Raw genomic sequence first — 53,393 nt, 5'->3', positions numbered from 1 at the left:
TATACATGGTTAGCTTTTAAATCAGAATTCGGAACCGCCCGAATTGACACGCTTGCCCATCGCCATCCCCGGACCGGCTTGCCGAATAAAACATGAATGTAGCCAGGCTGCCGTTTTGCCCGGTAGCCCTTTTTCTTCGTCTCGTTCATTCGTCCTTATGATTCTCGATGCTTGAGGTGACAGGTTCATGGTCGGTGGTCCATATATACGAACGTTATACCAAATTTAAGCAGAACATAGGGAATATGGATATTCGTTTGTAACTTGCAAGTTGAAAAAGATCTCCATCCAAAAATATTTGTAAATTGATAAACTAGAGATATGGTATTAACAATAATTTTACACAATTCAATAAATTCAATAACAACCCACCATATAAATTTTTAACTAAGAAAGGACGGTGATGACTCACAAAATTAACTATTAAGTGCTTAACAACAATTAGTTCAATGAGAAAGGACCAAAAATATTTTGAGCAAACAAAAAAAATACCAGTATTATACTACTTCCTCCGTTTTTATTTACTTTTCTCGTTTGACATGGCGGGATTAAATATAATCTTGAGTGATTTTGTTGGATTCACATTTATGAGTACTTTAATACGGTGAAACTTTTATATTTAATATTAATATGAAATTAAGGATATTAATGATCAAAAGTATATATTAACGAGTGTTATAAAAGAAAACAGGAAAAATATTAAAATACAGAGGGAATAATACGTAATTCCATGTTGACTGGAAGGTGTTTGAAATCGGCAAAAACTCTTCTGACTGGTAGATGGCTGGAACATATATGGCCCTCTTCGAGATGCGTTGGTCCCGCGAGCACTCACCGTGTCAGAATTTAAAGCAGATTTACTTGGAAAATTTGAAGGTGCGAGTGTGCCAATTGGCCTCAGAAACGTGACATATCGCTCTTCTGTGTCACGTACACAGATCACGCGCCTTTTTTCAAATGGGATGGACTATAATTCTACGTTTCCATAATTTCCACATGAGATGTTGCTTTTTTGTGTGTACTGGAATTCTGGAAAGATGGTTAAATTTTAGGTAGGTAAAATCTTTAATTTGTCAAACATGCATTTAATATGTATGGAGATTGAACCATACTTTTAGAGGTGACGGACAATCGTACCTGATCCACAGCTCGTGATTGTCAAACAGGCATTTGATGTCCACATGGAAAAGATTAGTTTAATTGCCTCAATATTCAGTTTTAACTCGAAGTTGTTTCAAATATGATTATGTGATCAAATCACTTTGACGTTCATGAATTATGCAGAAAATTAGTTTCTTAAATTTCAAAGCAGAATGAAGTGGCGAGCTGACAATATCAGACACGACACGAACCCGACCCCAACCCGTAACCCGATTTACTGAGACAAGACAAAACCCGAAAGTGACCCGAACCGGAAAGTTTTATTTAATATCAAGCGATTTTTAGCTTGACTTAGAAATCGACCCTATTGCTGACACGAATATGACCCGTTACCCGAAATTACCACCTTTTTATCAACATGAACACATACGTATTCAATTATTCGGCCAACTGGAAGCCACAATAGCCCCAATCTACATATACTACCCTGCAGCGTTGTGGTTGGACTTGGGTGCGTCACGAGTGATTCACCATGACCATGCATGTCGTTTTTTTATCACTTAAAAGGATGGTTAATTAAGAAACTCAAACCCATATCATGCGAATATATCGATGCTATGATGTTTCATTTTCGTCAATTGATTTAAAATGTTCTAATCGCCTCAATTAAAAAAGTTAAAAATTAGAATCTGACATTTTAACTTCTAACAATAGTTAGTGACAGAATGACTCACGAGAGTTACGAAATTTGGTGCAATCGATATACATTATTAAACTAAAAATAATCTTCTGATAATAAAAAATTTAAAAACAGCCTTTGTTGTGCAGCAAGGTATATTTTCTTCTTACTTCCTTCAAAAGTTGTTTTCCATTAAGATATGAAAAAATATAAATTTATTTAAAAGAGATAAATTTATTTTACAAATACATATAATTATATACTTGAAACCTTTGTAACAACAAAGTAAAATTACATAATTATTTCTTTTGTTCCAATGGATTTTTTATAAAAACCTTAAAACATATGTTGATTAATGCAAAGAAAAAAAAAAAAAAAAAACTTTGGAGAGTTTTTGTGGTCGGACTCTGGTTACTCATCAACGGACAAACCGTACCCTCTCCAGTCCCCGCTTATGGGAAAAATCGTCCCTCGCCATCGTCTCCCTCAGTACTTTCTGTTGCTTAATAAAAAATACTACCAACTTTTTAGCTGTAATACTATTTATGGCAATGCGATAAGACTATAGTGAAAGTGTGAAACTGATGGTTGCTTTTGCTATAAAAAACTATAAAGTATTGAAAATTCTTGCCGTATAATATGAATTTATTATTGGGAATTTGTCAGCTTCTTCCCGGTGTACTAGTGATAAGGCATTATTTGTCGTCGTCCACTGCTCGGTGTAGTCTCTAGCCTCCCAGGAGAGGTGATGCTGTTTAATGGTGTAAGGTCCTGCAAAACAATGCAAAACCGGTGGTGGTGGCCGATTTGCACCTCCGGCGTGATAATGAGTCAAGAGTATTTGAGAGGAAAATGATGATAGTGTTTTGAGCATACCTGACTCTTCTCTAACTTCCTCCTTTTATACCTTCTGAGCTTAGCATGGTTTATGTTTGGCCTCGCGTGAATCAGTACGTGCCCCCCTGCTAGGAAGAGATAACGGGGGCTCATGAACTAACTTCCGTCTCGAGACTGCGGATTCGGGAACAGGTAAAGGTGTTGGCGGGTGACTTGTGGTCAGCGGGGTAGGATGCCCGTTGTTCAGGGAGAGCCTTATCAACATGTGTTCCCCCTGTCATGACAGGGAAGTGCCTTGGTTCTGGTTTCCGTCTATTTTGCTACTTCGGGCTAAGGTCCCGTCATGGTTGCGATGAACACTCCGTTGTCTGAGGCCGGGTCTGTGTCCCCACAGAGATAGGTGTCACTGATTTAGACAGGTCCTTATCATTGCCCCCTGCTTTCTCGCGATGGCACTTGGGTCAGAGCGGGGAAGTATATGAATGTGTTGTGAATAAATGTTTGTTTTTACGTCGAAGTCCGACTCTTTGTTTTAGCAGTACGTGCTTCCAGTCATGCCCCCCGCCTCCGACATGGCGGATGACGGACTTTTAGTTGGTGCTCCTGGCTGCGGGTTTCTCAAGTCAGGGGTTGATGTCGGGTGGTCTCTAGTTTTAACGTCACCTTGGCCGCTGTTTGCTGACGTATACACGAGTCCACGTGTGGCTGGTTGAGGTGGTCCTTATCAGATGCCATTCTTGACTGATGTGTGACTCTTACCGTATGAGTGTTGAGAAAACTTGTTGGTACGGGGAAAATATCAGTTGTCGCTACCGAGCGTGCGCTGAGGATGTTTGAGCTTTCATAGGTGGGTGGATCCCCTTGTTTACACCCGTTGTCACGAAGTCCTCAAGAAATTGCAAGAGCGCCATCATGCTGAGAATAAACGTAGCCGTCGTTGTAGGGGTGTCATGGCTAACTTATATGAAGCTTGGTTTGAAGATAAGAGACAGAAGTCTTTCTACTTTTCCGTTTGCTCTTTGTTTTAGTCTTTCTCGTTCCGCGTTGTTCTTATATTTGTTTTGGTGTACCCCTGCCCCCCCTTAGTGGTAGGTGGGATGATGCCATTGACTGGGTCGAGGGTAACATCGCGGCTACGACTTATGGAGTGATGAAAGAAATGTGTCAATGGTGGGGGAATGGTTCGGGAGTAATTTTGTGGGTGGCCTCTGGCGTATAAAAGTGTATCGTGTGTATTTATGATGTTGCCCCCCAGCGTGTATAAATATATCATGCATGTTGATGTTGTTACCGTCCGTTACCAGTTGAAACGGGCGGGTAAAAAGCGGGGGCGTGCAGCGGGAAAGCGATCATAATAATTATGAAGTGTTATTTGTTTTGCTGATGTAATATAGGGGCGGTTTGGCTTGTGTAATGGTTCCTTGTTTTTTGGTTGAAAACTAATCCCGGGGGATACGTGTTAATGTTGTGATGAATGTAAGCCCTGTAAGTTGTCAAGTTGTGGTGGTGTTTGTTGCCCCCCCTGTGTGTAAAATGTATTAATTGTTAATGTTGTTGTGGCGTACCTAAGGCTTGTTTGTCTCCCGCTTGTATGTTTGTGTGTTTTGTGCTAACATCATTAGTTTGGTGTACTTTCGTTTTTTTGTGTCTGGAATGTGTATAGATCCTAGTGATGATGTCCCACTAGCCGCGAAGGTTAATCGTAGAAGGGGTTTCCCCGGGTTGGTCAACAGCGGGGGATGCCCGGCGTTGACTAGTAAGCGAAAGGGTGAGGGAGAAGAAGGCAAACAGAAGGCTTTGGGTGCTCTATCGAGCTTGTAGGGGGTTGATGCCGAGCTTAGTGGGAAATTATCGGAGGTGGAAGGTGTACGGGATAATATGCATGGATTGTTTTCGGGTCTAGAGGAAGAAAGAAACGGGCGATTGTTGGCTGTTGTTATTTCGTGGGAAGATATTGTCGAAGAGTTTCGCGCGAATGAGGTGTATAAGCAAGAGATGATTAGTTCTCGGGTGGCGGCAATTACCACATATAAGGGTTGTGAAGAGTTTTGATGAAGAGTTGAAGCGGGCTGCAGAGTGAGGTGTAGCGGATTTCAAAGATGGTCCAGAGTCTGCTGATGAGCGTAAGCGGGTACGGGGGGTGGTGACTGCTGAATATCATGGGAGTGTGGCATTAAAACAGGCTGTTGGTGTGGAGGCGGGGAAGATGTCTGTGCAAGTCGTGTAGTGTTGTCGCGAGTGTTTTAAGATAACATGAGGGGTCCGTCCTGGGTGTTTGGTGGTTTCTTTGGAGCTTTTGTTCGTGGTCAACGTGATGTGTTGCCGCTGAGCCGTCGACGAAATCTTCCGGGTCGAAACCCGCCGTGTGACATTGTAATAATTTTACGGTTTGATTGATGTTGGCACGTGATGTTAGTATCTCATACGTTTTGTATTTTTGTGTTTGAAGAACGTCAGAGCCCTTTTGAACAGAACTTCGAAAGGCGAGAGGTGTATGAAGAAGGGGCAACTTTCGTGTAGTTTGTGATTGGATTTGTGACTTTTGTCTGAAATAGATAGCGGGTTCGAGGATCTCGACGAACAGAGCAGAACTGAACTTCCGTGTCTGTTTGTTGTTTTGCGGGTGTTTTTTGTCGAATGATAGAGTGACTAACTAGCGGGTTTGTTGTCCCGGAATGTCGTGTGTGTTTTTTGGTAATCACAGTGTTTGGTGTTGTCTCTGCCGTTAGCGGGTGTCCACATGGGTGGATAATGAGCTGGAGAGTGCGCTGGTTTCTATCCTGTCGAAAAAGATGGTTGTGGCTGAGTTTCGAGGTGGTGAAGAGTATAAGCGTGGTGTTATAAAATCTCGTTTGGATGCGGGTGCAACATATCACCGTAGTGAGGAGTTTGAAGAAGAATTGAAGGGTGTGGTGGATCAGGGTATTGCAAATTTTAGGAGTAGCACAGAATATGCTGAGGAGTTGAGACGGGGACGGGAAGTTGGGATAGCTGAATATCGGAAGAGTACGGCCTATAAAGAAGCTGCGGGTGCTGAAGCGGGCAAGGTGTCTATGTGAATATTGGAATGCCGGGGGTTTTTGAGGGGTGACTGACGGCGTTCTACGCAAGAATTTGGGGAATTTTTTGTGAAGTTTGCCCGTCAAAATCGTGGCGGGTCTGTCTTAGGTTTGTCGACCGCGGGAAATGATACGCAATTTGTGACTTCGTGACTGATAATGCCCCGTTTATTACCATGGTGACCGTGTTACTAATTGTCGTGGGAGTTTCGAACATGTTTTCATCGCTTCGCGTTGATTGCGACTGTCTGAGTACATATTTTTGCCATAATTGTGTTGTAGCTGTCCTTTATTGTGATGAGTGGACTGTGTTTGTCAGATGAACATTTTGCAGGCGTGTGGTCCTGTTTTTTGACTTAGCGTTGAGGTGTGATGCGTATTTGTGTTGTCTGTATGTTTTGTTGTGATGAGTGTATTGTGTTGTCAGATGAGTATTTTGCAGGCGTGTGGTCCTGTTTTTTGACTTAGCGTTGAGGTGTGATGCGTATTTGTGTTGTCTGTATGTTTTGTTGTGATGAGTGTATTGTGTTGTCAGATGAGTATTTTGCAGGCGTGTGGTCCTGTTTTTTGACTTAGCGTTGAGGTGTGATGCGTATTTGTGTTGTCTGTATGTTTTGTTGTGATGAGTGTGTTGTGTTTGTCTTAGACGGGTGGTGTGCTCCCTTGTCGTCAACGGCGGGTTGCGTACTCCCCAGTATGTCATTATGCACGATATTGAGAAGGAAACGCCTTCTGTCGTGTGTCCATGTGTGTTGTCCATGTTGTCGTCATGTGCGTAGTGTCGTCCCCTTCTCCCGTTTGTCCAGGGGAGGAGGAGCTGTAAGGGCAGGCGGGTTTTACCGGATCACGGGGATCATGACGTTCTTCTCGGTTGTGTTGCCCGTTGACCTTGCTGTGACGGCTTCGATCCCGTTGTGTTCGATGTTTGTTTAATATGAGATGTGTTCACTTTGAAAATGATGTTGTGGGTGTATCTACGGGGCTCTCGTTTGTTTGAGGACCTTCATGGCTTCCTCTTTCATGATGGATCGTGAGGCTGCAGAGTAAACCTTGGATAGTGTGTTAGGTCGTTGACTCATCAACTCGCATATGCATTACCCGCACTCGTACGGGTTCAGACCTCGTCTGAGGTGTATTAGAGCTTTAGTTTCGATGACCACCTCCACTTTGTCAATGGCTCGTTTGAAACGTCTAAGGTAGCTCTCGAGATCTTCTTGATCATCCTGGCGGATGGATTTTAGAAAAAAAGTGTGAATCTCGTACGGCTTATCGGCGCGGAATTAGGCTAGGAATATCTTCTTGGAGTCTTCCCCGTTATCGACAGTTCTTGCGGGGAGACCACTAAACCATCGCTGGGCGCTTTCCTTAAAGCTTGTTCTTCTTACGTTCTACTTCATCTGTTCTGTGGTCGCGATGTTCTTCTGCTCGTCTCTTTCTCTCAGTTCTTCTCTATTCTTCATCGCAGTGCCTTCGGTTCGTTCTTCACATCTCGTTACGATGTTTGTCCTCTTTATGCCGGGAATGTGATGTGTTCTGCGAGGATACCGACCGAGAGAAGATGGTCCACTCCCTTTTGCTTCTCCTCCAGCTGTCTCGTCTGGTTGATGGCCTTCCTTTCCTTTTGAGTGAATTCTCTTCTGCGTCGGTGTTTCTGTTTTAGGTCTTTGACAATATGCCTTAGGTGTCTGGCCTGTCCTGATGAGTGCCCTGTCAAAGTTATGCCCGGAGTTGTTTTCCGGTAAGAGGGTGACGTTGTGGCCGTCGCTTGGATAGTCTTCATGGTTTGATCTCTGCAGCTTGGAACCTTCGTCTTGATGGACCTTCTTATCCCGGGAAGTATTCGTTGTGGGATGTTCGTCACAGTCTTCGATGCCTCGACCTACTATAATGTATCGACAAAAGCTTCAAAACTGAAACTGTTGGGTTTTTCAATGTGGTTTTCTTCCGGCGATATGTAACTCAGGAAAAAGGTTAGGGGAGGAACTTCCTCAAAATCCATCCCCTTCCTGGCGCGCCAAATGATAAGGCATTATTTGTCGTCGTCCACTGCTCGGTGTAGTCTCTAGCCTCCCAGGAGAGGTGATGCTGTTTAATGGTGTAAGGTCCTGCAAAACAATGCAAAACCGGTGGTGGTGGCCGATTTGCACCTCCGGCGTGATAATGAGTCAAGAGTATTTGAGAGGAAAATGATGATAGTGTTTTGAGCATACCTGACTCTTCTCTAACTTCCTCCTTTTATACCTTCTGAGCTTAGCATGGTTTATGTTTGGCCTCGCGTGAATCAGTACGTGCCCCCCTGCTAGGAAGAGATAACGGGGGCTCATGAACTAACTTCCGTCTCGAGACTGCGGATTCGGGAACAGGTAAAGGTGTTGGCGGGTGACTTGTGGTCAGCGGGGTAGGATGCCCGTTGTTCAGGGAGACCCTTATCAACATGTGTTCCCCCTGCCATGACAGGGAAGTGCCTTGGTTCTGGTTTCCGTCTATTTTGCTACTTCGGGCTAAGGTCGCGTCATGGTTGCGATGAACACTCCGTTGTCTGAGGCCGGGTCTGTGTCCCCACAGAGACAGGTGTCACTGATTTAGACAGGTCCTTATCAACTAGTGATGTGATTGTTATATACATAACGAATAGAAAAGTACAAGATTAATTAAATAAGCCAAGATTAATTAAATAACAATAAGCTAAAGAGAAACGAAACTCAGATTTATTAGTTGATGCTTACATTGGGGAATTTTATTGATCATCAACGGTGGAGCCGAAGATCATGCATGATCCGGCGAACGATAATTAAAAACACGAACATAAAAAACGACACATCAAACAAGTCGAGACACGATAAACTCATACAAGCTTATAAGCTGCATTATTAATTTAAGACGAGATCTTAATCTTGACACTGCCAATGGTGACTTTCCCTGTACCAGTTCTGGGAACAATGGCCACCACGAGGCCTTCGTCATCATCAGCTCCCAAGTCTTCGAGAAGCTCAGTGATTCCTAAGCTCAGGTTGGTCTTCACCTTCTTGCTCACTTTGAATGGAACATTCGAGAAGGCTCCTGCGAACTCAGCGTTGGCAGGGCCACTCTGCACTTCATCTTCGTCGTTGATGTAGACATCGAATTTTATGTATTCATCTCCATCATATTCAATCCCATCGATCTCCAGGATTTCTTCTTCGTCTTCTTTCTCCTCTTGAGTCCTCGACTTCTTTGGCCTGGGGACATTTACTTTGATAATTTTGTCGAGGACTTTGGGGAAAGCGGTGCTGGCGTCCTCTATGGGCGTTGGCGCTTCAGCAGCATTGGCGGATCCAGCTCCGCCTTTGGAAGCCTTTTTAGCCTTCCGGACGGGGCGAGATTTGAGCCAGGGAAGAGGGACTTCTTTGTAGTCGTAACCGAGCTTTTTGGTATCGAGACAGTCACGTACTTTGACGCGAACCAGCTGCTTGTTCTCGTCGTAGAAGAGAAAAGCAGAGTCCAGGTAATCAGTGTCCGTAAAGTCTTTGCGGTTTTTTCCAGGAAGCGTTTTCCAGATATTCCACATTCGGTCCACATTGGCGTGATGAGAGTAGAAGATCGGGTCCCGACCCGCGGAATAGAACCGGCCCATGTCCTCTCCGTTGGGCTGGTTGGGATCGCCGGTCCAGATGTGGATCTGCGTGTGAGGGATGTTCTCAATCGCGCCCTGCCCTTTGATCTGATCGTCACCAGCTCGGTACGGTTTCCCGAAGAAAAGCTCGGGAGTCTTGGCAGACGAAACCATCTGATTGTACATTACAGTGTTATTGCTTTTAATCAATTCATCACCCGTGAGACTTGCGACTGAGGAGCTGTAGTTGAGATCAGCCATGAGTGGGGGCTGGTGTGAGGCGTCTCGCAGAACGTCGTAGAGTGGAGAACTCGTGTCCGCGAAGATGGATGGGATGGGGGCTCCAGCAGGGGAGTCCCAGTTCCAGAAGGGCAAGCCGAAAGTAGGATCATCGATCAGCTTGCCCAAAATCTTCTCGTAAAAGTACAAGTACCATCTGTGGAAGGGAAAGAATAGCCAGGAGAAATGCACGTCGATTTTCTTGTTGGGAAAGCCAACCATCTGATACGAAGAGTCACAGTAGGCGCAATGGATGGCAGCCTGTTGCGCAAAGCTGTGAGGATCGTCGCTAGGAAGATCCCTCATGAGTTGCATGGCTTTTTTGAACTTAGCCACATATTTAGCATCAAGCGTGTGTGCGGGGGGCCTAATTCGTAAAGGCTGGGTTTTTGATGGAAATGTAAAGTCAATGATGTCTGGATTCGGTGGAGGGCAACAATCGATCTTTGTCACGCCAGTGGGAAGTGTAGTTGCTTCCCCGCATTTGGTAACATCGATCGGTGCAGCGAATGCTGCACCGCTCACCGCGGTGGTACCGTAGAGGCCAGCTCCTAGACCCACGAGGATATCTCTACGATCAAATTTTCCATCAGAGAGGGCTTCTTTGTCAGCCGAGTCCTTGGCGGCTCGGCAAGAAAGAAATTTCTTTGCATGGCTACGTTTCTGGTTCAAGAAAAACTGCGAGTTGGAGGTGGTGGTGGTGGAGGTAGAGGAGGAGAATGAGGCAGCAGAAGGGGGGCTAGGGTTCTTCGAAAGGTGGCCAACGGTAGTAGGCAATGGAAAAGAAGCCATGTTTTTTCTTATGGCAAGTTTGCTTTGATGAAGCGAACAATCTTGTGGACATGCTTATATAGAAATTTTTATCATATGGTCATTATACAGTTGTGTCATGTGTGACCGTGCCATTTCAATAATATTAAGTGAGTTGGTTTTTTCATTTTTTAAGTGGATGTGAGATTAGAAGTCAAATATTAAATCAACAAAAGAATATACATGTTTCTTTCAAAAAACAAAAGAATATACATGTCAGTAAGCTATTAAAATACGTAACTTGACCGGTTGACTTTATCACTCAAAATACCAACGTTGAGAAATAAGGTCCGTATCAGAAAATTCCCACGGTATAGAAAATTCGAGCAACCTCTCCGTGGATGACAAAAAATTCTACGTATGTGGACGGAATTGAATTTTAGTGCGTATATGAATAAAAAAAAAGTTCAATTAGTTTTATATATGTGTGGCTTAGAGATCAATCACCATTCAGTTTAGTGTCACCTCTGTGCCAAAATTCAAATAGTGTCGAAACAAGGAGAAACGTGCGCTATGCATTTTAAATGTTTATAATTTATTTTCACTCGTTGCTTGCTTTAAATATTTACTTATCCACTTTTACATGATATCCATCCTTCGACTCATCTTGTCGAAGCCATATTTTTCTTTACCGAAACCCTACGAGGTTCACAATCAACTTTAGACTGCGCAGTAGAGTACTTAACAGGAAAAATATTTTTGTTACTGGAGAAAGCGATTAGTTTAGATATAAAAGTACCGCTTCTATAAAATTCCATTTTAATCTGAAAAATATTTATTCTATTTATTAGTATAAGTCGGTCTAAACTTAGAAACAAATTGACTTAAATAAGAAGTTAATTCGGTATACTTTCTTTAACGACTGAATTTTTTAAATTTTTTTTAGAAAAAACTACCCGTAATTTACAAATAACGTATACATTATCTTTATTTTTGTAATAATATTTTTAATAACAGCTCATAAGTCATCAATAATATCAAAATCATCCAAACACTCATGCTCCTAATTAACATTTAACAATAGATTAAAAAGAAAAGAAAAATCGTAGTTTTAACCGGATTGATTCCCAAACAAATCGTAGTTTCAGTCATCTGTTGACTTAATATTCACAATTTTAAGCTTTTTGAATTTTTAATACATATTTTTAAAATTTTAATTATCTTATTAAATTTTAGGGCTTATATATATATATATATATATATATATATATATATATATATATATATATTTCATATTAAAAATCCAACACAGTCTTAACACGTATTATATTTCATTTATTTAATCGAGTCATGGGACAACAAATGAATGTCAGATGTGTTTATATTTTAATAATTGTTTAGAATTTTCGTTTCAAAAAAAAATTGTTTAGAATTTAATATAATCATATTTACGGGTGAAATGATTTTTAAAAATTTTTATATTGTTTTTGTAATGCTGATAAATATATACTAATCAATTTTTTTTCATTATTTTATTTATTTATTTGTCATTATAATTCATAACCTTTTTTATGCTACTTGAGTATATAGAGCATGTTCATTTTGTTTGCCATCTAGAAAATTTTAATTAAAATATACATTTTATTTTATTAATGATAAACACATATATTAAAATATAATCTTCATTCGTAAAATATCTATCGGATTGGCAAGACACAAAAATAGAAATAGTTATAAAAGTAATTTATCATTATATTTAAGCGTCTCTGGTAAATAATAATATGGGGGAAAAAAGGAGAAAAAGCACTTGTATATAGGAATGTCCAAATACATTGCAATTGTGATAATTTAAGTCAGTAATATATGATAATAATTTTGTTTGTTGTGAGAAGCAGTATATGACAGCTTCAATCAGTGTAAAATATGCAATAATCTATGATACCCATCACGGTTAGCAAAATTTAATTAATGTTGCTTAGTCTGTACTGGGATAACACAGATTAGCCCATCCGATGGTCTATTTCATCGCACTGGTCACTGTGCACTCGCCGTTTCGACCGGGATAGCTTGTTTTCGGCATGTGGTGCAATTCCCATTAAATTAGCATACCTATAATTTGTACACGCATTTATATAAACATCCCAGAAATAAACCACTGTGTACCGGTCGGCAGAGTTCCATAACTACAAAAAAGAGAACTACAGTACATAAAAAATAAAAAATAAGTTAGACATGAATAAATTAGTTAGATTTTATTTTTTTAATTTAGTTTAAGAGCCAAAAAAAGAGTTAAGAATAACTGTAATAAATAAAAAATAATATATAATATACATATAAGTGTGTTTGTTTTAAATCAATATCAATGAATTAGGATATAAAAATTCCGTGTCTCATATGTAGATCCTTATCTTTATCTTATTTGGGCATGTTCTTTAATGCATACAATAAAGTCTCACCTAATATCCTTGCAATTTACGTACATGTTCAAACATTTTATGTAATTTATTCCATAGTTATTCTTAGTTTTAATTATCTATTACAAATTATAATTCTAATATTAATTTAAAATTATTTTATATTTGACCTTTTTAAATAAATTGTTAAATTGAATTTACTATAATATATTAAATATAAATGATCGATAAATTTATATTATAATATTCAAATATTCACAAATTTAAAGTAAATAAATTAGACAACTATCTGATTGAGTAGCTAATCAAAAAGATTTGTACTCCCTCATTCAAGTAAAATACAAATCGAACGTATTATAACTAATATTTAAACTGATAATTTTAAATTATATAAACAAAAATATGTTGTTAGTATTAAATTAAACTTAATCATCAATTGTAATTTATTTATTCATATTAACATTTGTCAATATATATTAATATTGATATATGTATAGCAAAAACTATAAAGGATTATATACATATTACATTAAATATTAATTTAACAAAAATAGTTTCAATTTGGTCGGAACGTAAAAAAATATACTCCCTCTGGTCTTTTATATAATTATAAAGGCACTTTGACTTTTTGCACATTGTTTTAGGAGCTTTGACCACCTATTTAAACTTAATATTTTCAAATTTTTCTTTTTCTGAATAATAATATTTATGTTATATTTTTATTCAGAAAAAAAAAAATTTAAAAATATTAAGTTTAAATATGTGGTCAAAGCTCCTAAAACAATGTGCAAAAAGTCAAGGTGCCTTATATAAAGAAGCAGAGGGAGTATCATAATCTAGTTAAAATTAATGAATACTCCCTCCGTCCTAGTTATTTGTATACAAATGGTTGGGACACGTAGACCAAGAAATATTATAAAAAATAGTAAAGTTAGATGAAAAGTGGGTATAGTGGTGGGACCCATTTATATTTAATAATAAATTTGAGATAGTGGAGGAAAGTAGTGGGTGTAATAATATTTATATTATTATAAAATGGAGATAGTGGAAGAAAGTAGTTGATGTAGTGATGTTTTATATTATAAAAATTTATATTTTTGAAATGTATACAATTGATGGAACATCTTTAAAAAAAACTGTATACAATTCATTGGCACAGAGGAGTAGCTAGTATTTATACACAATTTATTAACAAATCATAATTTTTTTTCCATTCGTCCATGCATGAATACCTGCACCACGTGCCACTTGCCAGTATCATTACTAGCTAGTGTCTTGCAAGTTGCAAGTTGCAAAGATGGAATGCCATGAGCAGGGCCTCCTAACTTTTCTCAGGGGCAAGTTCAATGATAATTTGGTAATAGTCAGATTTTTGGAACTAATTACAATAAATATTTTCCGGTGTAGCGGGCTTTTTCCTTTTAAATAGCTTTTTTTTATTTCAAAAAAGCAAGGTGATGCGACGTGATGAATATTTGTGAGGAGGTGGTTGGGGAGAGTCAATGAACCGTAGAGATTTGCTGGTTGATGCAGCAGAAGAGGACGAAGTTTATCTAGTAAAAAAAAAAAACTAAAATCAGTTTATGGGGTCTAATTTATATACTAACTAGTATTTGTGCCCGCGCTGCAGGGCTTTGGTAAATAAAAAAACTTGAAAAAACCAAACCATTCATGATAATTAGATTTGCTGTTTGAAGATTACAGACAATACGGGCGATAATTAAAAATATTACAAAACTTAGATTAAAGATTTCGAATCAAAGTTTCAAAGTTTGTTTCCGTGATGCTGACTAATTTGTCAGTGTAGACGAATCGTAGTGAAGACCTGACAGCGCTGGCATCTGAGTTGATGATGTTGCTTGTGTTTTTTCAGTTTGGAGTGTTTGCTGGACTTCTGCCTGAGCTGACTCCAATTTGAATCCTTGGCAGATGTTTGTACCCCAGTACAATCCAGACTTGTTTACAACATTTGCTTCAGTGATCTCTATTTTGATTGTATATGGTTTTTTTGCCATTAGTTTGAAACAATCTGGGAAGAAACCTTCTGGAGCTTGCTGCTAATCACATTTATGTACAATGTCAACAGCTTTAAATTTTATGTTCTTAGAACATCAGATATCTGTTTGGAGCTAAATAATAATACCCGTGGAATGATCTCTCGAGCCCTTTTCGCAATAACTGTCCTCACCTCTCTGTCTCTTAGTATAACTTCAATCGATCCAGTACTATCCGCAGCAATGACCACCAAACGGAACCTTATTTCTGGATGTGGAACAATCCTCCGGCAGCTTTTGCAGGAATAGAGGCCCTCTGTAATTTCCACTTCCAAATCACAGGATGTGCAGACCTTAAAATACCACTACTGTTTTTCATCGATGTGCATAACTGTCACATGGGCGAGGACCTCATCCTGCATTTAATTGTCAAATGATAAAGAACAGATTTTACAAATTTACCAAGTGTATGTAAACAATCTCTTCACCTCAATAGAATCTTTTCCCAGACCCTTAATGCCTTCCACCGTTAAGAGGGGAGATATTTTTTTCTTCTGAACTGCCATGACTTTCTGAGAAAAATCTGGCACAGCTAACCTACATATTAAAACAAAAGGTTTGTATATTCATTTTCAGCATTCACTCAATTAAAAATGAAATGTAGGTAGTCTTTACATTCTCCTCAGCTGGTTCACGCTATGATGCTTGAAGTTCAGATAGTATGCTGTTGGTGCAACATGTGTTATGTTAGGTTCATCTGCATGACAAAATGAACAAATTCAGCTACATTTCAAAGTTGGTTTTAGCTTTTTAAGCTTAGTAAATATTTTTGACAATTTTCTATGCGTTACTTACTGTTCCATAGTTGAACCCTGCATGCAGCGATAATAATTATCACAGGAGTATCTAGTTTTGATGACAGCGCCTCCACAAATTTCTGTGCATACTTATCCCAAAATGTGACATTCACATTTGTTCTGTAAAACAATGAGGAAATAATTAGTTCTTTTAATTACTGAAATAATTCGAAAAGCATGCCCAAAAAACAGCAAAAGCTTACTTCCCATCTGATATAACAAACTTAGCCTGCTCTTGTTGTTCTCCATGTCTATTAGTTATCTGTTCAAGAGGAATGTTATGATCTTTCATCACACCAACTACATCTGTTATTTGAAATAAGTTTTAGTTCATAGTTTAATGATCAAGCATGGAAGGGAGATTTTAAATTGAAAGGCATTTTACCAATGACATATTTTGTTTCATTCACCAGCGGTAGGAGTTCACTCAGATCATAGAAATCAAAAAACTCTGTAGCAATGTTTGTTCCTCCTTGAGGAATCTCTTGTATCTTTGTGTCCTGTGAGAATATTAACTGATTTGTATTTCGTACGCACCTGAATTTGTCTGTTGCTTTGTAGTCTTGGACTGTGAAACCTGTAATAATGTAGACGTTCCCTATTCTGAGTAGTCTGTCCATGTCAAATGCACATCCGGTTGGTATGAATGCATGGGCTGTAGTATTCAGCAGCATAAAAATTTAAAAGACATTGTATGTATTAACATTAAGAAATTTTAGTGAATTTAACAACTTTTACCTTGTGGTCCAGCAGCATTATGTTGAAACTTTTGAATTCTTCGCCTTTCTTGGTTGCTCCTCTCCATTTACGGATGACACGAACTTTCATTTTGTAGTTATCTTTCCCTGTTTTCATGGTTGACAGAGTTGCATATTGTGTAGACATTGTTTTCTTACTGCTTCAGTGTTTTTGTGCTTATGGTGTGTAAAGACTGAAATGAGATTGTATATAAAGTGTAGGAAAGTGCCTAACAAACAAACCATGCATTTACGTATGTTATTAAGTTTGTGATGTAACATCTGGGATTATTCGTGTAATTATTTGAATGATTAATGAATATTATATGAATATTATATGAATTTTGGTGAATTAATTGGTTCATGTTCTATTTATTTAGTTATGTATTTTTGATTAAATTTGAGGAATATCAATTTTTATATGTTCAGTACAAAATATAGTTTATTTAGATATGTTCATATCGATTTATGTATTGTCAGATGATTTTATATTTGATTTATGGATTTAATTATGTATATTTTAATTAATCACTAATTATTTTGATTTTCCGAAAACCGTCAACCTGTAACGGTACCGAGATTTTTACTTCCCGAAAATTTCAACTAAATTCACCTTTAGCCTAATTTGAACATTCCGGACACTTTTCATGTTTTGACTTTTTCGATCCGGAGTACGGTTTGTTCCGGAGCCGGTCCGGCGGAATCTTTCGGTATTCGATAATTATCCGGTTGTATCGATAAACGTGAAATCAGATATTTTATACTCATCCTTATCTTGTAATAAGGACGGTGGGACCCGCATACTAATGACGGATTAAAAAGCCCCGTTTTGATAATTATCTTGAAAACCGGTACCGATTGGACCCGTTTTATTAGTATAAAGCTATTAAACATTGTATTTTCATGCCATATATGATCCAAAGGGGTACTAATTATTCATAAGTATAAATATTCTTAACCGTACTTTATTTCATTACGAAAATCATAAAACCAGTTAAAACCGAGAAATTCCTGAGAGTGTTCTTCGTGTTCTTGAGATTCAAACGAAGAATCGGAGGTGTTATCGGACTCGGATTTTGGTGTTCAAGTATCCAAATCGAAGGTTTCGACGTGTAGAATCCATTTTCATCATCAAACACACTCAGAAATCATCAGGTAGGTTCGGATTTTGGATTATAAATTCGAATTAAATAAGCTTAAATTAGGGCTTTTTGATTTTGAAGTGGTTTATGTGTTTTGATGATTGTATGTTGTAGATAATGTTCTCCTGGTCATTTTGGTATATCATATGCTTGATTTGGAGTTCAATAACGTGTTCAATTTGAGGTTTAATCTTCGAAATTAGGAATTAGGGTTTATGAGTTCATATGAATAATTTTAATTCGATTTGGGAGTTTATTATATGGTGAATCTGGGTTGATTTTGAGGTCACCAACACGTTTAGGCGGTTGAGAGGAGTCGATTTCAGTATAGCATCGTGGTGGAGGAGGTCGAATCCGACCTCATCGGAATCTGGAAACAATCTCGCCGGCGGCGAGATTGTTCTTGATTTTTCCGGTCGATCCCGGCTGTGTCTGGTAAATTTGATTGCGTGGATTAGTTGTGGAGGCTGAGTACTCCATATCTGCATCAGTTGGAGGCTGTTGGTGGCCGGAATCGCCACCTCCGGCGAAGTCAGGGGCGGCGACTGCAAATTTGCAGTTTAGCCCCTGAACTTTTGGAGGTGGTGAAGTCTAGCCACCCAAGTTGTATTTCTGTCATTTTAAACCCTGGAGTTTTCAAAGTTTGCAAATCAAACCTTGAACTATTAAAATCTTTTAAAAGTTTTATTTATTTAATTTTAATTTCGAAAATCATTTATTTTAATTTCAAAAATTGTTTTTAATTATTTATTAATTCAAAAATAAATCTGATTTAATTTATTAATTAATTTTAATTAGTAATTAATTATAATAATTAGTCAATTAATTTGATTATTAATTGATTAATTGTTTTAATTAATTATTAATTGATTTTAATTGATTTATTAATTAGATTTAATTATTTTAAATAATTTTAAATGATTTTAAAATTCCGAAAAATAGTTTCGAGCTTTAAAATATTATTCTAAAATATGATTGAAGCTCGTTAATTGATTTCAAATGATTTCGGACTTGATTTCGAGTATCCAAAAATGGATTATTTATTTATAAAATGATTCTTTGACCCGTTTTGATTCCGAAAAATGTTTAAAAATTCATAATAAATACCAGAAAATCCATTTGACTTCCAACTTCCTTTGAAAAATATATTTCATTAAATATTTTGTGTGATATGTGCTATGTGCTATCTGATTGATATGTTATGTGTTTACGTGATTGATATAGAATTGTTTTTGGCATATCTTTTGATCCGTAAATCGGATTTGGGTGAGACGAAGGGTAGATAGAAGTTCGTTTCGAATAAAGGATGATGAGAATAGTATGAGATCACATATTGATAATTAGTTGTGATGATTAGCAGAGAAGCGAGGCGTAATAAAAGGGAAAGCAAGTGGATATAGAATAGTATATCGAGCAGGAACTATTGAAATTTGAAATCGTCAGTATAAGGCAAGTTTCCTTGGTACTTTCCTTCAATGATATATATATGATCCTTGATGTGATTGCTTTGCGAGCTTTCTAATTCACTCATGACACTTATTGAGCCATATCATGAATTGTTTAATTCGTCGATTCTTAAACCATCAACCAGATTCTTTGACTATCACTTGAACTATTCATTCATTGATTCTTGACCCATTAACCTGATTCTTTGATATCTATTTTGGAAACCTTATTCAATTGTAAACCTTCAAACCTTGAGATTTTTGGATAACTACCATATAAACCTTATTTCAATGTTTTGACACACCTTTGATCTCCAAACCAATTGACTGGAAGTCAATCATACCTGGAATACCATACACCCCACAATTGTTGTTCCTTTTCAATAACTTAATTTCTTTGGATTTGAAAACACCCTTTTTACATGTGAATTCTTTAACAAAACCAGAAACCTTCTTTCATACAAACCATGATCATTGTTACACTTGAAATCCAGATATGCTATATCTGATTCCTTGACTCGTGGAATTATTCCTGATTCTTATTTTGGAATATTTTAAAGATGCTTCTGCGTTGTATTCGGTTTCTGCTTCAAAGTTTAATCATATTGTTAATGATTCTGTTTATTGAATTTTATTGTTGCTTATTCTGATTCATAATGGAATTGGATAGTTTTTCTTAAATGGACCAAATGAATGGTCAGACCAGATGAGTGGTCGCTTTAGGCCAATGTGTGCCTTGGATCCAGTAAACGAGCATGGCGGGGCCTGCTCGGGGTTAGTGTCTGACTGATCAGCAGCCTAACCTTTGGTTTTTAAAAAAATAAAATTTAATATCCAATTCTAATTGAAACTCTACAAAGAAACTTTGACATTGAAATTGATTCTATTAAATATTGATTTCCATCATCTTTTGATAAATGTTTAAATGGATATTGTTATACTTGCTGAGCTTGTTAGCTCACTCTTGCGATACTTTATGTTCTTTCCAGTGAAAGCAGAGAAGGTTGGTAACGATGATACTCAGGCTAGTGGTAAGGCCAGGATTCCAGGCTGAGAGATGGAGAGAGCTATCGGCAGCACTTGACTTTTTATATATGTAATAGTTTGAATAATGAGACACAAATGACGTGTAAGCTTGTAAGATTTAAGTTTATATTTTGGGATTTGGGTTTGTAATAATTAAAGTTGTGTTGTGGCTTGTTTTATACTTGAACCTGTTGCGATCCATGGACAGTTAAGGGTCACTATATATAGTATATCATTAATTACAGGTTTATGATAAGATGTGGACCCCAAACTTCTGACCCGGGTTTGGAGGGCGCCACATGTGAGGTGACTACAACTGTGTAGTATTGAATATTGAAGTTCACCTAACTGATCTACAGGGAACTACTATGTTAATTACAGTTCAGAAGCAATAATAAATAGTTAGTGACATCCACTTTAAGATTAGATAGAAGGACATAAAAAAAGTACAGTCCATTACAGACTTTAACAAATCTGTTAAGTTTAGGCTGAACCATAATAATAGTTAGTTGCATAAAGTCAGATCAAATATAACAAAAGAGTTTTGCTGTCTTAATATATGGCAAAAGATAAAATTTGATCCATTGGCAAAAGTAGTTTTTGCTGTCGACTTCATTCCAAGGACTGCAATGAAAAATGAGGTAAAATAAAAATTCTCTTCACTAAATCATCAGGTAAAATAATTAAAAAGTTTGAGTTAAAACCTTTTCCTTCCTAGCATTTCTCAGAACCTTTGCAGGTATTTCTTCTGTTGGGGTGAAAGGCACAGGTTCGATTTCAGCCCTAGGTCTGGTCTTTGTTGAAGAGATGCCAGTATTTGGTGTGTTGTTATGGTCATCTTTCAACTGTTGAGCATTACATTATTAGAAATATAACAAATTAGTAATTTGAATTAGACAACTTTTACGTACGTTGACTGTCATAGCATCGACCATTTGAGTATCAGTTTGTGCCGAAGGATCAAAACTTGCTCCGCTCTCCATTTTGTCAAAAATCTCAAAAGCATCATACACCCTTGAACCTTTTTTCAAATTGTTGTCCGTAACGTTCAAAGTGATGGTGTAAATCTTTTTCTCAAACTCCTTAAGGATCAGCGGGAATTTTCCTTCAGTTTCATCATTCTGAATAAATTCTGAACTTAGTTATTCGTGGGAGCAATAATAATAATTGAAAATATTTAAAAGACTTAAATTCATCTATACCTGAATGGCCTCTGCCTCAATGTCAAAAACCGTTTTGTCAATAATTCGACTGACTTCTTTGTCAGGAAAAATGACTACAATGGAACCTGTGCTGTCACTGCATAGAGTGCACACACGGAATCTGCGGGAAAAAATAACGAATGAAGCCAAGTAAATTTATTTATTGCCATTTAAATATAATAGTGAAATGAAACCTTTTATCAGGATATGGAATAATTCTGTTGCAGTCAATGCATTTGAAAATGCCTTCAACTCTTGATATTTCTTTAGGGCATTTTGTGCAGACAACATAAAACCAAGAAGATTGCTCTTCGACCTTAGTGACTTTAACCTGGCACCTTACTTTGCACTGAAGAATAACATGTTAAAAAGAATAACCTAATAAATTGACTTCTAAAACAAAATTTCATATGCAGTGCATTACCTCAGGAGAATCAGGAGCCAACAACTTAATATCTTTTATCGTAAGTGTTGGGAAATTTGTCTCTTCTTATGGTGGTGACGACACTGGTTCCTTTTTAATTGCCTTCAAACTGAATGCTTAAAAAAAAGTCAGCAGTGCGCAAATATATTTTATTATAAACTAAATAATCTTAAAAGTTTTACTTGTTTTTGATCTCTGAGATACTGTAATGAGTAGGATTGATGTAGATTCTCGTAGCTGGGTAAGTTGTGATATTGGCCTCACCTGTTATTACATTTACATATAATTTACATATAATTAGTGTACATTAGTAAATGTACAAAGTGATTAAATTTGTTACCCTCATAAAGCGCAACTTTTGCTGCACATATAATAACAAATATCTCAGTCTGGTTACAGTTTTCTAAATCTTGCTCAAATTGAAGCCCAAAGTCATCAAAAAGAGTCACACTAACAGAGTTCCTACATGGGGCAATAAATATAGTTAGATCATTATAATGTGTACTTCCTGTATGTGGTGTGTGTTTGTCAGTTTATAATCTACCTTCCATCAAACAGATCAAATTTTGTCAGCCTTTTTTCGACATCATTTTTGGTGGACTTCATGTTTGGGCGGACATTTTGCATCTTACCTGCCACATCTGATAAACAAAATCGCATAATAATGTTTTCTGGCTTTAATAAGAAAGCTTTGCCAAGCACAATTATTTTAATCCAGATATTGAGTTTACCTATCAAGTAACGGTTGTCTTCAGCTAATTTTTTCATCTCTCCCAAGTAGAACAAATCAAAAGCATACTTTTCTATTTTCAAACCCCCATATGAATCTGTCTCCAATTTTGTGTGTGTTGTGAAGTAGATATGCTTCTTGTGTCTAACTGGTCTGTATGTCTCATCACCGACATAGTCCTTCACTTTGAAATTTGTTAAAACATAAACTTCTCCTTCCTTGAGATGTTCAAACAGCCCTTGACAGTATTTTTTACTTGCAAAAGCATGAATCCGATGGCTCTATAAACAACATTATATTGATTAAATTATATATCCAGTCCAAAAATCATGTAATTCATAAGAAATAGGAAAGGTAAATGTAGTTTACTGAGTCATCTATGAAAATCATATTTACGCCATAGAATTCTTTCTTTTCTCTGTGAACTCCCTTCCACAAAGACTGTAACCTTAGTCTACATTTCCAGTCGAATCTAGCTGGATTCAAGTCGTTGATTCTTTCGAAATTGTTAAGTTCCATCGAAGATACTATGAAAACATACAATTCGACATTAAATAACAAATTGTAAGACATAGTAATGAATATGTGGATGTTAAAAAGTGGAAGCTGTGAAGAAATTAGTTGATGTATTAACTCACCTGAATTGAAGACGCCTTTAAGCAACAAACCTAATTCTGTAATGAAAGGGAATGGCGCCCAGATCTGTAATAAAGTAGCAAGTTCGGCTGAGATTTGATGTGTACAGAACGCGGGTAATAAGGAAGTGTGTAATGAACAGAGTAAAGTAATACTCTTCCTGTAGTCCTGTAGTCCTGTACTGCAGTATAGTGTCTCGCAAGCTTTCCTGTAAGAAGTGGTTTCCTATCCTTCATACTTCGTTATTATAATTACTGTTAAAATTAAATTTATGAGGTAGCTTTGTTTTATATTTATGAATTTAGTGTAATACAAAAGGCTGTATTTTGAGTACATATGTTTCCCATTCTAATTTAAATTCTTCTAATATAAAACTTGATTTGCTTTGTTTTTCAACGGAATTATAGATATTCGAAATCTAATCATACAAACTGTAATTATGTTGTTTGTATATTCATAATGTAATTGAGTTATGTACATTTATTTAATTTTAAAAAAATGTGGGAAAAATATTTTTGTTATTTGAAAAAAATTGAAAGAGTAAGAGCATCTTCAATGGTGTTGGCTATAATCGTTGGCTAAATTGGACATTTAAGACGTAATGTAAATTTTACTGAACCTGTAACACGTATCGCTTCAATGGCATTGGCTATATTGGTTCGTTATAATTTGAAAAAAAGTTTTTATTAATATTCAAGATTGTTAAAATAGAATATATATTTTAGATTTTGTTACAGACCTGTACAGGTTCGAAAAATTAAGGCATCCATAGTAGTTTAGCTAAATTTATAGACAACAGGTCATCATGGTTGGAGAGTGAATTTTTGAAGTGGTTGGTTTAGTTTTTTTTTTTTTGGCATTAGAACTAACTTTTTAGCTAAATTTTTTTCATGGTTGGAGATGATTGAAGTAGTTTAACAAATTTAATTATTCGAGTTCTTAGGTATTGGACTATAATTGGAAATAGTCTATTACGTAGTTGACTATAAGTGGAAATAGTTGATTAATGCGAAAGATAAGTATTTTAGGAATTTGGATTAGTTGGATTTGTAATTTTGCATTTGTGTCCGAGTGCGCAGTTATCCAATTGAGGATTAATGTTTGCACTGATTAGTTATTAGACGTAATTTAAAATTTTGGTTTAATTGAAAGGACAAAACTAAGTGGAATTTGGATTTATTGGATTTGAGGAATTGAGTCGGTGGTCGACTTTGTAGGAGATTACTTGTGGAGTAATCTAGTGGAATTTGGAATAATTGGATTTGTATTGTAATACTGTAGAAGAAACTTTTTAAGTTTGTTAATGTCCTGACGTTAAAAGTACTTTCTGTAAAACTTATAATAAGGTTTAGTTAGGAATACATAATTTAATTTGTAATCAGTACATTATATTGAAATTTGGTATTGTTATATTGAATATTTGTTAGAAAATTTTATTTTTAAATGTTAGTATTATAATATTATAATTGGGTTTCACTACGCATAGTACCTTAATTCTCAAAAGTTTTAAAAAAAAACGTCCACAAATAAATTTGGAGGAATTTTTTTTTGTTTTTTTGCTCCATACAGTAGGTTTAAGTACGAATTATTTTATGCAAAGATGTCATTATAATTTGTTAGTTTTCAATCAAAGAGTATTTGTTTGGTTTTTAGTTAACATTTTTTTAAAAATTCACAAATGAACAGATAAGTCACTTAATTGAATTTTGTCATAGCGTATTTGGACATGATTTCTCTTAAATGTGTAAATATATTTATTGTCTCGCAACATAAGAAGTATTTATAGAGATTTGAATTTAACTTGTAAGTCTTACATGATGTTGACCTGAAAAAATTTGAAATAAATATAGGATATTAGAAGTACAATGTGAGAAGACATTTAAAACTGTAAAACTGTAACTACACTCATAACGTTAACTTTATTGAGCCACTAAAAATAGGATTTGACATCCATTTTGTCTGCAAAATTTAATTAATATGTACTATGGCGGTATGGCCTTTTAACTTTTCGTTTTGAGTGGACTTTTTCTATCCAAGGAAGTGACTGTTACTGTAACTCTGTGAGAAAGGTTGAATTTGCATGGCGTCTTCGTCCTCCAGGTATCTTCTTTTCACTTTTTCTTCTTAAGCAAAGACAAATCATTTTCCCAATAGATAAAAGTTTGTTTATTCTTAATCTTTTTGGATTTCAGGTGTTTAATAAAAGGTGGAGAAGGTATTGTTTTATTCTTTGTATCTTTTCTCTGTATTACTGATAGATAAAAGTTTGATTACTCTTGTTGCGTACTTTTGTCTCTGGATTAATGATAGATCAATTTTTTGTTGAAGCAGCAAAAATGGATATGATTTTTGAAGGAAAAGGAAAGAAAATGGTTTGCCCCAACTCTGCTTCAAATTACATTCCTGGAATACTGGTAATATATTTGTTTTTTCGTGTGGTTGTACTTTAAGCCTAAATCAGCTATTTAACATATTGGTTTTTTGAAAATTTTTTAGATTTTACCAAAAAGTTTCTGTATGGATGTTTCTGAGAATGTACCTGATGTAGTTTTGTTACATGTGCCGCCTGGAGTTGTTTGGAATGGATTATATAGCAAGCCAAAAAATTTGATTCAAGATTTAGATAAGATGATGATCTATTATTCTGTTAAGCCATATCACATGATTGAGTTGGAGTATATTGGTGGTCCAAATTTCAATGTAAAGATTTATAATCCTTATGGTGTGGAAGTTAATTACCTTGTGGCTGAAAATGCTGAGAGCTCAGAAGCTGTGGATAGAGATTTTTTCAATTTCTCTGAAATTGAGCTAGACAGACTATATGGCATTATGTCTTCAAATGTATATAGAAGTGGGTCGGCGCTATATGATCTTCCTATACGCAAAAGTCATCTACGCAAGAAGGATTACATAAAGGTATAATGTCTCGTATGATCATTGATTTGTTTAACTATTATTGAATTTCATGTCAGTGATTGTTTTTCGATGCAATAATAGGTTCTAAAGAGGAAGGCCTGTAGAAAGGTTGGTCTTGATGAGTCAATAGATTGTGTGCATCTGAGTTTCAAGAATATCACATTTGTAGTTATGTTGAAGTGGAAAAATGGAAAAGCTTATATGGATAGCAAATGGAATGAATTTGCAATGGGCGGCCAATTGAATGAAGGTGATACTTGTTCTTTTCACCTAACTGGCACACCACGCAAGTTCCAGATTTGTGTTTATGAAGGTGATCTGCTATCAAAATGTAATGAGAAAGGTAAAAGTTTGACTCACTATTGCATTACACCAACTTGTTGCTTGTGGACCTATTTTGCATTTTCATTTTCCCAATTTTTGTTAGGAATTGGACATAAGACTGGTGTTCCCAACTGGTTCAAAATTGTGACTGATGTTTTTCTATATGCTGGACAAATGGTATGCTAATTTTTATTTTTGGCATAATTTAAATAAGAGTCATAATATAACTAATATTAAAGTAATTGTTAGGAAATCCCAAAAGTGTTTACGCAAATCGCTGGTGGATGCAAGAATAAGCATGTGCAACTGGTTATGGGTGACGGAGAAGTTTTTGCAATTGATTTCTGTGTGTCTGGAAATTATTTCTATGGGCTTAAGGCTTTGGCTGACAAATATGACATTGAACATAATGACATAATGGTCTTCACATATGTAACTGATTCGACCTTTGCCGTATCTTGGTTCAAGTCTTCTGGTATGGCATACAAATACAAAGCTAAGAAGCAAGGTCATTTAATGGGATCTTTATCTGATCTTCGTGAAGAAGTTGTTGTGCTGTCCGACAGCAGCGATTCAAGTAAGAAATACATGTTGTAGAGCAAAAATTAAAATGTTATGTGAACTGCTATTAAGTAGTTTGATAATACTCATATTTAACCTGTTTCTGCGTTAGGTGAGGAGAGTTCAGAAATGGAGAATGGTCAAATTCCAGGTAATTAGGAATTTAACATCCACTGTGACATTTGTTTTTATTACCTGGATTATATTTTGAGCTTTTCAAACTTGATATGCAGTGGAGGAGCTGGCAGAAGAAGTTCATGAGCATGAGCAAAATAATTTGTCATTTCGCATCCTTTTGAAAAAATCTCATGTCGACAAAAAGGCACATGGTGTGGTAAGTATGAAAATATTTGATGTTGTTTTTTTAGTGGCATATGATGTTTTATTTATTTATTTTTTTTGGCAATGCAGTACTGTCCTCGCAGTATATACTCTGGTTATCAGAGTTGGAAGCCATTGACCACAGTGAGGCTGCTGTGTGAAGGCAATATCTCTTGCGTTTGTGTTCTGCGCATTGGAAAGCAGTGCCGCTTTGGCAGAGGATGGACTGAATTCACAATTGTTAATGAACTTGCTGAGGGGAACAGTCTTTTGTTCGATTACATCGGTGGGAAAACCTTTGAAGTTGGTGTTGAAAGATAGAAAAAGTCCTTTGCAGTAGTAGCTAATAGTGGTCATGGATGATAATTATTAGAATCAATCTTTGGTTATAATTTTGGGTTAGCTTCCATTAGCTGTCTTTTGCTTTAACATATGTAGCTCTTTTAGGAGATGGTTGGCTGAAAACTTGTGAACGTTAACATTGGCAGTCTTTTGCTTTTGATCAAGTAAATCTGTATCAATGTTTATTAAAACTATCTTCTGTTATCTGCCGCAGAGATTTATGGCCCCTCTTCTCATGTATTTGTTATTTGACTTTGGTTTGATTGCAGATATATTGAAATGCATGAGAAGTTTTGGTAGTTTTAATTTCTGACTATAATTTCTGCCTGAAAGCATTAGGGTAAAACAGTATTGTATTTGCACAATGCTTTCAAATTGCTTGCAGTTTTGTTATGCAAGACATGATTTTTTTTGGCACTGTAAATTTGGATTTTGTAGCTGTGAAATATAATGGATCCATATTAATGTAAAAATGTTGCAGATTACATGTGCCAACTACAATTACATTACAATACTGATATGCAGTACTGTGATTGAATTACAAAAGTTCTGAAACTTGCTTAACATCATCTAGGCTTTTGGTAAATAGTAGAACACCTCTTGGTAAACAACATTTTGGGTGACATTAGTAGGCTGACCACTTTCATCATCAATAAAAATCCTTAATCCTTGAGGAGACGTGACTCTGCTAATTGCAACATAAAATTGGCCATGTGTAAAAACTCCTTTCGGAAGATAAAGTCCGACAGTTTCGAGTGACTGGCCTTGTGCTTTGTTGATAGTCATTGCGTAGCAAATTTGCAATGGCATTTGCTTTCTGACCAATTTGTAAGGCAGCCGAGTATCGGATGGACATAATTCCATCCTTGGAATAAAATGTCGTGTCCCAGCAAACGAACCACAGATCACTTCACATTCTACACAAAACTTGAGACATTTGGTGATTATCATCCTTGTTCCGTTACATAGACCAAGTGTCTGGTTCAAATTCCTCATCAACATAACAACAACTCCAACTTTTAATTTCAAATCATGGGGTGGCATGCCAGGCACATTCATAGCATTCAGATATTCTATTGTGAAAGCTAAGTTGAAATCCTCCTCTGTTCCGCCAAACTCCTCAACACTATCCACACTATAGTATGACACAGATTCAGCTGGCATTCTCTCGACAATAAGTGAGTTAAGATGACTTACAGTTTGATTAGTCGGAGTGAGAATTGCTCTTTCGCTCAAGTACTTGGGATCTCTGCATTTGTCTTCAAAATCTGGGAAGGTAGTTGATATCATATTTTCAACAGAATTCAGTTGACTAACATCACAAAACTGTTGTGGCACTAAGATATCATCTTCTTTGGCATTTGGAAATTGATTACTATCTGGAGCAGCGAGTTGGCCGTTTCCAGCAGCTAAGACCCAGTTAGCAAACTGAAGTAGTTCTTCTGCTTCCTTTGTAGTGCTTCCTTGATTGAGCCTCATATTACGGGTTAGCAGAAAAATCTTACAAATTGACCCAAGTCGCGATCTAGTTATACACGCTGACATAATTTCGCTCCTGTCTCCTTGAGTAATGACAGGTAGTATTTGCCTGAAATCTCCACCAAGCAGAACAGTAATGCCACCAAATGGCAAGGTAGCTCGCCTAGGATCGACAGATTTCATTATATCCTTGAGTGAGCGATCCAAACACTCAAACGCATACCTATGCTGCATTGGCGCTTCATCCCAAATAATTAACTTTGTCTGCTTGATGAGTTCTGCTATGTCAGAATTATGTGCAATATTGCAGAGCGAAAAATCATCAAGTACTATGGGAATCTTGAACCGAGAATGTGCAGTGCGCCCACCGGGTAGAAGTGTTGCTGCAATCCCAGAGGAGGCCACTGGGAGAACAATATCACCCTGAGATCTTAACTTTGCAATTAGAGTTCTCCAAACATACGTTTTCCCACATCCACCACTTCCATAAAGAAAAAATAATCCACCTTCATTAGTGTCAATTGAATCCAAGACAGCTCTATAAACACCAAGTTGCTCCTCATTGCAGTTGGCAAGTAGTTTGTCATGCTGACACTTCATCTCAGCAAGGTTGTAGCTGGTTTCCTCAATAATCAAATTATTTGTCCCATGTTGGAGGTAAGTTTCTGGAGGCTGTGGCAACTGGGAGTAGTTTTTCAAACTTTTCCCAATTGCTCGAAGCAATTCATCTATTTCTGCAATTATAGATGTAAATTATTATTATAAAGAAAAATCGGTTTTCAGGTCTACACAGGCATGAAATGGTTACTATAATATTAAATGCCCAAAAAATTCTAGTTCTCAAATTGTATCCAAAAAAACATTTTAGTTTGCATTTCTGTCCAGATATGAACTGCTGCATAAAATATGAAATGCATTAAACTCTATAATTTTAATCATTAATTAATGATATTTATAATTACCTGCAAGGGCATAGAACTGCAGCTGCAAATCATTAAGAATTAAATTTTGATTTTCACTGAGCAATCGGCGCTTCAACAAAATGTCGTCTACCATTTGTCTCCAGTGCTTTCTCCACAAATTTGCCAAGTCAGTGACTTTACAATTGACTATGATGTGCACAAAGAGTTGGCGGATTTGAGGAGGCAATCCACCAGCTGCACATTGATCCAACACATCATGCCACTCTTTGTCATCGTCGAGCAATCCATATTCTTTACATGCATCACGGAAACACTGGCAAAGTACACCATTTACAGTTCTTATATCTTCAAATGATGTAGGGCCTCGGACTTTGGTCAGGAGCATACGCAAGTACCAAACCTCACCACTGCTGTGATGAGTGTAAGAAAGTCGACCAATCTGCTTGCCACTTTTTCTTGGATTCCACCTTCTTTCAGTGTCATTCCAAACGTAGTGCTGTGGAATTTCATCATACGTATAACATCGCGCTGTAGCATCAAAACGATTCAACACGAAAAATGCTTCCAGTTTACTAAGCCTTTCTTTCTCTCGATCCACAACTCGTTCCAAAGGCTCATTGGCACGAAATGTACAGTTTTTTTGACCTGGCAAATGAAATGGCAAGCGTTCAACAGACAAAGTTCTGTGATGAATGGGAAATCCAAATATCCTATAAGCCGCTTCAGCTCCACAAACATATCTTCCGTCAAAGTAAGCTTGTATCTCATCTACTGGTTGGTCAGTGCTTTCATTCTGTTTTCTCTTCCGACGGCCAGTAATTTCCACAGTTGCAGTGTCATGGCCTTTGAGGCAGTATTTGAAAAGATATTTTATACTCCGAGCATGGGCACAAATTTCAATGTTCATATGACATTGATACTTGACCAATAAATCCCTATTGTACGGGACAACCCATCTATTGTCTAAATCAGACTTGTGTACATGAACGGTGACATCTTGCTTGCGGCGCATATAAATTGGGAATCCACTGTCATCAAATACTGTTTTCGGGCAATACCTATATCCAAAGCATTTGTAATAGCAAGTAGGAGGGAAAATGAGAACAAACGATCACTCAAATTAAAGAGTATACAAACATGACTGATTTAGATAGGCGAAGAGGCTTACTTTTTTGGAAAGTGACGAATGCACTTGAAATTCTTCATGCACGGAGATTTCGGATTTTGTAAGCCGCATGGACCATGCATCATAAAACTTCTGACAGCAGCATAGCCGGCGGGATCAACAGCAGGATCTGGAATCTCAGCCGATACAAATTTGTCGACATTCTCTTTTAAAAACTTTTTTGAAGGACCGTCAAGCCAAATTAGCATATGCACGTGGGGCAATCCTCTTTTTTGGAATTCGACAACATACATCACTGCAAAAGTTAATAGCGTCAGGTACATTTAAGCAATTACCTACAGACTAAAGAATTTAAAAGTGTTTATTTAAGTACCTCCAATGCATGTACCAAAGTGAGCCTTCTTTTTAATGTCAGTTGTTAATTGCTCCAGCTTCAATCGAAAAACTCTGGAAATAATATCAGGGCTATTGGCTGGAATGCAGCCAGGTAAAAATGTCATCATCCGCTGAATTTCATCCCACATTGAATTACATGTCATTGTGAGGAATATGTTCGGATGTCCAACATGCCTGCAAACAGCCAGCGCATCTTGGAAATTTTGCTGCATATAGCGCTTTGAGCCTACAAATCCAGCTGGCAATATGACACCTTTACCTACGTTGGATGCATTTACATCTCCACTCTTCATAGAATCACAAATGTGTGTATACAATTCGTTACGCAAAATAGTCTGGTGAGTACGAAACCACCACAAACGTGTCTGTTCCATGGTAGAAAATGCATCGACCATGTACTGCTGGAAAAGCCTTCCTCCTAATCTTGGAGTCATGCCTGCAACAAAAAAATAAAAAGAATTAACTCGACTGTTTTCAGCATTATGCAATATGTTTTTAAAAATAAAGATCTGCACATAATGTTAAATGACCTTCATTTTGCCTGACTTGGAATTTATAGGAGTAATAGTCCATCATTGATATCATGTCAGATTCTTTTTCTGAATCCTTGTCAGCACTCTGGAAACGTATTCTGTTATGATAACCATCCTCACCAGCTGGAAACAATAGCCCGGATATTGCAGGGCCATCAGTTTGGGGGTGAATATATGATATTCTTTTCAAGCCACCAAATTTCTGCTCAACTATAATGTCACGATCAGGAGATGTGCTGTCACTGCTGCCAACCATTATACCTGCCACCTCATCAGAAGATGCTATGTGATTCTCTCTACCACTCTGTGATCTGCTTATTTTAAGCTCAACTTTCAAATCAACCAATTCTGCATTTTCAAAGCGATCACGTGCTTGCCGGAACTTGGAAACCAATTCATTCGTATTATCCAACATTTCTATGAGACCTTGGACAACATCTTTATCAACAACTTGCTGGTCAGCAACATTGACCCAACGGAGGCGATTATTAAGTTCATTAGTGGTGTCATAAATATATAGTTGGCAATCCTTAGGATCTTCACCTTCGTCTGGTATCAACTGTCCAAAGACATGGTGGTTCTGGCCATTCAATCTGTAAACATACGGTCCACATTGCCGCCAGTGGAAGTAAAAGCGAACATGGCATTGTAGAGCCGTATGCTTCGGCGAAATTCAGCTGCAGTATCCTTCCTATTGTACAAACTCATTAAATAATCTGGAGTTTTAGGAGTCGGTGGCAGCTTTACATCACCCTTCCGGCAGCAAATTGAGAAAATAGGAGCTCCACGTGTAACATTTTTATTTGTCCGTTCCTCCTTCCAAAGACGGGCGTTGCATTTCGAACATATTGCATCTGGGCTACCAAGGCTGACATAGTCCTTTGGTATGGCCTTGGACATTCTAGAAAATGCAGCTTCCTCAGATTCTGCAAAATTGTTGCATGATAGTAACTACACAAAGGTTAAAGATATGGTCATTATAATGAAGAAAGAATAAAATAGTGGACTTACCACTTTCACTATCCAACTCCATGCCAGATTGGTATTCTTCATCACTACTTGAATTCCCTGCATACCATACCAATAATGAGTAACCGTGGCATAGGAGACTAATGTTCAAATATAGCAGAGGCCTTTTATTTCATACTAACCGCAGACATAGTCACTATCCGATTCATCTGAAAAAACAGGATCCTGAACGGTTGAACACTCTAGAAGTAACAAACATGTAAAAACAGTTGTAAGCACTGAAAACAAAATTACCAAATATTCCAAATTTTCAAAATGTCAAAACAGTCGCAAGCACTAAACAAAGTTGTACCTATGTCATCATGATTGAAATATTTCTTGGATTGTTCTTCATTCTCAAAACTGTCACGATAAAGATTCCTTGTGGTACTCTGAATATTGGTTTCAGAAGATCCTGTATTGAGGCTTCTGAATCTTGATGATTTATTTTGGCTGGCAATAGTTATATCAGACAAAGGACTTCTGCTAACAGGTACTTCTCTTGGCAATTGGTTATCTACATTAAACATTAGTCAGGCATATAAGCATATCTCATCTCATAAAAAGATGATGCTGGTTTGTTCTGCACACATATTCTGTACCTATGTCATCATGTGCCAAGTGCATCACCCTAGGTCCTTCATTTTGAAAATTTGTTTTAGCAGCTTTAGCCTGCAGGAATCTGAATCTTGATGATTTGTTTGGGTGCGAATTAGTTATATTAGACAACGGAGTCCTGGGTAGAGGAAGTACTTCTGCATTTTGATGATCTACAGTTAAAAATCTTTGCATGAGGTTACATGACTCTACAAAGAGACATAATTTACTGAGACTGGGAATCCATGCGAAAGAAAATCACATCTATATCCAGGCAAAACATCTGTGAAACTGGAAGTAGCATGAGTGAGGATCATAATCTTACCTACTTCATTTTGTGACAACGAAAAAACAGGATAAGTACATCGGTCAGCTGAATTCCCAGAAACATTCCCCTTCTCAGTCAAATTCTTTCGCTTCCTTGCAGATTTCGATTTGTAACCTAAAAAGCAGAGAACAACATATATAAGAAATTGAATAAAGCTTATACTGAGTTAAGAACATAGATTATCATGTACCCTGGAGATTATCTTCAGAGGTGAAGATGTGGCATGATTTCGGAGAGTTATCATCCTATACAAAAAAACGAAATACAATCTATTATTGATCTGGAAAAACATTAAGAACATATGAAAACATAAACAAAAACTATACATTTGACATCGTCTCCGAAAGTGAGTAGCCGTGGTTTAGATGACAATATTAAGCTCAGATCAAATACATATTTGAATATGAAAAATATGGATTATGGATATTAGGAAAATAAAGTATGCTTACGCCGCTGACGCCGCTGAAATGTCCTTGCAGAACCGGAGACGCAGCTTCTTCACGAAGCCAGAAGAGAGTAGCTTGTCCGAGACACCAAACAAAATATCCGAGACATGTTTTCCAAATTTATACAAAAATGATTCCTAATTTTTAGGGGTGGGAGGGTTGAAGGTTGTATTTTGAGTCCATGGGCCAACAGTTATATTTTGAGTTGTTAGTCCAACAGTTATATTTTGAGTTGTTAGTCCATACTCTGGTGCAATGTCCAGGTTCGGTAGATAAGTAAGATTTGGAAATTGGTTTTACACGTAGAGGAATACTAGGAAACCACGCGTTGCGGTTACTTATAAAAATTATATTAACGATTTAATATTAATATTTGTAGAATAAAATAATTTTATAGTATCTATAAAATCTATATTCACGTTTCAAAATTAATATTTGTAAGATAAATTAATTTTATATTGTAAAAATCTTGATATAATACCAATACTAATACATAAAATTGCAAAATTGGACTATAATTCATGGTGAAAAAATGAAAATAAATTTATACAGGTAATTAACAATTTAAAGTACGACGAATCTTAATTTTATATGTGTTTTTTTAAAAGTAATCATGTTCTTGCATTGTCACCATCCGTCAATTTTTTTGAATTGATTGTGCACAAAAACATCCAACTTAAATCCGTGAGATTGTAGTATTGAGAGAGAGGAGGTTGTGTTTAGATGATCCAAAACCTTACAATCTGTAGGGGTATTTATAGGTGCAGAGAGACTTGTGTGCTATTCTTTCCCATAATTAAATAATCCGAAACAAAATCAGATTAAAACTTTCAAGCTACTATATTCCGTAAATAATCAGAAACAAAATCAGATTCTGAAACTTGCTTCTAATATACCTGAAACTAAAAAAGGTAGTTCTAATTTTTGATACTTTTCATCCAAAAATTTCAGAAAATTAAAAAAATAGAATGGAGCGATGTGAGAGGCGCCACCTACACGCCCCTCGCTTATATAAGTATATTGATGATTTTCTAAGATATTTTGTATGGACTTGGCCCGACTTATTTTTGTTGGGGCCTTTGATGGGTTATTGTTAATGAAGTCTCTTTATTAAAGAAAGCCTAATCTGACTTTATAGTAAAAGTGTCGTACTAATATTAATTAAGCCTTACATCCGCTGCACAAAATTTTGATCTATATAACCACAACTCAATTTCATTCATTGTAATTGTTATAGATTATAGATAAGAATAAAAATATAAAAAATTAATTAATATTTTCTGAAAATACGTAATTTTTCAAACAAACATGTAAAATTTTCAAACAAACATATAAAAGAAAATAGCAATGTATATATAGCAATCCATAACATACCATCGTATATGTAGTTACGTAACACACCATTATACATATATATACATAATATATATTATAATTTTCATGGAATATAATTACAAATTTTGGTTATTAATCGAAAACAAAGTTATACAATTTTTTTTATTTCAAAAATTATCTGAAATATATAATATCTCAACATGATTCTATAACAGAATAATAGTCGTCCAAATTATTCTGTTGTAAAATCAGTTTCAAAAAAAAAAAAAAAAATTCTTAAATTTTAAGTGTTAAATTACTTAAAATAGATATATGTTATTGTATTTTATATTAGAATCACATTTTATATGTATTCTATAATAAAATTTATAATAAAATTGATGGTTTATAATGATATATCTTTGGAATTTATAATAAAAATAAACCAAGGAAATCTAAAATGACAAAATGCTACCCTCTATTGTACTAGAAAGTAGAAACTGTACAGAAAGAAAAGACATGGAAACAAATTTTGTAGTTCACAAGAATCAACCGTCTGTCTACTCCTGCTCACATCTCTGTATATTAAAGAAAGTAACAACTGGTTACTGCCATGCAGTTCCTGTTTCATTACTCCTAGCTCTAGCTTCTGCTAAAGAAACAGCCATTGCTAACATCATTTGCTCCTCGAAGCTCTCAGGAACAATGGATCCTCCTGCAACACTTCGGAAACCACCAGTTTCACTTTCATCTTGTGGGGATGTTGATATTCTATTGACATCTTCTGCATTGTTTGACCCATCATAACTGGTCCCAACTTCAGCCACCTCCGATCTGCTGCCATCAACCACCCATTCTCGCTCATCCCTCATATCCGGTAATCCCTCAATGGAGCCACCTGATATTGGGTAGCATACATTCACTTGCTCCTCCCTGCTGGAAAACGTGCTAGATCCGGGAAGCATGCTGTATGCTGACACGTTTCCACTGTAGCTACTGGAGGAATCTCCACCTATTTGCTGACGCTCTGCCAAAGCAGCAATTGCACAAGCTAAGCCACCAGAAGGGGAAGACGATGACACTGATGTTTCAGTTAGTGGTCCCGCCGCTGCAGGGACACACTGATCTTCTGATATGTACTGCTCTGGTGGAGCAGCATTACTGTAAGTAGGATTCCTGTGTCTTCCATCCTCCTGACAGAATAATTTTTTACGCATAAAAAAACAATCATATATTTTATCATACCAACCAGCGACTTCTATTCTTCATAATTGTTAAATAGACACAACTGAACAACTGATTTTGTGTAGCCATATATCTTCAGATTTCTAACTCTAGGACCGATATTTAAAATTAATAATACCGCATTTACATGCAATGGTAAGAAATCTGGCAACATATTAACTTGGATTACTGGTTCCGATCAAACTAGATAAGATTCTGGGGATCCCATTACCTCCATTCACAGTTTAATCCAGTTCTCAGATGAATAAAGTGTGATCACAAAATGCAAGCAAGGGTGCATGTGTGTTTGAATAATTAGCATAGGAATCTTGTAAATCTGTAGAACTTCTAGGCTATGTTGGTCTGCAAGGCATTTGAATATTTGATCCCTTTAGATGCTTACATTTATTATAATTTTGTCCATATATTTTGGTTATATTTGTTGAAATATATTTTTATTTAAGGGATTAAAGAGTTGTAATCAAAGAAGAATTGGAGTTTAAAGATGCAGGAGTGAAGATTATCTCTAATTAAATTTGTATCTTTTAGAAGGCTTGCACAATCTTTACTGTTTGGGCTCTTCCTTCAGTTCTAAGAGTGTTTTAGGGACTCATCTATCATATTTAATGTCTTAAACATAATCCTATGAACAAGTTCTTATCACTATCTAGTTGATTTTAGGGAGTTGTGTAAATATCATCTCTCACAAAGTATCCTAATCCCACGGAAACGAATTAAAAAGATGACACATGTAAGGCCCATGGAATGATAATCCTTCAAATTTAGATTCTATTAAGATAGTAGTCCAGTTTGACAATACCTTATAACAAACATATATATCATAATACTTGAACCCTTATAGTCATTCATTCACCTAACAAACATAGGATCATATATGCCAAATAGTTTATTCAGAGATTTGGATGCGAAGAAACTGCTTATATGACTGACATACATACACAAGTAATTTCCAAGTATATAACCACTTTAAGAATTAAGTTAAACATTAGAATCAAGTAAGCTTGAGTCCTGACAGCTGCTTTATCAATTTATCCTTATAGATGTTTCTAATTTCTTAATATGTCTTTCATTCTTTCTACAGATATTTGTGTCAAGGGGACACTACATGCAAGGTTCTAACACAGAAAAAAGCAAGAGCCTTTTTCTTTACTACACGGATTATTTGCACTACAAAGAATAGTGGCACAAGTACCTGAATGGACAGCCAAATTGCTTCCATGACCATTACGTCCTCAAGGTCAAGGTCAAATTCATCCTCCCTGCATCAGAAGTTGGAATAAGGGTACCGTCTTTACTGTTGCTTATATATATATGAAAATTGCATCTCAGAAATCTAATTAGCATCATCAAAAATATAAGAAATAGAAACTAATCCAGACATTAAATAAATTATCTAATGCAGGCATGTGATAACTCAGGTTGCTATGAATTTCTTATTCCTCAGTTCAGGAAATGGGCATGATGGATCGGAACCTCAGATGCCTTGTGCATTACTGCTTTGCACCATAGGCGGCAATTGCATCTCCATACCATGTTTCTCACCGATAATACTGGGATCCACTAAAATTCTGGAAGTTGCAGGCTTAAGGAATAATTTTAAATTTGTTTGAATGAGGAAAATATGATAGTCCTGGTTTAGTACTCATACTTGATTAACTACCTTAATATAAAAAAAAATCACCTTCCGTGTAATAATTTATTACCTCTTTCAGTAGGGGAGCACCAATTTTAAAGAAATGAAAGTAAATCTGTTGTTACTTGGATACTTCAGCAACAAACACAATTGAGCAGCCAAAACTCATTTGCAGTGAGATGTTAAGTAGTTTTCATGTACTTGTGTTCTACTTCACGTAATGCTTCATAATGAATAAAAAAATATAAACATGCAACTAAGTTGCATTAAATTTCACTTTTAGAACAGCTTCTCATTGCAATCAGCAAACATGCCAAAGAGAGACAGACAATTTTAACAGAACTTTAGGCATAAAAGAAAGACCAGTCAAAAGAAAAAAATGCATGAAGCTTCTTCGTTAATAGACATATATCTATGTTTTCCTGTAAGAAATAGCTCCTTCTAAATAAATAGGACATGGTATAAATCCAACACATGCTTGATACTTGACACTTTTCAGTTATGTTGATTACCATCATTCTTATTCATTGGGCCACAACATATTAAGCGGGCAAACAGTTAAAAAACGGTCTCTCAATGTGGTCACTAAATTTTATATAAAAGAAAGTACAAAGCCATTAAATCCATAGCATGTAACGTCAAACATAATCGAATTCAGAGCAGATGTTGGAACCAAAGATATATTATGCTTGAATTTGAATTGGTTTAGAGATTAAATTGCTGAAGGCCAATGCCCATTATGTCCAACTTTTCACCTGTGAATTCCTTGTCGTTAGTTGTTTACCCTTTTTTGTTGCTTCAGACATAAATTTGACATATTACGTAACTTGAAACTGCAGTCTTACTGATAATGTTGAATGTTGATGACTGATGGAGAGAGTCTGTAGAAGTAAAACCTGTTATTATAACTTTTATAGTCCTATATGACAGGGATTATCACTCACTTGATATAAACGAAAGGACAAATGACGGAATTGTTAATTAACCCTGTTGCAATTTCATAACCTCGCCTAAAACAAAAGTCTGTAGTTTTTTCCCATGTATCAATTCAACACTTATCAGACAGATCTTGATGCATTCAGTTGCTACATTCCAAGTAAAGATTTTATATAGGTTAAAAAATGCTACAATCAGGACTTCATAATGTATACTCTCTCCGTTCCTTTTTACTTTTCCCATTTCATATGTCGGTACTGTTCATAACATGAGACAAATTACTAATTTACGTCTAATCTATAAGACTAAATATAGTAATGAGTGATCTTGTTGAATTCGTATTCATGAGTATTTTAATACGGTGAAGTTGTTATATTTACTACTAATATGAAATTAAAAATATTAACGACCAAAAGTGTGCGTTGGCAAACGTGAAAAGGACAAATGAGAAAAGTATTATGGGACGGAGGGAGTACAATTTTTCAAGTATATATGCCCAGACATGATCTCTACTATTTAGCCCTTAAGATAGCAAACCTGTTCTGTCTTAGGCGTAGAGGCTGTCTGATGGATGGATTTGGATATGATGGATCTGGAGATGATGGATTTGGGGATGCGTGTTGAGAGGAAACTATTTCCTCACCTTCTACAGGAGTAGATGATGGCTCTGTATTACAAATAGGAGTAGGAACCACCCATCAGAACTGTGCAAGGATAAGTACAGTATATGTATATATAGCTAGGCAAGATAGGCACAATAAAAAGTGAAGCAGTATGTCATTTTGGTGAGGAATCTAACACTATACCTGCAACTGCACTATACTCAACCTCGCCTGATCTCATAATGCTGCTTGATGAACTTATTATATCTTGTCGTTTCTGCATTCTCTCCTCTTCGTCTTGTAATTCCTGTTGTCGCATCCTAATTTTTGCTTCAATAACCCGTTGTTCTTCCTAATAGACAATTTATGCACAATTATAAGAAATGGCAACGTATCTCATCTACATCACTCTGAAGATAGAGCAAGTAATTAAACATATTTTAAACAAAACCCAATCTTACAATTTGCTCAATGCCTTTCTCCTCTTTTGTCTTGACGCCCCTATACTCCACAGCATAATTAGAGGTCTTACAAAAGGGGCACCTTATATGGTTAAGGAACATCATGAATCATAGTCCTTATGCAAGATAACAGAAATTATAATAAGAATACAACTACAAAAGAAAACGACAATATGCAGTCAAAGTTCATCAAGGATACTGTGTAGGACGAGCTGAATTTGGTGTTTTCATCTGCAAGAAGCACTCTGATACAAATACATACACAATAATAAAAAAACTCATTAAAATTCACCAACATACATCATAACCCCGATAATTCACCCAAATTTCCTACAAAACATACCAGTGCAGATGCCCTTCATGCAACATCTTGAACGGTTAAGACTCGGATAAAACTGAAACAAATCAAATAAGCGCAAACAAATTCAAAACTCACAAAAACCCATCATCAATCACAAAATTAAACTTACATAACCATCATCATCTCTAAATTACATCATCAAGGTATCAAAATAGGTTCCTTCAATTATACACAAAGCATAAACAACAACAAAACAGATATAATTACATACCAAGAAACAAATGGGGCATTCTTCAAGATCAAAATTGGAAGTAACTGTAGCATCATCATGACCAGGATAACAAGGAGCAAGCTTAGAGTCAAGAATAAGTTTCCTAAGCTTCTTATGATCTACATCTTTGTGTTGATACAATCCTTGTGGCCTTGTATACTTATCATCCACCACTTGTCTTCTTCTTGCCCCCAATTTATTACCCATCTTACTCTAAAATCCTCAATTCATCAAAACAAAACAAACCCTAATTCAGAAACCAACAAAGACATCAACTTTTCAAGATTCAAGAAAATTGTAGTAAAAAAAAGTATGACATGTTAGAGAAAGATTAAATAGAGGGGAATTGAGTAAAAAAAAAAAAAACTTAAAATGTTGTAGAGAGACAAGACGGTGTGGACAAGTAAACTTCCTATCTAATGTACATACAGAGATATGTATGTATGTACACACGTGTAGAAGACTTGTGATGTTTGTTTAGAGTACTTTCTTGTATGAATCTATATATAGTGGACTGTTTGGATGGAGTAATGGGTTTTGTCTGTTTCGGCGCGGGTTATCATCTAAATAAGTAAATATGGGGAAAATAACGAAACAGACTATAAACTTCTGGAGTTGTGCAAATGTTGTGCAACAAAGATAACATTGTAATAATGAGTGGAATATTTTTCCTTGATTTTATTTAATTAATTGTACTCGTGTAATCTTGTATTCTGATTTTATACTCTTTAAATTTGAAAGAGGGTTTTCGATCCTGTGTTGGATGGGCTTTTTCCTAAAAAAAAATCCGTGACAGAAGTTGAGTGAAGCTAATTGAATTTATGAAAATTTTGTGAACGATATTTATCTATTTATCTATTTGATATAGGGTCCTGGTTGTCATGGACAGTTTATCTAACACACATTTTTAGGGACATCGGAAGTTTCCATCCACGAAAAATTATAACGGATATTTAAAAAAAAATTCAATTCAAACTCTTGAAATACAAATCTAATGGTACTAGTTGTCAGGACCAAAATCCTTTGAATAATCTGAAAGGTGCTACAGCTACTGATCAAAATTAGAGTGTATACTGATATTGAGAAAACGCTTGCCTACATCTCATGACAACCACCTGGCACTATCTCCCTGCTTCAAATATCCTTTATTGCGGATAACTTTTCTTTTATTATAGAGTAAAATACATAACATGTACCTAAAATTTGTACAAACTGCAAATTGTGTACCTTAAATTTTAATTATGCAATATGTGTACTCCAACTTTATCATTCGCTGCAAAAGATGTACAACCGTTAACTCCAGTGTTAACACCGTTAACAGAATTCAAATTCTTTATTTGTTAACCTGTTGATTTTGGTGGCCGATGCTCTTTACAGTAATCGTTTTATTTTGTTTTGTAAATATTTAATTTATCAAGCTAACATAAATTTCTAATTAATATCTTTAAATAGGATAGTTACATGGTAATTAAAAAAATTTAACTTTAAAGAATTTAATATTATAAATTTTATTATGACTAAAGTTCGTGATACATACATTTAAATAAACAAATTCTTGTAATTGTAATATTTTGTTATTAATAACATACTAACTTATAACTCGTGCATGACACAAGTGATTTATAATATATGTTATTTCATCGTATATATTTTAATATTTTATTATGAAGATAAAATCATTTTTAAAATAACATGCTTACGTGTTTCAACTAAATTGAATTTTTAAAGAATCAATAAACATGTTTGAATTTATATATTTTTATTGGATATTAAATAAGTTCTTATAATTCAAAGAATAAACTTGTTCAAGAATAAATTATATATTAGTTGTGAAGTCAATGAACCTTAATAATATACTCAAAATCAACAAACTCGTCTAATTTGGATGTAGTAATATGTTTATTAAAATTAAGAAAAATACAATTTTTGTAAAAGAATAAGTAAGTATTAAGTGAAAATTTTAAAAATAATAATTTTAATTTTTTTAAATTAATAATCATATCATAAAAAAATATAAAAAACATATGATTTTAAATAATTTTTATCTCAATGTTTTATTATTAAACTTGTTTAAAAACAATTAAATTTGAATGTTTCAATTTAAATATGAATAAATTATAGTTCTCATTTTTTTTTTACTACTCCCTCTGTTCGTCTTATATCTTTACATTTTTTTTTGCATTACTCGACAAGTATTTTGATGCACATATAAAAAAATTTAATGACGATATAGATTGAATAATGGTCTATATAATTTATATTCAATAAATTGACTCTTAAGTTTTTGTCTAATATTTTTTTAAATATTTTGACATAATAAGATAAATTATTATTTTTTTGAGAGAAGATAAACTATTATTTTTAAGTTTTCATTCATAAATACATAAATTTAATACTTTTATTATCTAAATAATATTATCTAATATTAATTGTTCTTATTTTTATAATAAATTATTTAAGTAAAGGTGTCAACATGTTTTTTACTCATAGATATATGTTATATGTTCTGCGTGACGGCCAAAATCCTACTACTGCCGTTGGTTCAATGCAATGTAAGTTATTTAAGGTCTACTTAACGGAAGTACACATTGTGCACGAGAATGTAAAAGTGAGATACACATTTTGCATTATTGAAATATGAGGTACACAGATTACATTTTGTTCAAATTTCAGGTACACACTATGCAGTTTACTCTTTATTATATTCGGATTTGAATCAAATATTATATTACTTGAATAAATTGATTCCAGATATTATCTAAGTGGGATATAAAAATTTTGATTAAGCCAAATATAAATAATATCATATTTTCAAGATTATATTATCTCATCTTAATTCTATTTTGTCTGAATCATAAATATATCGAATATGATAGTTATATCTTATTTTCAAGTTTGATCTAAACAAATAGATGATTTCTAATTTATCGGACTCAAGATTAGTGTTCTAAGGATATAATTTATATATATTGGATATATGTTAATATGTATTTATATATAATATATAATATATATGTATATAATTCAATAATTATTAAATGATACGTTATTATAATTTCAAATTGTTATAAATGATATGTTATTATTATTCGATGGAGATGTTATGAATAAAATATATTATTCTAATATGATAATAAATAAATTTGTATCTTGCTATGTTGGCTAAATATCATAAGATCAAAAATTGACTAAAATTATAAATAATAACAAACAAAAGAAAAAATGACTATTTTCGGCTGTGAACAATTTTCAACTAAAAGTGGTTGAAATTAAAATCGCTCAAATATAAGTGATCAGAAAATTACAACTGTAAACTTTTAATTTCGAATGTAAATTTATTTTCGACTAGTTTAAACTCGATCATTTTATCGGTTTAAAATGATTATACTTGACCCTTAATAGTCAAATATCTCATTTCTGATCAGATTTTGACGATTAAGAATCAGTGAAATCGGAGTTGAATTTTGTTTACGTATTTTTTTTGTATAAATATTAATTATTTTAACTACTAATGTGGGTTGGAGTACTAATGTGGGTTTGAGATGTTTTGAGAAAATTTAGGAAATACAAACTCGCGATTATTTAAATTTATCACGATCATGCGTATGTTAAAAGTTTATCATACCAAAACGTGGTTCATATTTGATATTATGTCTGTCAAAAAACAACCAGCATATTACATCTGAAATCATCTACCAAGAATGGCACAAGAAAAAGAAAAGAAACATCTATCAATCCACAATCATCTGAAGCATATCATCTAACGATGAAGGCAGCTCCATCAGGAACTTATCAAAATCTTTGAACGACATCCCTCGCAACAAAACAGAATTATTACGGGCTATTCCGCCACCACTGCTCATTTGTTTGTCACAAACTACTGCTGCTGGCTGCGGGTTCTCTTCTACAATGGCATCTTTACCAGTAAGTCTCTGCACCACAGACTTAAAACTCGTGGAGTCTGTCTCAATGTACTGCGTGTTGATTATCACCACCTTAACTGCCGGCTTCCTGTTCCTTCCACCTCCTGATGACATTATATATAATGGAGGGAGAGAGAGGGAGAGGGAGAGGGAGAGGGAGAGAGAGATAAAGAGAGGGAGAGATAGAGAGAGGGAGAGGGAGAGGGAGAGGGGGGGAGAGAGAGAGAGAGGGAGAGAGAGTTTATATAGTAAAGAGATCTCGCTAGTGATTTGGTTGTGCTAGAGAAATAAGTTATGATGAGTGAAGATGTGTAGTAATATGATATATGTGAAGTTAGTTGTAAGGGTTTTATAGGTGGTGTTTTAGAAGGAAGGAGTGGGGAAGGACTAAGGAGAGAAAAAAGTTGACTGTTGCTTAGGTCAAAACCACGCTAGTGCGAAAATGAACTCGGAAGAGATTGGGGCCATGCATGCAGCATTGCTTTGAATCTTCTGCGACTACTTGATCAGTTAAAGGCTTAATTTGTTCGTCATTCAATGTTGCAACTTGTTGGACCAGCATTGTCAATGTTTCCAAGTCAATACTTTCTTTTCTCTAATAAAACAAGTTAGACGCCAAGTTTGGAGATTTGAATTCCGATCCTGTCAAAAATGATTTATCACAGTAACATTGTACGCAGATATCATAGATGATTGTAATACCGTTTGACTTTCGAATAGAAAATTATAAAATCTATTTAATCCGTCCGTCAACAGTTGAATTTATGACACTTTATTTTGAGAGTTTATAATGGAAAGGTCATTATTCTTATATATCTGATCAACTATAGAGGATTGTAATCTTTATTATATTGTTCTGCACCATGAAAAAATAAAAATAAACTGATTAAAATAAATTTGGAAAATGTTTGTTTGTTTAATAAGTCGTCTTGACATTAAAAAAATTAGTCAGAATGACTCGACCTGAAATTGGTAGTATGCATTTTTTTTATCAACTTATTTTATTTTTATGATTTTTAAATTACTCTACAAAATCTGAGGTATTTTAATAAAAATTTTAGATTATACTTAAAAGTTAAAACTTCAATGGTATTCAATTGAGATTATATAAAATCTAATCAAGTCAAATAATATTCAAATGCTGATAGATTTTTTTGACCTCATATGGATTTTATGAGATTGTTTACTATATTTTAAAATATTTGAAGTCTCTCCAAAATTCATGTGATTTTAAAATATTATACTTAAATCTTTATAAAATTCGCCTAAAATCAAGATAAAATATAATTTATTAAAATTCATAAATTATATCAGATTCATTTATTTTTGAAACAATTATACAAGATTTATTGAAATCTCAGTTGAATTCGCTTTTTAAGGAGGATTTTTATATGTTGCACCGGGCCTTCTGTTTATACAAAATATATAAGTGGCGAGGAGAATAGAATGTTCAGTTCAGTGCACCAGACTGAGCAGTCAAAAATATGAAGCGTTTGAATGACTCAAATATATGTTAACAATATAAAATATAAAGGTTACGACTGATTTGGCAACGGATATGATAGAAAATTTAAACTTTAAAACACACACCAAATAAAATAAGTTAAACGGTTTTAGCCGATATGGTATAGTTTGCCCGAATCTTTAAGCACCATCTCTAGCTCTTCTTGATGCGGAACGTTCCACTGATCTGTTACTTTTTTGCTCCTTCCTCTATTTTGCGTGCGAGAACCAGTAATTATGAGATACCGATATCTCTCATTACTTTTGTAATATTTAAGATACTGTACATTGACTATTTTAATCATTGAAACCTACGTATTACACACAAAACTATAAGTTACTTATTTCGAAAAAAAGTATGTAAATATTTATTTATTTTCCTGAAATAAGTAATGTATTTCAGCGACTAAGAAATGTTTAATACATATATGTTACAAAAAAATATCATTTAAACATGAATTTCCGAAATAAAACCTTATTTTTTATCGAAAAAGACCGACCAAACATACCCCTGTTTCCGCAGTCAACTTCCTTTGCACAATGGTAACAAGTAGAAAATTCAGTGGCTTATAGATGCAATTGTAGCTAACAAACAAATTCAGTTAAACTGACAGAATATTCAAAGTAATTTATCGGTAGTTCCAAAACCGTTAACATCTATGGACTATGGTTCAGTTCAGTCATATCTTCTGGAACAGAACTTTCTTCATTACAAAGAGCCTCAAAAATCAACTCTCGACCATGATTTTACACAGAGAGTCTAGAAGGTAGCCAAATGTATACTAATGCAATTTAGAATCTTCTTTTAAACCATATCAAACAAGAATTAACAAGAGTCAGATTCAAATTTTGCGGATTACAATAAGCCAGTGCCTTTTGGCCTATGGCAAATTCTCACAAGTGGTCAGCAAAGTTCATAAGATATATTTTTCTCACTTTTTTCCTAGAGACTATATATCACAACAGACTAATGCTGGTTTTAACAGTGTCAAATGTCATATCAAAAGAGATGGTGAAAAGGGTAGCAGACGTGAAATCTAATCTTCTAATGCATAGACCGAGCATCTTAAAACAGAATTTGATCAAAACATCCTCCTCAAAGACCCAAATTAACCTCATTGTCAATAGGGAGGAAAAAGAACTTAGATGCCATGATATATGAAACTTCTGCACAGTAAAAAAGCAGGACAACATATTTGCTGGAAAATGAAACTTGTACCGAGTAAATTCTAATGTGCAAAAGTAATAGACTAGTTAAAGAAAAGCAAAAAAATCTCAGCATCGGGATGGTCCCCTAAAAAACTTCAATGAAGCAGGGTTACACACAAGATGTTCTGCTGCTGTGCGAAAAGTTGATGTATGCTTCTATGCAAATAACTGAAACAAAGAAAGTTTCACCACCGTTCATTACAACTACATCTCTCCTTTCTCTCTCCTCAATATTCATGCCATTCTTCCCAATGGATCCCTTTACTCCAACAAATTGGTCAATACTGTGTACCAGGATGAGGGAAACGTGGCCTGACTGGCGTCTTCGAGGGACTCACCCTGCCAAAATTAATAAATCCTTTTCCTTGTCAAAATATACTAAACTGTGTTTACACTTTTAGCTAACATAACATCTGCAATAACTTATTGAGATGTTTAATTTATAAAAGAAACAACAGCTCTCAGCAAATAAGTACCTGACGGCTTGGGAGCCTAGTACCTGGCCACAACAATTTAAGGCCAAAATAGCACTCTCAGCCTGTAAACCAAGAGAAGACAGCTTGAAATAAAGAAGAGGTTATTTGATGAGAACATGATTCAAGTCTTCAGCATTATAGCATTTAAAGTTAACCCCAGTACCCGCTTAGCAAAAAAAAAAAAAGTTAACCTCAATACCCCATTTTATAAACCTGTTACTTCTAAGCTAGCATCCTGATTTCATTCTCTGTACAACTTCCCTACAAATGTTCTCTCGATGTATTTCTTGAATTTGATAGTGAGACTCTAACACGTTTTAAAGTTTAATTATAAGCCCTCTTCTTAATTAAATAACTTTGCCTCACAACTAATGAAACACACTTTTACCTTCAGTTTTACAGTTCTATGCACAGCTGAAAGCTCAATACATGATGTAGCACACATTCACCACTGTTCTGTTACAAAACCTTAATAACAATTCTATAAGAGCTTCAACTGTAGTTCTCCAACATGGTTCTAAATTGAGACTTTATGAAATATGATTCTTCAAACCATATGCAGAAGACTTGGATATGGGGTTTTTAACGGACTTATAGTGTCATTTCGATAATATCGACAGTTCATTTTTCAAGTAAAGCCTCTATGAGCAATTAATGTTAACACACTCACAAATTCACAATCTCTAATAAAGATATTGATGTTGTGTTTGGTTGGGGAGAATGGAATGGAAAAGAACGGAACAAATAATAGTAATGGGAAGCAATAATGGTAGGAGTGAAGATTTTAAGACATACGAGTGAGAGAAAAATTTCTATAATGAGATTTGGGAGTAAATTGAGTACAAGGGAGAATGGAGCATTCCTCTCAAATTGGGAGGTTTGAGCTTTAGTTCAAGTGGACAATAATGGAAGAAGGATTGAAAATTTTGAACATTTACCTATAATATGGTCCAAAACTCCATTCCGGTCCCTCACTATTCATTCATCTCAACCAAACATAACATGAGACCATGAGTTAAAGCAACATCGGCTATGATTTCAGCTATATACAAGGTAATAATTAGATATTGAAGGTATATATATGAAGCACAAGATGAACTGATGCTGCCAATAGAGTAATAGTGGGCGGGCCAGCCTCACTGCATCTGTGCTAAACAGATGGCCTGTGTGGAACATGAAAGAGATTCAAGGCAGGTAGAGTGGCAGAAGGGATTTCTAAGAGCTCTAAAAGAAATTCCATTAGAACAAGTGCTCAACAAGACCTAATTGATGCCCAATTCTCTATAACCACGGGATGATATGAGCTTATCACCATCTTCTCTGCATATATGGGCTAAGAGCTAAAATCTTTATTTGTGTCCAGTTTACGCCCTATAGCATCTGTATCCTGTGTCTCAATAGCTCATTGGCAAGAGCCAAGAAGCAGGTCAATAAACTGTTTATTGGTATATGAGTATATGAACGATATATGCCTATTAGTCATAAAGTACAGGTCTCTCATAAGCTACTTGGCCCGGGTCTCTCTTTGGCATGTCTACGGCCTCAATCTCCACTTGCCTATGGTTTTGTAGAGAAAAGATATTCTTTGAAAAATGGTAACCATACATACCCTGCATCTCCTGCTCGTAGAGCAGGGTACTGGGAGGGCAAGATAAGCAGAGCTCACCTCCACTCTTAAGAATGAAAGTCTGCTTCCGCAAAGACTCGGAGTAAAAAAATGAAAAAATGGAATTCAGTTGTAGTACTACAGTTTGCACAAAAAAGAACAACATACCATTACGAATTCAACAAAAGCAATACGAGTTGAATGCACTTGATCTCCCAAAAGCCTCAGGCGTGAGACCTGCATACAACAAAATATGTCATTCTCTAAAAACTACTGGCCACAAAGCTTTTTATATAAAGAACTGGGAGACCTCGCCACATCTTGTTTCAAAGAATATCTTCACATCAGTTTGAGAAACCTGCATAACCAGCATAATTAAAATTTTAATGTAACCAAAGGATACAAATACTTTTATTACAGTTTGCTTGATTGACATATAAGTTGGCGATACATCTTGTAATTGCAATTCATAATTGAACATATCATTGCTGCCATACCTTCTTATCTATATTTGTACAGTAGACTGTCCTTGCACACATTTCCCGCTCATCCTCCGACTGCATCAACCACATTTTAAAAAGGAAATTTTAGAAGTACTGAGATAAAAAGAAACGAACCATGTTGGCTCACAAGCATCACACAGATATAAAATCACCAGAGAAGGATAATAAATGATTCATACCTTGGGAAGAAAAGTAGGGTTCACGGGAAGGATGGCAGTTTTTGAGGGTGAGACCTTAATTGGAGAAAAGCCTAGAAGTGTTCCAGACAGGATAAGAGCTGCTCTTGCAGAATCTGTTAAAATCAGCTCCATCAAAAATCATATGCCAAATTGCAGCGGACTTTTCTAGTATGGATGACAATTTGGTTTACAAGCATGTCTTACACTCATCACCAAACTCCACAAAAGCAAAGCGAAGGCGTGAATGCGGATCACCACAAATTCGACAATCAACAACCTTCACAATATCCATACCAAATTTTAAAGCTTAGATAAGCAGTAACAAATGCTTAATAAACATCTCTCCATCTACTTTAACAAATATAGAGTCCTCTGTAGTGATATAATGGAGCAGTAAGAAAATGGTATCATTCATAAACGTTGGAAATTCTTTTTTGAAAACCAAAACCATTATAAGTTTATAATAAAGTATTGAATCCAAAAGCAATTTATGTTACTAATCCTCTCCGATCAACTAAATCCGCTAAATTTTGGTAAGAGGACAGAATCATCAATAGGGAGCATTTACATAAGCCCATTTAGTAGTTAAAGCCGTTCATTCCTACAAGAAATCTCTTGTTAAAAATACAGGACAGCAAAGCATAATATATTCAGCGAGGAATACATTCTGTCAAAGATTGAAATAAAAGTATCATAATTTAATTTTTACATAGCCCAAAATTTTGAGCAATAATATGAACATCTTAATGAATGATCACAATGAATCAAAGCCTGATATACTTACTTGTCCATAGCTACTAAATAAAGCAGCAAGCTGCTCTTCAGTCACCTGAAATTAAGAGGTTATTACTGCATATTCCCAAGTTCAAATAAGATTTACAAACCAGCCAAATGTAAAAATATCTACTAATTCTTACTCACATTATGGTCGATATCAGATACATAAACGGTGCAACGAATACTTTCGTCTCTTTGAGCCTTAAAAGATTTTCCACTTATCCGCTTCCTTCCCTGGTTCAAGTTAGTTCTTCTCTGTTGAAACAAAATTCCAAAACTAAGATATAAATCATATTGACATGGTAGGAATATAGCTCATGGATGCATAATTTGTTATTCAGTATATTTATTTCGACATCAGAAACAGGGGGACCGAGAAGAGAAAGCAGAAACTCACAAAATGACAGTCTCTACAAGAGGAACATTACAAATTTTTGCAGGAATGTGTTGAAACAGAGAAAAATGTAAGCCTTTTGATTCTTATGTGCAGTTGCTGTCACGTTATAAATATGTTAACTTGGGTAACAGAAAGGGGAATTGGGAGGCACGGAGGGGAAGGAGAGAAGCATCTAGCAAAAGGACAAAGATGGCCACTAAGATCCTATAAGCTGAAAAGTGGGGATATATGTGAATTCAGGGGGCGATAGGGTTTATTTCGATGTACTGGAGCTTGATATGAAAGATTATAAATGGCAACTTCTCCTATTCATATGCAGAGAACATAGTGCTGAGACAATTTTGAGGAATTCACAACATTCTAAATACCAGGGTGGATTAAATTCATTTTCAGGCTTCCAGCTACATAAACAACAGAGTTAAAAAACCAGATATCCATTCACAATATCTTACTAAACTATTACAAGTCCAAGACAACAAAAACTTATATACCAATCATCGAAAGAAACACATGAAACATAGTGCTGATTCAAATAAAACAACCATAACATAAAATACAAAAACCCATCAACAATTACAAAAAATTTCATCAAAACCAAACACATAAAGGTAACAAAATTGGTTTCTTGAATTATACCCTTCTGTCATTTGGATGACCATCATTCCCCAAATTCTTGAAACTAACAGCACCAACCTGATCTCTATACCGATCATTAGAATAAGAAGAAGGAAAGAATTCCTTGGCCATTGGATTCAAGTTTGAGAACATATCAACCATATTATCCTGCATTTTAAACTCTGATTTCGAACCCAATTCTTTAGACACAGAAATCACATTAGTATCACTAGTACAATTCTTCCCAGTTTCGGTGACTGGTGAAACACAAGAATTAACATCACCAGCAGCTGTTGTCACAGCACCCTCACTATTCATCTCTACCCCAGCTGCCATAAAATCAAAACCCCATAAATTTCAACACCCAAATACAAAGAGATTGAAACTTTATTATAAACAAAAGTAAAAAATGATGATGTAAAGCAGTTGTCTGTATACCCAATTGTCAGATACAGATAAAACAGAAGGTTTTATTGGGATAAAATGGATTCTCTGAGTCTTTACAGATAAAAAATACTCCCTCCGTCCCAATGAATTGTATACAGTTTCTTTTTTGGGACGTCCCATCAATTGTATACATTCCAAAAGTAGTAAACTTTTATAATATAAAAAATCATTACACCAACTACTTTATTCCACTATCTCTATTTTATAATAATATAAACACTATTACATCCACTAATTTCCTCCACTATCTCAAATCTATTATTAAATATAAATGGATCCCACCACTACACCCACTTTTCATACAAATGACTGGGACGGAGGGAGTATGTACAAACATCTGTAGATATAAATGCAGAGCGTAAAGTTTAGTTGAGAAGGTTAAAAATTATAACAGTCCCGGAGATTTTAAATCAGGGGTTTGATTCATTTGAAGAAAGTGATCAGGGAAGGGTATGTTTGTGTCTGAAAAAAATTATTAACAAAAAAAAAAGAAAAAAGAAGAGGCCGTGCAGCGGTCATGATGGTCAAACGGATAATTCGGATACCTATGTATCTGTATTTGTATTTGTAATTGTCAAATTCGGATACGGATAATATCCGCTTTACTTCAGATACGGATAATATCCGTCTTTTCCCCGGATATAAATGCGAATATCACGAATGGATGTCGGATTTCTTTGATGGCCCTGACGTATTAACGATGATTTCAGAAGTATTATTTCATGACCAAGCTTAAATAATATTTTTATATATGTACAAAGTATTTGTATAATTATATAAAATTTGTGCAA

The 53,393-nt window shown here is 35.3% G+C and overlaps 8 protein-coding genes across 9 annotated transcripts; all 8 read right to left on the bottom strand.

The window, feature by feature from the left end:
• Positions 1-8,362: 8,362 nt before the first annotated feature.
• Positions 8,363-10,375, bottom strand: LOC108192978 (polyphenol oxidase I, chloroplastic). The gene has a single exon (XM_017359527.2). The coding sequence runs from the start codon at positions 10,337-10,339 to the stop codon at positions 8,552-8,554; it is 1,788 nt and encodes a 595-aa protein (XP_017215016.1). The 5' UTR covers positions 10,340-10,375; the 3' UTR covers positions 8,363-8,551.
• A 4,019-nt stretch (positions 10,376-14,394) lies between these two features.
• On the bottom strand, positions 14,395-16,573 carry LOC108226227 (uncharacterized). The gene is made up of 7 exons (XM_064080501.1): positions 15,948-16,573; positions 15,766-15,868; positions 15,561-15,682; positions 15,381-15,462; positions 15,194-15,302; positions 14,855-15,121; positions 14,395-14,765 (listed from the first exon to the last, which is right to left on the bottom strand). The coding sequence occupies exons 1-6, from the start codon at positions 16,234-16,236 to the stop codon at positions 15,071-15,073; spliced, it is 756 nt and encodes a 251-aa protein (XP_063936571.1). The 5' UTR covers positions 16,237-16,573; the 3' UTR covers positions 14,395-14,765; positions 14,855-15,070.
• A 3,695-nt stretch (positions 16,574-20,268) lies between these two features.
• LOC135147035 (uncharacterized) lies at positions 20,269-23,117 on the bottom strand. Its single transcript, XM_064079266.1, has 12 exons — positions 22,907-23,117; positions 22,638-22,795; positions 22,270-22,549; positions 22,083-22,179; positions 21,879-22,000; positions 21,721-21,802; positions 21,539-21,647; positions 21,309-21,463; positions 21,115-21,235; positions 20,824-21,033; positions 20,617-20,757; positions 20,269-20,536 (listed from the first exon to the last, which is right to left on the bottom strand). The coding sequence occupies exons 2-7, from the start codon at positions 22,785-22,787 to the stop codon at positions 21,605-21,607; spliced, it is 774 nt and encodes a 257-aa protein (XP_063935336.1). The 5' UTR covers positions 22,788-22,795; positions 22,907-23,117; the 3' UTR covers positions 20,269-20,536; positions 20,617-20,757; positions 20,824-21,033; positions 21,115-21,235; positions 21,309-21,463; positions 21,539-21,604.
• Positions 23,118-24,728: 1,611 nt separating this feature from the next.
• Positions 24,729-32,241, bottom strand: LOC108225401 (uncharacterized). The gene is made up of 5 exons (XM_017400252.2): positions 31,823-32,241; positions 31,270-31,728; positions 30,939-31,191; positions 29,810-30,828; positions 24,729-29,581 (listed from the first exon to the last, which is right to left on the bottom strand). Exons 1-5 carry the CDS (start codon positions 32,238-32,240, stop codon positions 27,939-27,941), a joined length of 3,792 nt encoding a protein of 1,263 aa, XP_017255741.1. The 5' UTR covers position 32,241; the 3' UTR covers positions 24,729-27,938.
• A 170-nt stretch (positions 32,242-32,411) lies between these two features.
• LOC108225402 (uncharacterized) lies at positions 32,412-34,345 on the bottom strand. Of its 2 annotated transcripts, none has more exons than XM_017400253.2 (8): positions 34,208-34,345; positions 33,949-34,003; positions 33,756-33,872; positions 33,436-33,603; positions 33,147-33,350; positions 32,977-33,036; positions 32,837-32,893; positions 32,412-32,751 (listed from the first exon to the last, which is right to left on the bottom strand). In XM_017400253.2, the coding sequence occupies exons 4-8, from the start codon at positions 33,458-33,460 to the stop codon at positions 32,414-32,416; spliced, it is 684 nt and encodes a 227-aa protein (XP_017255742.1). In that variant the 5' UTR covers positions 33,461-33,603; positions 33,756-33,872; positions 33,949-34,003; positions 34,208-34,345; the 3' UTR covers positions 32,412-32,413. The 2 variants fall into 2 exon arrangements, with proteins under 2 accessions (XP_017255742.1, XP_017255743.1); XM_017400254.2 differs by having other exon boundaries at positions 33,436-33,588.
• A 1,634-nt stretch (positions 34,346-35,979) lies between these two features.
• On the bottom strand, positions 35,980-41,446 carry LOC108193027 (E3 ubiquitin-protein ligase DA2L). Its single transcript, XM_017359591.2, has 8 exons — positions 40,968-41,446; positions 40,739-40,790; positions 40,595-40,640; positions 40,396-40,477; positions 40,139-40,286; positions 39,870-39,999; positions 37,956-38,022; positions 35,980-36,711 (listed from the first exon to the last, which is right to left on the bottom strand). The coding sequence occupies exons 1-8, from the start codon at positions 41,172-41,174 to the stop codon at positions 36,124-36,126; spliced, it is 1,320 nt and encodes a 439-aa protein (XP_017215080.1). The 5' UTR covers positions 41,175-41,446; the 3' UTR covers positions 35,980-36,123.
• A 3,252-nt stretch (positions 41,447-44,698) lies between these two features.
• LOC108226907 (VQ motif-containing protein 10) lies at positions 44,699-45,004 on the bottom strand. The gene has a single exon (XM_017401902.2). It carries the CDS (start codon positions 45,002-45,004, stop codon positions 44,699-44,701), a length of 306 nt encoding a protein of 101 aa, XP_017257391.1.
• Positions 45,005-47,588: 2,584 nt separating this feature from the next.
• On the bottom strand, positions 47,589-52,630 carry LOC108224573 (polyadenylate-binding protein-interacting protein 8). The gene is made up of 10 exons (XM_017399237.2): positions 52,177-52,630; positions 51,288-51,398; positions 51,151-51,195; positions 50,571-50,643; positions 50,367-50,479; positions 50,182-50,241; positions 49,995-50,042; positions 49,853-49,921; positions 48,079-48,140; positions 47,589-47,941 (listed from the first exon to the last, which is right to left on the bottom strand). The coding sequence occupies exons 1-10, from the start codon at positions 52,489-52,491 to the stop codon at positions 47,881-47,883; spliced, it is 957 nt and encodes a 318-aa protein (XP_017254726.1). The 5' UTR covers positions 52,492-52,630; the 3' UTR covers positions 47,589-47,880.
• Between the last annotated feature and the right edge of the window lie 763 nt (positions 52,631-53,393).

Source organism: Daucus carota, chromosome 6 (assembly GCF_001625215.2).
Source record: "Daucus carota subsp. sativus chromosome 6, DH1 v3.0, whole genome shotgun sequence".
Taxonomy (NCBI): Eukaryota; Viridiplantae; Streptophyta; class Magnoliopsida; order Apiales; family Apiaceae; genus Daucus; species Daucus carota.
This window is presented reverse-complemented; position numbering and strand designations above follow the sequence as displayed.

Coding starts and splice junctions, on each gene's coding strand:
- LOC108192978 (XM_017359527.2), bottom strand. CDS start 10,339: ATGGCTTCTTTTCCATTGCCTACTACCGTTGGCCACCTTTCGAAGAAC.
- LOC135147035 (XM_064079266.1), bottom strand. CDS start 22,787: ATGGAACTTAACAATTTCGAAAGAATCAACGACTTGAATCCAGCTAGA. Junction 21,803..21,878: donor AAAAGTTGCGCTTTATGAGG/GTAACAAATTTA, acceptor ATGTAATAACAG/GTGAGGCCAATATCACAACT. Junction 21,648..21,720: donor ATCTCAGAGATCAAAAACAA/GTAAAACTTTTA, acceptor TTAAGCATTCAG/TTTGAAGGCAATTAAAAAGG.
- LOC108193027 (XM_017359591.2), bottom strand. CDS start 41,174: ATGGGTAATAAATTGGGGGCAAGAAGAAGACAAGTGGTGGATGATAAG. Junction 40,641..40,738: donor CATGAAGGGCATCTGCACTG/GTATGTTTTGTA, acceptor TATTTGTATCAG/AGTGCTTCTTGCAGATGAAA. Junction 40,000..40,138: donor TGAGTATAGTGCAGTTGCAG/GTATAGTGTTAG, acceptor TTTGTAATACAG/AGCCATCATCTACTCCTGTA.
- LOC108226227 (XM_064080501.1), bottom strand. CDS start 16,236: ATGCTGCTGAATACTACAGCCCATGCATTCATACCAACCGGATGTGCA. Junction 15,869..15,947: donor TGAAACAAAATATGTCATTG/GTAAAATGCCTT, acceptor TTCAAATAACAG/ATGTAGTTGGTGTGATGAAA. Junction 15,122..15,193: donor TGGGAAAAGATTCTATTGAG/GTGAAGAGATTG, acceptor AATTAAATGCAG/GATGAGGTCCTCGCCCATGT.
- LOC108224573 (XM_017399237.2), bottom strand. CDS start 52,491: ATGGCAGCTGGGGTAGAGATGAATAGTGAGGGTGCTGTGACAACAGCT. Junction 51,196..51,287: donor TATCTGATATCGACCATAAT/GTGAGTAAGAAT, acceptor TCTTAATTTCAG/GTGACTGAAGAGCAGCTTGC. Junction 49,922..49,994: donor TTGAAACAAGATGTGGCGAG/GTCTCCCAGTTC, acceptor TGTTGTATGCAG/GTCTCACGCCTGAGGCTTTT.
- LOC108225402 (XM_017400253.2), bottom strand. CDS start 33,460: ATGCACTTGGCACATGATGACATAG. Junction 33,351..33,435: donor CTTGGCACATGATGACATAG/GTACAGAATATG, acceptor TGTTTAATGTAG/ATAACCAATTGCCAAGAGAA. Junction 33,037..33,146: donor TTTCAATCATGATGACATAG/GTACAACTTTGT, acceptor TGTTACTTCTAG/AGTGTTCAACCGTTCAGGAT.
- LOC108226907 (XM_017401902.2), bottom strand. CDS start 45,004: ATGTCATCAGGAGGTGGAAGGAACAGGAAGCCGGCAGTTAAGGTGGTG.
- LOC108225401 (XM_017400252.2), bottom strand. CDS start 32,240: ATGTTGGATAATACGAATGAATTGGTTTCCAAGTTCCGGCAAGCACGT. Junction 30,829..30,938: donor ATTCGTCACTTTCCAAAAAA/GTAAGCCTCTTC, acceptor CTTTGGATATAG/GTATTGCCCGAAAACAGTAT. Junction 29,582..29,809: donor GCAGTTCTATGCCCTTGCAG/GTAATTATAAAT, acceptor CTATAATTGCAG/AAATAGATGAATTGCTTCGA.